The sequence below is a fragment of the Dermacentor silvarum genome, chromosome 2 (genome assembly GCF_013339745.2).
Source record: "Dermacentor silvarum isolate Dsil-2018 chromosome 2, BIME_Dsil_1.4, whole genome shotgun sequence".
In the NCBI taxonomy this organism is placed as follows: Eukaryota; Metazoa; Arthropoda; class Arachnida; order Ixodida; family Ixodidae; genus Dermacentor; species Dermacentor silvarum.
The window spans coordinates 221,127,901-221,199,989 of record NC_051155.1 but is presented as its reverse complement, the minus strand read 5'-3'; the positions used below and the strand labels follow the sequence as shown (position 1 = coordinate 221,199,989).

Below are 72,089 nucleotides of genomic sequence, written 5' to 3'. Positions count from 1 at the left end.
GGGGGTTCGCCTGGGTATATCGGACATCCGAGTCGACCTTGGTCCAATAAGAGCGAAAAGCGGTAACGATCCCGGGCGCGACCCCAAGGCAACCTCGTTCTCTTCTCCTATACACCGATCGAAGCGGCGTTCATCATCACTGCCGGAGTGCAGTGCCACGACCTCTCAATCATGGCGTTTCCATCGAGCGGACGCGACAGACGGGGGTGCATGTACAGAGTATGCCACGGACAAGCGGAATTCCATTCAGTCTGCATAACTCGATAAGGTCCACTCTTAAATGGACAATATAAGAGAAACGCAAAGTCAGTTTAGGTAAGCGAAGTATTTCTTCCAAAAGCTCCATCGTCGTTTCTATGACGCAAAAGCGTTGGTGCACTAGCGCATAAAATGAAGTTCAAACTTCTCTGTCTTGAATTTCGCGCCAAGAACGCAACGCCGGAGCTCCAACCTGAGGGCACGGAGTTCAAAGCGTTGTCACGCATTTTATCCAATTTTAGGGCTGAAGTGCTTATCAAAACTTCCAATGTTGAGGCCTTGGTTCTTTTAGAATGCGTTGTAATCATTTTTTGCCGATAAACAATTAACTGTGGCACTTGCTATAGTTCACTCTTCCTCAGTTATTAAATAATTTACTCTGGAAAAAGATAAAAGTTGAACAATGCGCCCCGCGTGAGATTAGGGAAGCACTGTTATCGTGAATTCAGATGCAGTGTTAGCCTTTATGAATTTAATTTTCTTCTTTTTCTTATGTTGTAGTTTGTGTATTATATTGCAGTTCATGTATATTATGAGTTGTACTGTGTAAAACCGCTTCATGTGCAGTTTGCTTTGTTGCACATTTTGCGAAGTATCGCTATAAACTTTTCATATCTTGCTCAATTACTTTTAGCATTACAATGTTCGTTTAACTTGCTCTCTTTATTTTCGTTGCGCCCTATGTATAACTGTGGCTCGGTTTCTCCACAAGTGACAAACGTCACTTTCTTCTTGGGCCTAACTGCATCCTTGAGATAAAAATTGACTTGAAATTACTCAAGCTAGAGCTGTCAAAATTAGTGACGTCAAGGGAAGCTGGTGCTGAAACTTCAAATGGGGCGTCGCCGCCAGTATTCCGTTTTTGCGTATTATCACGGTCATCATGCCTCCCATCATAAATAATGTGAGGTTTTCGGCATTCTATAAACGTGGTTTACTAATGCAGCTTACCTTAGCATTCCTCTTTTGTGTCTTAGGGCTTCGTCTTTGTCATTTGTGGCTTCACCGAACGAGTGGTATTGCACCTCTAGGAGCTTTCATGGGTGCTCTGTTAGAAAGTGGCACGGCAACCTAGCCCATTGGCGCTTATTATCAATATTATTATTATTCTTTATCAAAATGCGCATAACAATGGACAGATAGGTAAATAAGAATGGAAGAGAAATAGGAAAAAAAAGTCACAGGCCTGCGCGGCACACGCAGCACAGTCACAGCGTAAGCTAGTGGAGCGGCTCAAGAGTAGCTCCAATTTGGGCACCACGTACAACAGGGTAAAGCATGGTTGCGCGAACGGAAAAGAAAGCCTTGGTAAGAAAAGTAGGAAACGATAGGTTCAGCGCCTGACCTATCGTTTCCTACTTTTCTTAGCAAGTCTTTCTTTTCCGTTCGCGCAACCATGCTTTCCTCAGATGTCAACCAACTCGCCCAGCAACAAGTTGTGCACAACAGGGTCTTCGCTTCGTTTTGACGAGAACGATTTGAACTGTCCACCCGGCGTCGACGGCGAGATGCGGCTTGTAATGCTCTCTGCACAGCAGTCTGCTGAGCAAGCGCTTGCGTGGCTCAATGCTAGAGTATCCGGCTCCCACGCAACGGGCGCCGGATCGATTCCGGCGGGAATCGGGAACCTTTTTTCGCGTTTCCGGCGATAGCAGTTACGCGGCGGACGCCGCCGGCGGCGGCATCAGCGCGACCCGAAACGGCTATTGGAATGAGCCCATAGCAGCTTAGGCTGCAACAGAGAAATAAGGCTGGCCACTGCCACCGAGAGGGCCACAACGCCTGCCTGCTCTTTAGGAAGGAGGAAACTTAAAAAGTCGAAGCTGGAAGAAGAGAAGTAAAGAGTTCTTCTTCTTTCTGTGGTTTTACGTGCCAAAACCAGTTTCACAAAGACTAAAGTCACACAACAACAAAGAATAATTTCGCGCTTTCTTTCAAATAAGACTCAGGCGCGTTAAACAATTAATTTTCGTGCATTGAATGCACTCTGACAATTGGATACATGCTGACAGCGCACAAGGGAAGGGAATTAATATTGTTGTTAACGAAGCTACAAATAAAGAAAAGGCCTGGGCTATAACAGAGGGCTATTATTGCGAGATAACGAATATGTGACTCGTGATGTGATCTCAGGATCAGTAAATGAGAAAATGTTCATATCTTCTAAACAGCTTCCGGTGGGGACGCAGTTGTCAGCGTTCATGGTAATCGAGTGTCGCTATATTATGTCAATTTAATAACAGCCGGGGAAACCATGAAGTTATTATTTTTTGTGCAACTCCGAGATAAATCGGACAATAAGGCATGAAGATGCTAATAAACAGATGCTTATCCCCTTTAGTACGCCGAGAGCAATGATAGAGCCGCGGTCTTTCGCTTGCTTTTGTTCGATTTTGTTTAAAATCTCCTCTTTTGATGCCCAAGCCATCGCAGATCATGAGGGCATTGTCACATATTTACTGTTTGCGCGCCATAAATGAACGTCAGTGGTAGTAAACAAGCCGCCGTTATTATCTTTAGCTAATTTAACTACTGAATTTTAACGTGTGCATGCAGAACGTCATCGCGCATTACCTAAAACGCCTTCAGCGATTGCAAAAAGATAAAATAAAGAAAGGAAAATTCATATTTTTATATTATTTGTTGGGGGAGGCTGTTGTTTTGTCAAGGCAGTTCATTTTTCCTTGTCCGACGCCATCCCTTCGCGTAAACTGGCCGTCTTTTCGGAGAAAGACAGTGCGATGTTGCTTTTCCGCCAGAAGCCTACGTGCCGGCAAAATGTGTGCGCTTAAGCACCGACGCGCCTTTCCTTATGAGTGTAAAGTAAGGGGCGTGTTTCACCGTTCATATGCGAGCTCTGTTCTTTAGAAAACACAAGAAGACGCTGACGTCTGAAGGAGACGTGACACACAGCGTCCTTGCGGGGAGACCAGCTCCTTCCCCGACACGCTGCTATCTTCTCCCCGGAGATATCATGGATGCTAGCGGCAAGTGTCTAGTGAAGCGTGTCACTGTTTCCGGATCCGGTCGCGTTGCTTCCGGTATGCTTCCTTCCGGTGGTGCATTCACACAGACGCTGTATACCGCCAGAAGAAAGTATGGCCAACAGCAGTCGAAAGAAAATCGTGCAATGTAAAACGAGAAGAGAGGGCGGGAGAATGTCCAATAGGGCTGTGCTTGTTCTATCCGAGAAATATCGTTTCTTGAGCGTATATGCTGACTCAAATTCCTCGATAGAGATATACAATATTATAACGGCCACGCTTCTCTTCACTTTCGTTCTTAGGTACACGGGGAGGAGCAGAATGTTTTCTGTTCGAGGCGTCAAGAAGTGGCAGGAAGGAAGAAAGAAAGGGAGGTTAGGAAGGTTAGCTACATTATACGCAGGAACGAGGGTGTTAAGGGGTGAAAAAAGAAAGGAAAACAGCGGTGATTCAGCGGTGAATGCGAGAGAAATGCGGTCGCATTACGTCGCACCTCTATGAGGTCCCGGATCGCTGCAGACGATAGCGCCAACCTTACCATACTTCACGAGGAACCACTTCTCTCTCCCGGGTCCATGATTTAAACCGCGTTCACCCCATTGCAGTGTCGTTCAGTGCACGCTCTTCCAAGCTCTCTCATCCCCTCCATACCTCTGCCACGTGACCGGATTCCCACACTTCACACACATACACTTATTTCCGCTTTGACACTAGTATTGCTAACGCATAAAAAAAGAGGTAAGAAGAAAGAAAAAGAAAGAAATGAATGATCACGTTGCTTTGCGAGTGTGCCACAGATGAGGCCATAGTTCAAGGGTATTTGTCTCTCAATATGGTTTACAATGCAGCCGGTTTAACGCAGTCAGTCTGAAATAAAGCGTCAGAAACTGTAAGAATTACCAGCTTGTAAAGCTTTGCTATAGGAAACATAAATTATTCGATTTCATTCTAATTAACAACGTGCGTGCGTGCGTGCGTGAGTGAGTGTGCGTGCGTGCGTGCGTGCGTGCGTGGTGTGCGCGCGCGCGCGCGTGCGCGTGTGTGTGTGTGTGTGTGTGTGTGTGTGTGTGTGTGTGTGTGTGTGTGTGTGTGTGTGTGTGTGTGTGTGTGTGTGTGTGTGTGTGTGTGTGTGTGTGTGTGGGTGTGTGTGTGTGTGTGTGTGTGTGTGTGTGTGTGTGTGTGGTGTGTGTGTGTGTGTGTGTGTGTGTGTGTGTGTGTGTGTGTGTGTGTGTGTGTGTGTGTGTGTGTGTGTGTGTGTGTGTGTGTGTGTGTGTGTGTGTGTGGTGTGTGTGTGTGTGTGTGTGTGTGTGTGTGTCTGTGCGTGCGTGCGTGCGTGCGCGTGTGCGTATTTGTGTGTCTGGGGGGGTGGGGGGGGGGGTTGTCCAACAACAGATTAACGGGTTTTTGAAAGCACAACGTTTAATGTCACGTAATTTTTATCTCCGGTCGGATCTACGATGAACCAGCATCCGGTCGTGGTTCGTCATAGTAAACTTGACGTCGCTGTTCGGCACTTGCGTTATTATAGCAGGACGCGTTGGGTTGCAATCAAAGCCCATCTAGAAATACCCGTTCTAGCTTGCGGCTATATGGAATTGAATGGTTGATTGATTGATTGATCTTTAAATCCCGAAGCTAAGAGACTGTAGTGGAGACCTCATTAATATTTTTGAGCGCTTTTTGCTTTTTAACCAGCACCGACCGTTGTAAGCTTTTCATATTGTTTCCGTTTTTTTCCAAGATATATATGTACTTGCAGGAATCTAACTATCTACCTCATTCTTCGCAGCACAATGCCATAGCCTCAGGCCCACCAGACGTCAGAATTTCAGCCATCAGAAATTTTATATGTGATTGAGATAATGGGAGAGACAGAAATATCGAATACGAATATTTAACGTGTAAGTATACTTAGGCAATGGCGACAACGTCATCCCTGCTTTCTAGTGTTATAAATTCCACATACATAACAGTGTGCGCCGTACTCATTGACACGGAACCCTACATGTCAAACTGGGCGCTCGACTTCAATGCCCACCTATTCTCTCATCATACACGCATCGTACACACTCTACTGACGTCCCCACTTAAACATACTATACCGCGAGACATCGCCACGCCGCACGGTCTTTTCATATTCAAACCAAGCAGGAAACAATCCGACATCAGCTCCGACATCAGCTCGTTCCGACGGACCATGCATCTTCTGCGGAGGCAACTCGCACCCAAGGACAGCCTGCCCAGCGAGGGACCAGAGGTGCTTCAACTGCGGCTTAAAGGGACACTTCGGCAAGGTGTGCCTCAAAGGCACTTCTCCAGGCTACCAGCGAAAGGTACGAGTGTCGTCTGTACAAAAGGACACTGGGGAGGTTTTTTTGGGCGCGGTCGAGGCGCCTGGCGCCAAAGCGCGTTTCGTTCAGGTATTGTTTAACTCGGTGCCTGTTTTCGCAAAGGTCGACTCAGGCGCAGAAGTGTCCGTAATTCCAGCGTCGTTTCCTGGACTTCCCACGAGCTTGGAAAAGGCCGACGAGGTCTTGACAGGCACTGTTCGTGTTGTTACTGCCGTGAGAGATAGCTTGGGGTCACGTAACACATGAGCAATCAAGACAGCCGTTGGGTCGACCGAACTCCAGCGTTGGTGCGTTGAAGTGCGCGACATGCAACGCGCACTGCGGTCGGCTTCCTATGCGTGATGCGTCGGGGTACATCGTTTGTCTCTAGAAAAGGTGTTTGTCAAATTTTCAGCTGCTTGGTGCGCGACGTCTAGGCCGGTAAGGTAAACACACATGCTCTGACGACGCCTTTTTCGTCAGATAAAGCTGATTTTCTCCTCTGCTTGTGAGTGTACATTGAAATTAAAGACTGCAGTTCAAACTTGGCATTGCGAACTTTCCAGTGCCTTCGTCAATTTCAGTTTATGCATGGTAATGACGAATAAATTCATTTTTTTCAGTGACCCTGCAGTCTGTGTACTTTTGCTCACGGGTGTACGTTACTTTCGAACTATATAATTTTAAACCATCCAATAATTTTGATGAACGGAAACGAATCAAGTTCAATTACGCAAAGATCAATGAGTATATCAAAAGTCCGAATTTCCCTAAGTATAGCAACCTTTACAAATGCTAACGCCCAGTAAGTTCTCTAAGAAGACACACTTAGAGTTCTCATTTATAAGCTAATACGGTATGGCGTGCCTCAAGGCGGTATATGAGGCCCGCTTTTTCTAGTGTATATAATAATGACATTGTAAGAGCCGACAGTTCCGTGGGATGTGTGATCTACGTTTATGATACAAGTTTATATTTTCTCAGGAACAAATGTAGAAAGCATCATAGAGTCCGCGAATGATACATTTGACAAAATATACTGTTTGACAGTAAATAATTCTTTACGCGCTAACTGTTCTAAAGCAAAAATATTTTTTCGGGCCAAATGAACATCGTGCGATCTGTTTCACTCACTAAATCTTAACAAAGTTCATTGAACTTTCTTCGTAGAAAAACGTTCTTGGTGTTTTGTTTCATGAACACATATGTCATGGTAACAGCTGACTGAATGTATAAGTAGTAAAATTTGTAAAGTCCTTGGCTTGTTGAGAAAGTGCTAGTACATACTGCCCGTTGCACAAAAGCTCATGCTAAACACTTCTCCTTTTTCGTCCCATTTACGTTAATGTTTTTTTTTTTTTTTTAGTATGGGCTAAAGGTACCAGGAGATCACTAAAAATATTAGAAGTTTTACACAAAAAAATCCATCCGTTCTGTTGCCGGTTTACCGTATAATGTACACACAACTGACCTTTATATATACCATGTGGTTATAAATAATAAGCTTTACCGAATTTTTTTTAAACCGCCTGTGGCAGGTAGCATAATTCTTATCGTTGAGCTCGGTTATTCTATGAGGCGGACATTAGTAGCACGAAAAATTGAAACACATATTCAACTAATTAACAACAAAATTACTAATGAACTTCTTAGGTAATTATTTTACGACACATATTGCAATTTGCGAAATGTAGCCGGTGAGTTTGCGATACGCATCCTCTTGAAATGAATTTCCAGTATGACACCAGTTTCGAGACATTATTTCACCAAGTGTGGGACGAAGTACATGGGCGTTCCAGTTACTTTTGTGCTTCAATGTATAAAACAGCCTTTTTGGTAAAAAAGCAAGTGGAACAACATTGCATTTTGACGGCGAGTTTGATGGCGCATATCTCCAAACTGGTATCATTCTGGAAGTTCATTCCAAGTGGATACGCCTGACAAGCTCACCGGCTACAATTCGTAAATTGCAATATGTGCCGTAAAGTAATTAACTAATAAGTTAATTAGTGATTTTTTGTTAATTGTGTGAATATGTGTTTATATTTCTCGTGCTACGAACGTCCGGCTTATCGAATAACCCAGCTCAATGATAAGAATTATGCTATCTGCCTCAAGCGATTTCTAAAAATTCCGGATAACTTAAATTGAGCACCCTGTATATATACGAAGATTAGCGAACGTAAAACCGAATCGGACCTCTAGTACAAGACACACTAGCTATTGGCACATTTCCCAACCTCGAACAAATTACGGTGTCCAGCTACTACCATGTTGCCTACCTACTACAACCCAGCGTACTAGAAAGGTTACTAAAAGCGTACTATTATATATATATATATCCAAAATCAAAAATGATGGCTGACTAATGGAGTAGCACACGAGGAATAAGGATTATAAACAGGGATAAGGTGCCTCAGAAAGGCTGGCCAACGTTTCGACGAAGATGGGTCCTCCTATCGAAACGTTGGCCAGCCTTTCTGAGGCACCTTATCCCTGTTTATAATCCTTATTCCTTATATATATATATATATATATATATATATATATATTTCTGTAGACTTTTATATTGTAGATGTTTACCCAACTTTGTAAACGTTAGATCAGGGGTTCTCAGGTACGTTCATCCCAGGGAACCCTGCTAAGCTCCACAAAGTGCCAAGGAACCCCCCCCCCCCCCCCCCCCGATTTAACCGACTTATCGAGGGTATCAAGAAAACAAACAAATGCTGCACTACGTCAACACGCTTTTATTTACTCAATGAATCGTCAAATCTTGTTTCTATTTAGCACAAGACCAGTGCGGAAGCTGAAATTCTCTTCATCTCATGACTGATTAGCGCTAGCAGCGGCGAAGGCCTCGCGACATCCTTCGCGGCGCGCGTTTTCATCTGAGACGCGCATTGCACCAACGGGCGCACATCCCGATTATTTTTTCGCCACTCAGCTGCTCGCCAACAAATTGTCCGTCCATCGCGATGTAGCCAGTGCTTTTTATCTTTGACAGCTTTGCACTGAGTAAAAGCGAAACTACTGCTTGCCGCAACCGCTGTCGACTAAATCGCGGCCGCTATGGACGCGATCATAGACGGCGATCTTGCGGTTCAGAAGGCAGGCGGCTGACGCACGCACCAAGTCAAAACGAAACAACCTTTCGCTGCAAGAAGTGCGGACGAAACTGCGCTCGCTATCGACGCTGCCATGGGAGGCGACTACGCAGTTGTGAAGGCACGCAGCCGACGCGCGCATCGAGTGAAAACGAAACTACTATTTGCCGCAACCGCTGCGGACGAAACTGCGGTGGTTATCGACGCGATCAGACATAGCGACTACGCACTTACGGAGAAACGCGGCTAGCCGCCAACGCGGTGTTACGCGCGGCGATAAACGCAAGAATAAAGGCTTTAAAGGCACAATTAGGCACGAAGCGCTTCGGCGTTGCTGTCAGTCACTTGCCGCGTACGATTGCCGCTGAGGACCACGGCGATGCGGACTGCGCCGCTTCGTTTCGGTTGGACGCTACGCCGTTCTTGCTCTTCTGCGGCGCGCATTTGCGGTGCTCCGCGTTTTTTTTTTTTTTTTTTTTTTTTTTTTGCCCCCTTCAACGTAAAGCCCCTATATTTATAAAAGTAGCGCCATTCTTAGATCTTGCCGCCACCGCGCTCACCCGGGCGCTTCCTCCTCGCCCTCTCTTAGCCGCCTCCTGTCGCCCCAGCCTCCTCCGCTCCCCCATTGGCCAATCCGTGTCACGTGGAAGTTCGCGTCGTGCTTTTGTATATTTTTTTCTTTCCAGCGCGCTCCGACTGCCATTCTCGGGCCTGTGCGACGAAAGTGCTGTACGCACAAACGGATCAAACGTGTTAGGGACAAGAACTTCGTCGTGATGGCATGCTGCTGCGTCTTAAGTTGCCGCAACCGACAAGGCGAGGGCAAAAGGCTTTTTTTTGTTTACCATCCGGCGTGCGCAAACGCTCGCTGCACACTTGATATTTGCGCCGTATCGCATCGTCGCGTTGCTACTTCCAAAACGGCATTATTAAGACCAGTTACTGACTGACGAAGCAAAATCGCGCTTCAAAAACGTCTCCGCAGGGCGCGATCGAAGTTTTCCTCGGATTTCCTCTGGTAGCGCGTTAGCTGTCGTCTGCCACGGCAGGCCCGACGCAGGCGGCGCCACTGTCGATATCGCGCCTCGATCGCGCTGGTCGCGCCGAGCGCGATAGTGGAACGGAGGAGGAGGGAAGTGGATGGCGCTACTTTTATAAATATAGGGGCTTTACTTCAACGTATAGGTCAATGCGCACGCTATCGGCACCTACCCTATCTACAAATAGGAGAAAGGCGCATGGTGGTAAGTTACGGCCTCCGAGATTCAAGTGCGAAAGCTTAGGCGCGCTGCCCGTTCTCAGAGGTTGGGTGGCTACAAGCTGCTTGCGTATTTATTGCGCAGTTCGCGCCTTGCTGTTACGCACTGTGATGTGCTTTTTGACACTCGGGCACCGGGCATGAGTAATGGAGGTTCTTTGGATCAAGCGCACCTCGTGTTCGCCGTTTTAGACACTTGTCGGGAGCGGGACCAGGGAAAATTTATCAGTGGCTCGCGGAACCTCGAGCAGGGACCTGCGGAACCCGTAGGTTCCGCGGAATCCACTTTGAGAACCCATGCGTTAGATGAATAAATTGTGTTTTTCATAAAAAGATGCTACGAGTAAACTCCTTCAGCGTTGCTTGCTGTTGTACTTGTGTTTTCGAGGGCCGGTGGGACCAGTCAAGCTGCCGTCACGCAACTTTTTCCCCACTATCCACACCACTCATGTTCAATTTTGGCATGATACCGACGTGGTAAAATAAAATAAACCTCAAACCCAGGGCCCGAATTCACAAAAGAACTTCTTACGCTAGAAGTTTTCGTCAGAAAGAATTTTAGCCAATCCGGATGCCCGACATATCGTTAGCGTAGGCGGCCAGCCAATGGCAAAGTGAACTTACGAAAGAAAAGCTTTGTGAATCTGGCCCTAGAAGCGGAAATGCCATCACTGCTGCTGGCTGCCCATTTGATTCATCGTTAGGCTTTAGTCAGAAAAAATTAATTACGCTAGACGTGTTCGTAAGAGCAGATTCTAGCCAATCGTGATGACGGATATATCATTAGCAAAGGCAATTGGTCAATGGGGTAGGAGTACTTACGAACAGAAAGCTTCACAAGTGTATTCGTCCGGTGATCATTTAAAACTTGTGCTCTAATCGCATCCTGTCGTTATGTATAGAGGCCCACCAGCCGCACGGTTTTTGCGCTCGCCTGCTTTGGTTTAGGGCACTGATACGTAGGAAAAAATTTACGATGACGTGTCATGTGATCCTTTCGATGTAAAAATGTGGGACCGCATTCACAAAAACGTTCTTACACCTAAAGCTGCTCGTAAGACAAAAAATCCAGCTAACCTTGATGTTGGGCATACCATTATATAGAAGGGTGTCGGCCAATGGCAAATAGCACTTAAAACGAAAATCTATGTGAATTCAGCCTTTTGGCCCGTATTCACAAAACGCTCTTACGCTAGAGTTATTCGTAAGAGAAAATAGCCAATCCGGACGCTGGACATATTATTAGTGTAGGTGACCAGCCAATGGCCAAGAGAACTTACCAAAGAAATCTTTGTGATCGCCAATGATTCTTTTGCTCTCAGCACCTCGCGCTCGCAAGAGAGCGAGAGAGAGAGAGAGAAGTCATAAGAGAAAGGCAGGGAGGTTAACCAAGCTGAGTCCAGTAGGCTACCCTGCACTGGGGAAGGGAGAAAGGCGATTGAAAGAGGACAAGGAAGAGATAAGTTCACACTTTGCACAGTTACACAGACAAGCGTTCATCACTGAGTTAGTCACTGGCGGTCATACAGGCTGGTGCATTTCAAACAATACAGCAGCGTCTTTGGGGCCTTGCACATAGTAGACGCACGAGGCCACAGGCCCAACATCTTCTCCTCCGTAAAAGGCCTGTCTGTCGTAAAAGGCCTGCCCCAAAGCTGTCCGAAGGGCACTCCTCACATCTTCGTATGTGGGGCAGTCACATAGGAGACGTTTGGTGGTTTTCCTCAACACCACATTTGCTGCAACTGACACTGTCCGCTCGCACATGTAAACTTAAGTGAATGGACTATACGCCGACAAGGAAATGCTTTGTCGCCATGATAGCAGGTCGAGGTGCCTTGGCGCTTCTCGCCATTTCAAAGGAACCACTTGGGCAGCAGACGGCGAAGGGGCTCTAAACGACAACATATATATACATATATACATTGCGCAAGAAAGCACGCGCATAGGAAGCAGGTGGCCCCATGCGCCGTTCAGCTATGGTTCAGCGCAACCGGCTCCCTTTAGCAATTCGATCGCCGCATAGAACGACGCCATGTGGAGAGCTGCCAAAAAGGCAGCTTGCTTCAAGGGTAATATGGTTGAATGAATTGGCTGCGTCAGTTACCATCGAGACTTTTGCACATGCGCATTCATTTCTGCCGGCAAATACTTCCAAAGCGCAGAATCAGAAAAAAAAATCAAGTATTGTCGCAGCCAACGCATCAGCACCAGAATGAAAAGAATGCTGTCCTATTAAAAGGTGCAACGTACAAACTCCAGCGTGAAAGCCGAAGCTGCGAAGTTATAGTACTTTTCTTTTTTTTTTTGCCTTCCATGCTCCCAAAATGTTTTGTGGTCACGGTGCATAATGTATATACAAAACGGACTGCATTGATAGAGAAAATTTAACTACGGTTCCCAGGATGACTGATTTTGCAAGAGTAACTGATTGTCTCACATAATTCACTCCTTTCTTTTTTTTCTGAGGGTACGTTTACTCTCCTCACAAGTATAAACCGCACAAGTATAGACCAACATAAGAATTCTGTAGAGTGAAGTTCTTCAGATACGAACAGGAAGCTCTTACGTACCGAAATCGCGAAAAACGCTGCCAACTTGTTTTCAATGTTCAGAGAATGTAACTTGGAAAAAAATAAAACGATAAAAAAGGAGGGGGAGGGGGTACGTGTTTTAAGGGAAGCTCGTAAATACGGAAGTTAAATTATTTCCGCGTGCCCAATAGGAATCGTACAAAACGGCACATATCCACCAATCGAACCGTTATTAAAAACAACCGCCTTTTTCATTTTCCTGTGCTGCCCTCTGCCGCGCGCCGCTAGAAACGTTTTGGTAGGGTGCTGGGGCTTTCGCCGGTTGATTTGTGAACCTGCGCCCGTGTTAAGTGCGCATCGGTTGTGCGTTTCGTGGATCGCGAATAATTATTAATGGCTTCTGGGGGGCAGCATGTCGTTCCTGGAAGCCATGTAGCACTCACCAGCTATATATACATGTAGGGTGAGAAGGCCTGAGTGTGCTGTTTTGTTTACAGTGCGGCCGATAAAGGCACGCTGAGTTCCCTCTGCCGTAGCGGCTGCTTTGGAGTTTGTTGGCGCTAACTCCTGCACTTGCACCTCGCTTTTTTTGTAATTCTTTTTACCCATTCTTTAGACATTTCGCATAAATAAGATGTTTTCGAGTGCGCAGCCTTCCGCGTCGGATTTAGCAAAGCGATGCACTTGTTTACATCGGCATCTACAGCCACAGATCGTTGTTAGCGTTAAAAAATGGGGGAAAGGTGCAGATATGTAAAGGCCCTGATATGAAAGAATGTCAAAACGTAGAATAAAACACATATCTGCTCATATGAGCCGCGTTGTTCCATCGTGAGACGAGTCAGCTGTATGAGCGGCTGAGCCACTTAAACAATGGCGACTGTGATCCAGTTACAAATATTGGGCTGTTAATTTATTACTTATTTTCGCTTTTCTTTAACTTCGCGATAGTTAGTTTGCGCGTGTCATAAAGCATTATTAGAGTAAACTGTGCTCGCATAAGCGCTCATTTAAAGGCCGTGTTGTTCTCCTGGAAAAACGCGGATGCCATCGCTGACACCGTTGGTATATAACTGAGCGAAGCGGCTGTTTATGCTGCTGTACCGAATGTACTGTCTCTTGTTTCGGGTTTGACGCAGAGATAAAGAGTACATATCAGGAATTAAGAAATGTGTCAGCATGCCAACACGTAAAAACCCACCCATCTACGTTGCGAATACGACCGGCAGCCTACGGGAACGGTGACGTACAGATGTTGGCACAGCCGTTGGGCGCAGCGCTGTGTCCCCGCTTGCAGCTTATTGTGTACGCGATGACCGAAGCGAAGGATAGTTTATTTCAAATCGCTAAGGCTAGAATTGGAATATAAAAGCAGTTTCCTTCATTATAACTTGCTTACTTTTCAGTACCGGTTCGCCGGTAGCGGGTGCGCGAACTCGACGGCGCCAGGCCTAATTAACCTTCGCTGAACAGGATCAACATTGGCTCAAACTTATGTGCACGGATTGAGAGGGTAGAATATTGTGCATTTCAACTTCGTACGCATGTCTTGACTCACTTTGAGCGCGATTATTTACATATACTAACGAAGCCGTTGCGGCTATCGTGTTATCGGTTCGAAGGCCGATCGCGCGGGGTTCGGTCGAATGATGGTCGGCACGCTGATTTTATCGGTGCCGTCGACAAGAAAGCCCGTCGCAGTACGACAACTCGCGCTCGTCGGTTACGTCTTGTAGGCCTGGTATGATAAAATGGTCTCAGCTACATAGTGCTGAATGGTCGGCCAATCGTAGGCGTGCGCGTCTTGTCGGTCTCGTATCGACCCAGTGTTACCGCGCCTTGAACGAGTACGTGAAATCGGGCACACGCTGCCACTACCAGCAAGCGAGGACCGACGCTGCAAGAAGTCTTCGTCAGCAACGTATTTTTAAGTGTCGGCCAAGAGTAACGCAGGGGTTTATCGAAAATTTTCTATTACAGCCATCAATGCAAGGCGGCAACTACGTGGTTCCCTGTGCAGTCTGGACGAAGCCCTCACCGCTTTCTGTTAAAAGTGGAGTTGCAGGCTTACGCTACGCACGTTTTCGGTACCGCAGCGACGTCGAGCTACCAGTGAAGTTTCAACGAGGTACACAGCACGAGTTTGCACTTGCAGTAGCGCGCGTGCGAGCGCATTTTTTTTTTTTTTTCGGGGGACGTTTCCCCGAGACGGGGCCGCACGGCCGCGCGCGCGACCCTTCCAAAACGTTTCGCGACTAATCCGCCAGGGCAGGGCGCATGCGCCGTAGCGCCGTGAAAAAGGCGGATTAAAAACGTGCGTCCTGTGGTTCTTCCCTTAGCTTCTGCTAAATGATAAGAGAGACATTACCGGATCGTTCGCAAATTTCAATGCTGGCTTTTTGGCTAGCTCTATATACGTTTTACTCATCAGACTGCATTGATAACGATTGTCTATACCCTTTACATGTAGGTACGTACGTGCCTCTTCGGTTCGTAAAAAGTAGCATGTTATTTTATTAATGTTTACTTCTTTTTTTCGTTTATTGTGCGATACGCCCCGCATGATTATCGCAAACAACCGGAAGTTTTTTTTTAAACGTCCGTTCAAGCCATTCGCACGAGTATGTGTGCCGGTGGCTATTCATCGAGCGCCCATATGTTCCGGGAAACTATTGCTGCTATCGTTATCAATGTTTGCTATCCAGAGCAAATATATTCGCTCCCTAAAAAAATGCGGGGCAACAAAAGCTTCGGCGCTCTTATCGGCGTGTAATATATAAGTCTGTGAAAAGTGGAATCGCTCCTTCAGAGACTCTTGTTTACCCAGGAAACGCCGGAAGCAAATCACTCGAGATGCCTGCTTATCGCGAAATCTCTCTTGCTCGTTCTAGTGCGAGCCCACGTGCGCCAATAAAGGAAAAGACGAGAGAATTCTCCGGGAAGCAAACGGCGATAAACAGAGTAAACAGATGACTCAGCTTCATTTTCGTTTTGAGCGGATAGCTGCAGCCAAGCAAGCATCCACGAGAAGTACGCAACCGGTGCGTGAGTATGCTCGTTTCATTATACAGCGCTACCGAACTGTTTGTTCATTCATTCTGCCTGTCTCGAAGTGCCTTTCTTTTCTTTCCAGCGCTATACAATAACACCGTGTTGCTTATTTTTCGAGCGGTGCATATCGAGTGTGCCGCCAGACTCGATCTTTATTTGCATACATCGCTTGCCTGAACATATTTTTGTTGTTAAACTTGTGGGAAGGCTCGGGGGGAGCGTAGGCTTTTTTCTTGCTCTTTCTGTCTAAAATAAACCAAAGGCTGCAGCGCCGCGGTAATGCGAGCAGCTCTTCTGGCTCTGAACCGTACGGTTATAGAAGTACAACGAGGCAAAAAATTAACGATTCCTTTCCGTTCGTGATGTGTATAAATCTAGCACCAATATGTATCAGAGCCGATTTCTTAGAAATAACTTACTGTTGTCTGTCCACGGACAATTACATAATTACAGATAAGGTCTGTACAGACTATATGTTATCAAGTGCTGAAAGCATACCCCCCCCCCTTTTTTTTTTTTTTGAGCTCGAAGTCAATCAGTATTGGTGAACTATAAGGAGTGTGACTAGAGCTTGTCACTATATCTTCAGGCAGCTTCCGGACCATATACAAGCATTTTAACAAGAAATTAAAATTGCTAAAAGATTTTTTTTTTTCATTCCTGTTACGCATGAGCTTCGAAGGCGCTGTGCTGGACTCATGACGTGTGCAGATTGCGTGCTTTCATTTTAGGAACAATTAGTCGTCTACAAGGAAATCTAATTTCGTCCCAGCTACCGTGTTCCGACTACAGTGCATCGTGGTGGCTCCATGAATGCCTATATTGTTGTTGCCGCGCACGAGGTCGCATAACTACTATGACGACGGAATACAAATAGGCTCATGTACTGTATTGCTGTGAGAAGCTCAGGGAGCGAAAATTACCCCGGACCCCCTTCCCCATGGCGTCCGCTGTGAGACAGGTAAAGCTTCGGAGCGCAATGCCACAACATATACTCTCAAGCCTTTCGGTGGTCAGGAGTGCATTGAAGAGAGAGCGATAGAGAGAGAAAACGATCAATCAAAGACAAGGAGGTTAGCCACGGCTGAGGCCGGTTGGCTGCCTTGCACTGTGGGAATTAGAAAGAGAAGAAAACAAATGGCAATTTCACCCGAAAGGCGTAGCATTGAAAGGGATGGCAAGGTAGGAAGGCCTATTGGTCACAGTATCGGGCCTGTGTGCTATAGGTACTGTGTTCGAATCCTGCTATCAAACAAATTTATTTAAGTTTATTCATTTACATAGATATCCCGAACATCACGACGGCAGCGACGGCGAAAATTCGCCTGGAGTGGCAATTTAAGTGCAAAAGTTAAGAGAAGGAGAGAAAGTTAAGTATTGATGTGCACTTGCGTCGCCGACGTAACGGGAGCGCTGTGTCACAGACGATCGCTCAGTCAGGTTGCCTTCGGGAATCGCAGCAGCTATTCTCTGGCCTTCACCAGCTGTGATAGCGAAACCATGGCTAATATTGAAACGTTGTTCAGTGATAAAGGTCATCCGTCTAGCTAGTTTAAAGCGATGCGAAGGGCAAGTCTCATCTTTGAAGGACGGACTATAGCATAGAAGGCGTTCAGCAGTTTCTTCGCAACCGCAGGCATTGCGATCGGCATTATCGTTCATTCTCATCAATAATGAGTATACGTTGGTGAATGCCACGCGTAAGCGACAAGGTAAAGACTAAAAAAGTTTACACCCTTTGGGTCGTATATCTTGTTCGCAAACAATAATCGTCATCTGTCTTGTGCGCATTTCCTTTTTTAACGCTGCGAGCCCGGTACTTCCTAGTCACGAAAGGCTTGCGCGTTATCAGCGTTACACAGCATTCTCGGCAGGAAAGTAGCGAGCGCTGGGTTTTAAAGAAAGGAAACGCAAGCAAGGCAGATGAGGATTATCGTTTGGGGACAAGATACGACCCAAAGGCTGTAAACTTTTTTTAGAGTGTAGTTCTTCTTCACTTCGAGAAGTCAATGTAACAGTCACTGTTGCATAGAAAGGTCAAATGAATGCAAATAACGGTTGGTATACGAGGTAGCATATGAGGTAGCCTACGTCTTCAGGTAGCGCACGGGGCTTATTGGCCAGTTGCCTTCTCCCAAGCTGACGTACAACATGACGCCTGCGGTATCAAGGAATTTCTACACCTGCCGCCATGGTCGTGAGTTGTGGCTCTAGCTAACGCTCCCAGAGATAGATGTAGTACACGTATTAGTGTACTAATAAGAAGAAAGTAGACGGTAAAACGGCGCCGTGGTAGCTCAATTGGTAAAAGCGTCGCATGCGTAATGCGAAGACGTGGGTTCGGATCCCACCTGGGGCAATTTGTTTTTTCACCGACGTTCAATTCCCTTTACTATATCATTTGTACATTTCAATTAAAGTAACAAATAATTTTCTCTATGCATTCCTTTTCTTTATTGCATGTTGGCTTTATATGACTATAATGCTATTACAAACAATGATTCAGATGTGCTCTAATACTTTAATTATCTCTGCGGGCACACAATTACTGAATACAGAGGCATAAAAAAGCACCAAGCTTAAGGTAAGACCTGGTAGAAATGCCAAGCGCGCGACTGTGTGTAACTTAGCCCTGATTCTTGGCTCAACTGTGCCTTGGTCGCAATTCATTTGCCCGTAATACCGCTGATGACACTACTACCATTAACATCATTCATACATGTGCACTGTCAAAATACTTGACTGCCTAAAAAGGTAGTTCAGGCAACATAATTAAGTACACGGTGCTTACCTGTTAAACTGCTAGCTCGCCATGATAGCTCGCAACTTTTTCATAGCATCATCATCTATCACGTGATAACTTCAGCAACAGTATTTTCCTTATGTTCAGTACCGCAAACATAATTTCAACTGTTCGCAATTTTATATCTCACTTTTAGTCTAAAAGATGGCCGCAACGAAAAGTGTTGCATGGTGTTATTTTACGAGCAGCCGGAAAAAATGAAAGCGAGAAATGTACACTCGGATTGACGTGAAGACAAAGTGATGAGCAACCTCCCTGCGTTCTTGGCAAGCACCATCAGAAAGTAATCGGGCTGCCAATTGAAAAAGCGGAAGCAGGGGGTCAAAGGAACGGCATGAGTGTTCAAAGTTGCACAACAGCACTACGCACAGCAGACTAAATGATGTCCGTCTTGTTTGTGCTTACGAACCTTTGCAGCTTCTTGTTCTTTGTCAGAGTTAGGAAAAATAAATAACACAAAATACACACGCACACGCATTCACGTCTCACGTGAGTTTAGAAAGGAAGCACTCTGATAAAGTGAGGAAGGGGTCACTTTGGTCTCTCGATGATGTCAAAACTGCGCTTCCGGTGGAGTTCGTGAACACTTCCGTTAGGGTCCCTCGCGACGCTCGCCGCCAGCACCGTGTTGCCGCTGGAGGCGCTGGTGGTCCGTTCCAGATCCTTCCGGAAGAAACGCTTAGGCAGGAAGTGACGATAATCCCTGAATCCGAAGAACAAGTACACGCCTTGTAGTCCCACCAGAACGATCACGATGATGTCCACAGCGAGGACGTCGACGAAGGCTCCCACGAATCCCGTAAGCCACGTGGTGCCCATGATTAACGCCAGCTTGACGAACAGCGCCATGTGGGATCGCTGTCCGCCTCCCTTGAAGTCGAATCCCGCGGTCTGGCTCGACGTGTGGCGGATGTGAATCACGATGTGCGCGTAAAGACACAAGTCCAGTAGAAGCAACAGCATCATGGGAAGCAGGAAGAACACTGCCTGCGCCCCTGTGCTGCCGATCCAGCAGCCGAAGTGGCCGTATCGCGGAGACAGCGGGAAAGTGGACCGCACTGTCCAGTTGAGCACAGCGCTGAGGCCGGCGATGACCGACGGTCCTCCCCAGGCGATGAGACAGTAGGCGAAGAATCCGCATCCGTGGCGCCCTGACGGTAGGTGCACCACAGCGGCGACGTTCTTCCATATGTCAAACGACAGAACGCTTGTCCAGAAGAACGTGGAGAGAAACCCGTAGTGCAGGACCAGGGCCAGCACTGCGCAGAACGGCGCGGGGACCTTGAAGCTGTTCGCTAAAAGGAAGATCAACTGGCTCCAGAACAAGGTCACCGAGAGACAAAGGGTGCATTTGGACGAGAACGACCGCGAGTGCCTGTATAGAACGTACACCACACCCTTCAGGAGCAGGCACGCGAGGGAGAGGCTGAGGCAGACGATGGTGAGGTAGTTTTGCACTCCGTACCATCTCCGGCGCGCTGGCGACGTCGCGTTGGTTTCCAAATTAGCCATTGTCTCGTTCTGGGCCGTCACGTTGGCGTAGCGGTAGTCGGGAGCTCTGATGTAACATTTGTCACCGTGCCAGGAGAAACAAGAATCGCTGGTGACCACCGGTTTGAAGAGGGACACCAGGTTTGGACCGAGGAAGGACCTCAACCGAGGTCTGTCTCGTAAGTCCGGCACCACTTCCGCCGGCGCGCACTCCAGCAGCGTTGCCTCGACACCATGGCACAGCGCGCAGTAGACATTCTTGTACACGACTTCCGACTCATTGCCTTTGTGCTTCACGGGCGCGAAGTACGTCGCACACTTGCGGCTGTGTTCTGAATCGGAACCTTGGGGACACGTCTCGTTAATCTGGATACCACGCGCACATGGCCTAAGCAAATGCTCGCCGTTTCTCTCAACGAACCTCGGTATGGCGTGCGTCACCGACCTCTGGCTCGCGCCGGTCGAGTTCCAAAACGTGGTCGTGCTGTCCAAGTCGTAATTGCAGAGCGCACAGAAGGCATTCAGGTACGTCACGTTCCGCTCACTCGTCACGGGAATCGCGTAAAACGTGTCGTTGTACGTGTCGACGTTTTCGCACGCATCTCGCACCTGGTCCCGGGGCCACTCGCGGTTGCATCCCGTCACCACGTAGATGTCCTTGTCGTAGAGGCCTTTGACGTTTAGCGTCACGCATGCGGCTGCGCTAGGTCGAGCGAGAGTCGAACCCGCCTCCCAGCAGCAGTCGCCGTACGCCTCGCAGTTGGTCGCGCACGAGCACGTCACCGCGAACAGGTTCAGCGCGCACTCGACGGGCGACGAAGCGCAGCCGTTGAGTCCAGCAGGGCAGCGAAGTAGCTCCTCGAATAGATCTCTGGGGACGTCATCGTGTTCTTCGGCCTTCGCGGTCCACGGAAGCGTGACGTTACAGTCCACGTGAAAGGCAAACGTGCTGCCGCGCAGCACGGCTGTCCACAGAAGCAGCAGAAGAGTCAGCAGCGTCTTCATTGCTTGTGGCGCGATCCGGAGAGAGGATTATTTTGTCAGGTGACACTTCGCGGTTCCATTCCGAGGCCCTCTGCCTGCGTAAACATGGGAAAAGAGAGCGAGAGCAGTGGTCAGCAGTCCTTATGCAGGCATGCAGCAGAGGCGCGCACACGCACACGTAATACGCCCCGCATACACTACCTCGACAACTTTTCCACGCCCGGTTCCGAGTAATGAAGCCGCGGACTTTCCGCCGCGCAATCGTTCACACTCGGGAAAAGTGGGCGATTGTGTGGCCAGGGTTTATTCCACGGTGCGAACGTCGTGAGTGACTCGCTTTGGTGCATGTAAAGTCAGTGACAAAAGTGTAAAGGTAACCTCTGTGCAGACGAGAACCGGCACTGCCATACTGGACTTTAATTATTCTAGCTACCAAGCCGAGGCTGCGGTGACCGTATATAGGAGCTATTATACGCTTCGGCCATGGAAACGACGACGGCTCTTGCACTTTTACCGAAGTCTGTGCGTTTCTACTTTCTTTCTCCAGAACAAAATTTACGAGATTCCAAGAGCGCGCACCTTGTTTGTCACGTTCACAAGCAACGAAGGATGCTTCTTGTAGCGCAATAAATTTACCGCTATGTTCTTATGCTCAGCAAGAGCACTTACGTAAAGGAAGTGCTTACAAGAGAAATTTTGATAGTTTTATGCCTTTCGAGACAAGAAAACACACTCCGACGTCGTAAAGTCAGAATGAGCCATTTTCATCGCTTAGGGTCGGCAGTAACATCAATTCACAACCTCGTTTGCGCCTCACGATTGGCAGAAAGACTCCTGTCTCGTGCGTGCAAGCGATACATAATTGCAATGTTCGACATTTAGTTTATACAGCATTTGTACTTTGAGCAGTTAGTACACTTCGCTCTTTCTCTCTCTCTCTCTCTCTCTTTCCTGCGCATTTGCCATACAGCCTAACGAACAGTCATATTATAACAATGAATGCAGGTTCTACTTTTCCGGTGTAATTTCAACTCCATGGCGAGTCAATTAGCGGATTGTTTTGCACGTTAATTTTTAAAAAGTTGGTAATTGCCATGTTTTATCAATATAACTTCAAATTCGAACAAACCAAAGCACGCTAGACCAAGTTGGTTGCTTGCTTGCTTGCTTGCTTGCTTGCTTGTTTGTTTGTCCACCGGGAAAGTGGTTTGTTTGTTTGTTTGTTTGTTTGTTTGTTTGTTTGTTTGTTTGTTTGTTTGTTTGTTTGTTTGTTTGTTTGTTTGTTTGTTTGTTTGTTTGTTTGTTTGTTTGTTTGTTTGTTTGTTTGTTTGTTTGTTTGTTTGTTTGTTTGTTTGTTGTTTGTTTGTTTGTTTGTTTGTTTGTTTGTTTGTTTGTTTGTTTGTTTGTTTGTTTGTTTGTTTGTTTGTTTGTTTGTTGTTTGTTTGTTTGTTTGTTTGTTTGTTTGTTTGTTTGTTTGTTGTTTGTTTGTTTGTTTGTTTGTTTGTTTGTTTGTTTGTTGTTTGTTTGTTTGTTTGTTTGTTTGTTTGTTTGTTTGTTTGTTTGTTTGTTTGTTGTTTGTTTGTTTGTTTGTTGTTTGTTTGTTTGTTTGTTTGTTTGTTTGTTTGTTTGTTTGTTTGTTTGTTTGTTTGTTTGTTTGTTTGTTTGTTTGTTTGTTTGTTGTTTGTTTGTTTGTTTGTTTGTTTGTTTGTTTGTTTGTTTGTTTGTTTGTTTGTTTGTTTGTTTGTTTGTTTGTTTGTTTGTTTGTTTGTTTGTTTGTTTGTTTGTTTGTTTGTTTGTTTGTTTGTTTGTTTGTTTGTTTGTTTGTTTGTTTGTTGACGACTATTCCGCACGACAAGAAAAAAAAAACGATTTGTTCTATGCTCCCGGACCGCTCAGAGATAGAAAAGACACAACGGCGCGCACTTACATTATCTCTCGCAAAACGCGTTATAGCTAGTATATCGTATACCCTTCCCTGTAGGCGCTTCAAGTTATTTTGATCACAAGTGCCTGGACATTGCGCCGCTACAACGCTATATTAAAACCACATCACAGATTCTATATTAGGCCCCTCACTTATTGCATCATCGACGTTAGCCTTCCCTTAGTTACGTATATAATTATCTAACGTCACGGAATAAACCTCCCCAGTTTCCCTGGTCTACGTGCGTCCTTTCACGTTGCTTGCTGTTTACTCTTTATTATGAAACAGGTTCAAAGAATGAGAGATAAGGAAAACGGAAGGCAATGTTACGTAGCCGTACCGATGTCGAGAAACGTTCGAGGTTATCAAAAGACGGACGAGCCGTCGAACGCTCTCTTTTAGCTAGTTAAAAATTCAGGAGAGGGTGTGCCGTTGCGTCAATGCCCGCCTTTTCTATTCTTTTTTTAAATTTCTCGCAACTGGGTTTCTGATTGGCTCTCTCCACTGAGCACGCTTCCAGTCAACAGGCTTAATCACTTGAGCGGTCGCTCAGAAACAGCATAGAATATGATCCCTCTACGTGCACATGGTCTCCCGTTATTCTTCCGCAAGCACAAGGAGCAGTAGAGTTTAATGACGAGAAAGGAGGAGAGGTCGGCCTGGAGAGCGTGTCTCTAGCCTCCTACTCCTCACAGGTGTAAGAGCGAACGTTGTGTGTAGACAAGGAGGATGATGCCTCATTCGTACTTAAGACGTAACGACCAAAATAATTACTCTAATTGCGTACGCAGCTAGTCGTTCATACGCCAGAAACGTAGCTCGAGGAGCTATTGGAACGTTGACTGCTACGCGACCGATACAGAGCCTTTCGTAATGATTACAGAAAGTGGCAAACACAATATAACCGTCATAGACACGTCAGAAAAACATAGCCATCGGCAAAACAACAGTGAGGAGGAGAAGCCGTACCGTACAACCTGAGGCGTTTGAGTATCTTGGTTGCTTCGAAAAGCAAACTTCGCAGTTGGAGAATTTGTAAAGACCTGCGGATCGAACCCGCGACCACCAGCCTTACGTGACAGCCGCCGTTTGTTCGCTCGGCAACACCAGGGGCCGGATTCACAAAGCTTTTCCTTCGTAAGTTCGCTTTGCCATTGGCTGGCCGCCTTCGATAATGATATGTCTTGCATCCTGATTGGCTGAAATTCTTACGAAACATTCTAGCGTAAGAAGTTTTTGTGAATTCGGGTCCAGTATTCTAGCAGAGGGCATAAATGTAGGCTGATAATGATGATGACGATTCTAGCAGATTGCAGGTGACTATGCGTGGTTATGATTAATCGACAAATCAAAGCTCGGAAAGGTCGAATAAATATATTAACCTAATAACTTCTGCGCAAACATCCGATGGCGGTAGTGCCGAAGTTAAGCTTTTTTTTTTCCCCTGTTTGGAAGCCCTGGCAAATGTTTCACTCGCCGGCAAGGCGTATACGCACTACAAACTGTTAGCGCAACGCTATAATTGCAATGATCCCCCTCTACAACGCCCATTATGGTCTCCTCTAAAGAAAACTACGAAACTAATAAAGAATCTCAAAACAAATTTTTCATGAACTCCAAAAAAGTTTGTTCACTGGGTTGGCTTAAGTTGTTCGTTTTGTAGGTTTTTGATACCGTTAGGCCGGAAGGCACATTTTCCAAGCGCGGAAAGTTTTCACCGCTTCGCGGGTTTTCACGATACTTACTTGCTAGGAGCGGTGGACGCGCAATTTTGTGTCGGGTGTCGTAAACTTTATGCCCGCGGGCTATGTCAGTACAGTAAACTATTACGCTACTCTTTCCTTGCACTAGGCTACCGCTTATAACTAATCTTCGGGGGTTCCCCTTACGTGCCGTAACTGCGTTGGCAAAAGTTACATGCACCATCAGCCTAAATTGAAAGCAGAACAGGAAAAGAGTATATAAATATTGTAAGAACATATCTTTCGCTTCATTACATGAGAGTGTGTATAGTTCACCGCTGACCAGTACTTAGTTATAAACAAGCCGTGACCACGAAGAAGCTAAGCGCCATAACCTGAACTACACCCTTGTCAAACGTCCACTTACGAGCGATGGAGCGTGAAAGTGTGTCGTTCTTCATCTTGTTTCGCTCTCGCTGTAGCCTATCCCACTATCACATACCTTTTTGTCGCTTACAGCTATGTCAACTTTCATGGAAGTTTCCACTCGAGCAGGCTTCTGTCATGTCGCCGGTCGTCATGCCAACAGTTTAGTTTGCTCGACCAAATTTGACACGATATTAAAGTGGTGGAGCACAGGTATGATGTGTAGTGCGGGGTTAGTCGGGAAGGTACAAGTTTATGAGCAAAAGATATATTGCTGCCAGATTATAAAAACAGAGTAAGGGGGGGGGGGGGGGGGGGGCTTTTAATGAAGGTTGGAGAGGTTTACATGGCGGCAATTAAGCCTAGCATACCACTCCAGGTAAATGCGGTACGAAATGAAATGATACACGAATGACATGTGCCTCGTAGAAAAGTTAAACGCACCTTCGTAGCGCCTTTAACCTAGTACTCGCCATACTTCTCCAACCCTCCCTCCCCCCCCCCTCACCCCCCTCCGCCCCCCTTTTTCTGCGGCATAGCTGTAAGCAAATTCTGAGTCTTGAGCTATACGCTACTCTCTGTAGAGTGCATGCATGTGTCGAGCTGATGCATTCTCGAAGAATTCAATTAATGGCTTACAACTTCAAATCGCACGGTGCAGCCACCATGCTTGATCTAATCATAGCATGCTTGTAACGATCACCGCTAACGGTCGCGCCGTGGCACCAAGCTCGCAACCACGTACGCTTCTGCCGCGGACGAAGGTCGATCTCATCTCGAAGAAGATAAATCAAGCACGGTAACCCGTTGAAAGGGATGCATTAAGAGAGAGAAACGGAACAAAGAATAAGTGCGGTGAGGTTAACGAGAACGAAAAATCCGGTTTGCTACCCTACACTGGAGAAAGGGGGAGGGAAATGTAGAAAGATAAGAAGTAGAGACAGAGGTAGACAGCGCAGCAGACACACGATCGCAGTCGGTCACGATCACCACACACTATCACGGCACAGCATCACGTGCAGTACAACGGCCAACCAATTCAGGCTACAAGAGGTACAGTAAACGTAATGGGACACTATAGTTAAATAGCACTCGCGCTAAGAGGTCAAGTGCAGGCAAACAGGCACGCCTTCTCACCTCGCACTGAGAGCGACGTCTCGCGTGACGAATGGTCGGCCTCGCAGAGTCAAACCACAGACGAAGGCTGCTCGATGGCGATCCCAAAATTACGAGCGTACGCTTTCGATGACCGGGGATGTCCTCGCGGTTTTTTCCGTTTCTCAACCGACGCGCATGCATTCGAAAGAGCGTACAGTCACCGAACATGCGGCACCCTTCTTCTCTGGGGCGCCCGCCCGGCCTTCTTCTTCCCCTGCACCCGAGCCAAATATACGAAAAGCGAGATTTGCCGGCTGATGTGACGCGAGCGACACCCCCTCGCAGAACTCTCCCCTCTCGAGGCGCCGTCGTCGGTAAAAGGGAAAGCGAGCGTCTCGGAGACCGACACAATCCTTCGCTCGAGTAGCCCTCGGAGACCGGTTTTTTCAAACAGTCTGCGTGCGGCTCGCCACCACCGCGCACACGTCGAAATATTTGTCTCTCCTTCGTTCGCTCTCTCCCTCTTTGTTTCGGCTTGTTTTGAGCTCGCCCAGGGCCAGGAGTGACCCTGGATGGCAGAAGGGAACGGCCAATCGCAACACATACTTACCTAATGCTTTTATCTGTCCATCCCCCCCTCCCCCTCCTTTCCATACCACTTCTCTCCTCTCCTGCATGTTATAGGCTTTCTGCCAGGCAAACTCCTATATCCAGTTTCCATTTAAACGGTCCCCTCTCCCTCGTGACGCTCGCGCTGCCGCAATTTCCTGCGTGCGCTTTATTAAGTTCGCGCGTATTGCGGCGCGGTCGACCTAAGAATGCGCGCGAAAAAAGAAAAGGCGCGCACTTTCGCGCGCCGCTCGCAGTGAAGGCCGATCGCGCGTCCTCTCTCGTGTACTACCGGACGGATGTCACAGTGCCCTGTTTTGTCAGCGGTTGTTCCACGCGAGCGCTCGCGCGAGAGCGGCGTCACGCGAGCTCGCCATCGGCAACATCATTCATCGATGTCCCGCGGCCGCCACCTCGAGACACGTGCGTTCTTTTTTTTTTTTTTTTTTTTTTTTGTCGCCTCAACTGCTGGACATGCTGTCAATACCGGATGCCCGGCCTTTTGTGCCTCCTTTATAGTAAAACTCTGCCTCTTCTGAATGTAGAAAGGAAAAAAAAAAAAGACAGGACAAGCCTCACCGGATCGTGTCGCAATGCAAGTACCAGAGACTTCCAATACTGAAGCACGAAGGTGTGCATACAGCGGTGCGGACGTGTCATAGGTGCGCGTCAGCCTAAGAAGAGTCTCGTAAAAAAAAAAAAAAAAAGCGTGTTCGGGCTCCTTCCCATTTGAATGTGCCGCGATTAGATAGTTTGCACATACGTCATCGCGGACGCCTTCTTTAGGTACCAGCAGGTCGAAAAGCGGCGTAATCAAGAAACATGACAGCACGACAGGCGCGTCTTGCGTCGAACGTCAAAGCGATAGCAGTGATAAACCTGTGAAAAACAGTCGCCATCAAAAAGTGAAACAGTGCGCGCGTGATAATACGGTGCACTGACGTCATCGTAGCCGCCATCTTTAGGTACTAGAACGGTGGGAGCTGCCTCCATGACGTCGAGTGAAAACTATCTTGCTATGCTGACACCCGTGATGACGGTATATATCCGTGTGCTTTTGACTATAGTCTTAGTGTTGGTTGTGTTAGATTTATATTCATTTTTATTTTTTTATTTTTTTTTTTATTCCCTGAGTTGTGTATTTGAGGATTTGGCGTAACCGGCTCTAAAGAGGCATACTTTACTATTTTTCCTTTATACAAAAAAAAAAAGCTAAGGAGGCTTACTTATACTGTACCACATAAAAGGCGTTTCTGCGTTCGTGAATGTACTTGATACATTCGTCGGTAGTAACTAACACACGCACACCACAGAGGCTTGGGGAAGTCAGCCGCTGCCTCCGTAGTGGTCACTTTACGATCGTCGTGACCATTTACACGAGTCCGTACAACGGAGTGTTGATGTTCACTGATGGGTTTCGGATGTGCTGTGATTCCGTGGAAAATATTGCTTAAAATGGCCATTCCGACACGTTAATGTCTCACGCGCTCTTGAATGCGAGACGTTAGTGAAGTGCATCCATGGTGTTACGCGTTGCAGCGTCCCGGGACCTTGGCTCCTCTACTGCAGAGGTTCCGCGCAGCGTTGTGCGATGCGTAGAATGGTCCTTGTTAAGGTTGAGCTGACCTTTTTCTTCTCTACGTCGTTCGCCAAGCCAGTCAGTACATCTAACGGAGACATTTCCTTTCGGCGCACGTCCGTTATTGACGCGGCTGACGTACGACTCTTGTCCGAAGTCGGCGCACGAAGACAGCCGGAAACGCACGGTTTCGCGCAATATTGGCTTTCATCACATGTGTACTGGTTGGTAGAGTCGACGACGATAGGACTGAAATATTTGCCGCCAAATTACGTCGCGCGCAATTGAGCCACGGGAGAAGGACGCCGTCGGAAGGAGCTTCGAAGAGGCAAATCGTATTGATACCGCAACGCGGTGGTCATTGTTCTTGTAATTCACGTTCGCGCTGACGTCACTGTCCACACTGACCTTGCTTAAAGCAAGAAAAAAAGCAGCACAAAAGAAAAACAAGCGCTATGGTGTCTGTGTGGCCAAGGAAAGTGCTTGCCACGTAGCCGCAGCTATAGCCATACCTATCTAAAGAAGAAGAAAGAAATATGCGCGTCCAACGCGCACGTTAGAGCCAATGCGGGAGCGAAGCTTTCATGAGCGAATAATCAAATGCTATAAATTTGCTCATTTCAATTAATTCGTCTTTGACATTTGTCATGAAACTTGCGCGCATGCATGTGCTCTCGCGTACAGGTGCTATAATAGTCCGCAATGTGACACACGCGCCGATCATCACAAAGAGCTGTCGTTGGCGTTGGCACAATCGAAATACACGTGCTATTTCTGCCAGCCAAGGTTTCAAAGCAAGGGTTCCTGTGTGCTGTTTGAAAAAGAACGTTATAATTCCGGCAGGCATTCGGCTATTCAGCAAGACAGCGGCAGCACCCAGCAGTCACAATCAGGACAATGCGGGAGTGTTCGCGAAGAATGCTTCGCCTAAATGCAATGAAAGAAAGTGACACGACAATTAACATGCCGACACCGAAAGCAAACAGCCGGCAGTCTACCTTCCAACTCGTTTTAACCAATACGCTTTGCACGTACTATTGAAACTTGTAGCACAGGTTCAATCAGAAGTGTTTCAGGGTGTATGCGACATGTTTTAAATATCATTTCTCATCAGCGATTCTGCTTTTGATGCGCTATCTTGACATGCACAAGTGTGCACACAGCGCCTGAAGGAGTTAAAGGGGCAACAAAGAGAAACACTACAGATCAGTTTATACTGATAAAGTATTGCTTCGAAATTCAATTTTCGTAAATTTCGCGGGAAGGAGTTGAACAAAGAATATACTTTCACCCTTTCTTTTTTGTTTTTTGTTTTTAAGTTTCGTGTCCGAACGTCAGCGTGACATCAAGGGGGAAGGGAGGAGGAAAGAGAAAGGCAGAAGGCAGGGAGGTTAACCAGAATAACGTCCGGTTGGCTACCCTACACCGGGGAAATGGGAAAAGGGAACACAAAGATGACAGGGAGAGAGAGGAGGGAAGGAAAGAAGGAAAATGAGCGGTGAGTTCGCTGACGCGTGAGTTATTACACTAATAGTCACAGACGTTGACTCAAGGATTCCAATATTATGACTGGGGCCGACAGATGGAGTAGCACACACTGACATAAAAGTTACAAACAGGGATCGGATGCCTCAGAAAGGCTGACCTGCCTACATTTCGATAGGTGGGCTTATCCTTGTCAAAGGCGCCTTTGACAAAGATAGGCCCACCTATCGAAACGTAGGGAGGCCAGCCTTTCTGAGGCACCTTATCCCTCTTTGTAACTTTTTATATCAAGGATTACAAAGTCTTTCCTAGTATTTAGGCCACTGTGACACAGTAAAGAGTTTTCGAATCCTGCTAAGTGTGGTCTTTCTTTACAGTCGATTCTTCACCGAGAAAATCATAAAATAAACAACTCTGCCACAGTATCCGCCGTCTAAATACATGTCGGCACGGCGAACTAGTGCGGGAACTCGGCGCCTCCACCCACTTTTTCTAGTCGCGTCTTTTGTTGCCAGTAGAGCCTCTTCTCCAAGCAAGATTGGCTGAGAAGGTAACACAGCTCAGCTTATCGTTATCTCTAGTATATTCCTTTAACGTGCACTTAAATCTAGTGGCACATTGGACTGGTCGCTTTCGAGCGCTCTCGCGGTGCTGGTTGCATTCGGCTGGTCGAAATCGAGCGTTCAGAACACGTTAGCCCCTGGTTCATTCAGCGCGCCGCCGCCCCCCAAGCTTCAATCTGGGAACGCGACCACGATCCGACAGAAACTCGATCACGTGGTTACTACGCTGCGGCTCAGGGGCCGATGGGGCGTGGCTACAGCGAGCACAATCTGCCCGTACTCTCCGCCGTGGCGGGCGACGAGTGTCAATACCTGAAGTGTATTTCTTACACCGTACGGTGTAAGAAATACTATACATTCGACTGGTTCCTATCACGTGATAGGAACCAGTCGAATGTATAGTACCATTGGTGCACGAGCGTTCTTCTTCTTTTTTTTTTTTTTTTTACATTGGAATGCGGCAGGGAACCGAACCCTAGACATCGCCCTCGGTAGCCAATAGCCACTGCCACTGAGCCACCACGAGCTGGTGCTCAGTATTAGTAATGAACGCTTTGTTTGCGCTGAACATTATGAAGCGACTACAACGCCTTATCCCTTTTGGCCCAACCAAACTCGATCGAAAGGCACCAGATCGTCTTGCAATTTCCAGCAGATGGAAAAAAGATGCATTGGTTTAGCAATCGTTCAGCCGCTTCGGGCTAACAAATTGTTTTCGAAGTAAGGACACAAGCAGTCGTCGAGCGGGGTCGATATATAAATTTAGCTCCGTTGGTAAGCGCGCGTGACCGATATTTTGCATAAGGTTCGTGACCTTGAGCAAGTTCGAGAGCCACTTTTTATAACTTAAATAGAAGTCAGAAAGCCGTCAAACGCGTCCTGCGGCGCAAAGCCATTATGCTCGCATTCGAACCGAACTGACATCACACGCGGAATCGGTAGCGGGCGAGAGATCAGAGCAAGGCGAGGAATGTTCCGAGTGATTTGCGCTGCAGAAGAGCCGGGGTTGTTGCGCAGAGAGAGAGAGAGAGTGATTGTGGAGAGGACGAGGCGATATCATCAGTTCCTGAACGAACGCAAAGGGAAGGTCACTTCCGCTCAATAATTTCGAGCCATTCAATGCGGATGCCTCACTTTTAGGCAGCCTGTTATAAGTGTTTGTTGCCACTTCATTTTTCCTCTCAATAAACATTCTCTCTCTCCCTCTCTATCTCTCTCTCTCTCTATCTCTCTCGAATATGCAAAGCAATTTATTATTTTAAAAAAGTGTCGCCACATTTGCACCCGTTTAAAACAATGTGGATCAGAGAGCAAACGGGGATAGCCGATATTCTAGTTGACATTAAGAGAAAAAAATGGAGCTGGTCAGGCCATGTAATGCGTAGGATGAATAACCGGTGGACCATTAGGTGGGGTGATGAGTTAGGAAATTTGTAGGCGCAAGTTGGAATCAGCTAGCGCAAGACAGGGGTAATTAGAGATCGCAGGGAGAGGCATTCGTCCTGCAGTGGACATGAATATAGGCTGATTATTATTATTATTATTATTATTATTATTATTATTATTATTATTATTATTATTATTATTATTATTATTATTATTGTTGTTGTTGTTGTTGTTGTTGTTGTTGTTGTTGTTGTTGTTGTTGTTGTTGTTGTTGTTGTTGTTGTTGTTGTTGTTGTTGTTGTTGTTGTTGTTGTTGTTGTTGTTGTTGTTGTTGTTGTTGTTGTTGTTGTTGTTGTTGTTGTGATGAAAACAACGTGCGGAGCTGTAGTACCATGTTTCACTCCTTCGATGAAGACAACACTCTACGCGTATCTAGGGATAAGCTGTCCCCTTCCTTCATTGCTGTCGCAGTCATGGTGGATCCGATAATTCAAAGCAGTTTAACATCTGTATACTAATTAGTTGACCAGACGTCCAGTTGTGACCGGCATTACGGGCATACATCGAATAATGTAAACAGGTGTATTTTACTAGACGGATTACATCCTACCATTAGGTTTCCTTTTGTTTAGAAATAAAGAAATCAGAAGCCCGCGAAGGCACGCAAAATTGCCGCGCGACTGGCCGCTCGAGGCACTTTGCGTGTATTCGCGGGCATCTTTCACGCTCGGAAAAACACTTTTATGTTGCACGCATTGAGCAACAGAAAGCTGTATCGGGAGTTTCTCATAGTGCTCTACAATTTTCTCATTGACACTTTTCATCTAATTATAATAATTGATAAGTTGATTAATTAATTGTGACTAATTATCTAATTAGGCGGAATGCAAAAAATAATATGATTATCTCTAAGCTACCGCAAACAGCATTACCTTGGTTCTGTTGAGCTAGGTGGCATTTGCATATTTTTAAAGTTTGGCTAAAGTTACGTGGGACACCCTGTATATATATATATATATATATATATATATATATATATATATATATTCCGTATTCGATTCGATATACGTAGCTGATATTTTTTTCTAGCATTTGTACTTGATTCGATTCAGAAATTTCACCATCCTAACACCTTAGTAAATATACGCAAGCGAATAAGTAGCACCCCGCAGTCAAACGCGCTCGCCCCAGTTAGTCGCAATTGTATAGGTTGGCGAATGGCGAAGTCAGCGTTTCGGACAGCTCTGGACAGACAGTGGTCTACATTGGACAGGAGAGCGACCGTCCAAATGTATTAAACTGGGAACGGCAGCACAATGGCTGGCCGATGGTCTCTTCGCACACACACAATGTCGCTTGTAGCAGTGTCAGCCATTTCGATGAGAAATGAATACGCTTTGGCGAAGGTAACACCAAGCCAAAGCCAATCGCAGAAAGGGTTGTGACTCGCGTCCGAGCACTTCTGATGGAAATCGGAGATTGCTGGATAACGCCGAGAAACGCAATCTGCGGCGCGTTGAACACGAAGTATTATACTCACCAATGAGTTTGTGCGTGCCCGAAGGCGAAGCCACCTCGACGTGTATGTTCCTGAAAGTGGAACAGGATCGCACTGCGTTTATTCCTTTCTTTCTTTCGTTCTTTCTTTCTTTTCTTCCTTCCTTCCTTTTTTATTTTATTTATTTTTCTTTAATTTCGTGCGATGAAAGAGTGACATTTTACGCTAGATATTCTACGATTTCTGATTGTGCTAGCTTTATATCTTTTGTGAAACAATGCGCGTGTCGATTCTTCAAGATCGAACCTGTTTTCGAGTGCAACTGTTGTCGTCCGAAGAATTCGTGATAATCACATGCGGCCGCAGTAGAACAACAAACGTTTATAAAATAAAAAAGCTATGCAAATTTAATTAGATACTCGTTTGTCACTCTAAGGTATATCAATACCAAAACATTATCGTGCCTTATAATTAATTAGTGTCCTATAAAGGTGGATCCTCTCTTTTATTTTCTTCTTTTTTAAAAGAAGGGGCGATGTTATTGCGTTGATAACAAGTGAGAATCAGATATCTTTGCTCTTTGTGAATTTAGGACGACTTGTACTAAGAAGCACGCAGTTCTGCATAAGTCGCTCTCTTGACGAACGAATGTAGAAAAGAAATGGGCTGATAAATGTTGAGTCTATACTTTGGAGTGAAGACCTTGCTCAATTCCTTACGTAAGAGCGTACGAATTTGAAGAAAAGAAGTGCGTCCAGGGGGAACTTAAAAAATTAACTGAAAAAAAAAAAGAAATGCCATCGTTAGTAAGAAAGGGTCTTCGGGTGTTCGCGACAAAACCTGAGTGCAGGAACAGGGCACATATTGTTTGTCTTCCGGCATGAAAGTGTCCCGGAGTTCTTCGCGAATTTCTTCTTCATAAGAAAAAAAGCATTTTTTTTATTCCTTCAATAGAACTGAGGCACTAACTGGGAAAATATGATTCTTCCATTGTGTTTACGCGGGTCCTTTTATATCTCTCAAGAACTTCGTAAAGACGAGAAATAATCATTGCATCACGCCACTGCGCTTCTCCGAAAACGTCTGTCAGGGGACAAAAAGAAAAAGTGCAAACGCGCACAAGAAAAGTATATAATACGAGCGCTGGGCGTTTCGTCTTTCGTGGAACAGCCTCTCGTGGGATATTGCGTAATTCATAATTCATTGTTCGTTGTAACTCACGGTGTCTTTCTTTTTTTTCTTTTTTTTTAGGATTCACAGTTTTTGTGCCCGGGCCAAGTGTCATTCGTTCCTTTTTTTATTATTATTCAAACCTCTTTTCGTTCATTTCAGACCGTCTTCTCGTCTCAAGGCTTCAACGCGATCTTTAAATCGACACCAACACCGCGAATCCGCGAGTCGTAATTGCTTTCAGACATGTAGCGTTCGATTGTAACGAGACACGGTGAACAGTGAAAAAATGTCAATAAATGTTATTATGTGACCTTGCTGCTGCGATTCCCCGAAGCGCAATATATACCAGTTATTTTAACTTCCCATCTCTCTTGAGTTCCCTCTTCGTCTACATTGCAGGACACATTTTTTTTTCACCCGTGAATCAAAGCAGTTAATGAAAAGAAAAATTATCACCCACCCAACTCAAGCACGCAGCTACAAAGGAAAAGAAATACGGGTTTCACAGAAAGAAGCATTTACGGTCGAAGAAAAATTTATCCTGGTCCGGGTTTCCAACCCGGTACCAACGCTCTACCGGGGATGGTCGCTCTGCCACCTGAGCAAACCAGGAGGCTAGCAGATCGCGGAGCGGAGCCGAATTAATCGACAACTCTAAGCACACGGACACCGAATAAAGCAAATCAGTCCAGCGTAAGCCGGCAAGGTGTAGAGTTACTACACATGCTAAAGGAAGCCACATGAAATAACTCTAGCAAGGCGGAGGACCTTCCTCCACCTCGCGGTCTTCTGCAGAACTGATTTGCCAAGACAGAAAGAGTAAGCGGGAAGATGAACACTTCAAGTGACCAATCTCAAGTTGATCGTTCCAAGTTAAAGTGATCAACGAGTGATCCCAGAAAAGACCTTATTCGATCATGGTGGATCACATTCGGAAAGCGGCTTCAAACAATTGAAAAAAAAATGCAGGAGTCTTTGTCACCGTTTGCTGTCGGTTACAATTTCTTTCCGCTGAATTATTAATTTTAAATACATTATGAAAACTATTGTTAACTTTCGCACGAAACTCCAAACAAAACACCTCGCGACGCAAATGCACATGTTCTCCCGCCAAAAAAAAATGTTGCATTCGAAACATAGTCCACGGACGTCGAAAGTCCATAACGGATGTGTATAGGTTGTCGCATTCCTAATTAGAGTATAGCAACGGCGGAGGGTGCGGCGCGAGATCGACCTCAGGCCATAATGCGATCGGGTCGAACTCCACCAAAAATCTGCTGTGTGACATGGCCGCAACTCGTCCCTTGAATACATGATATCGGGATCCCAGATGAGTGTCCTTCTGGGAATTCCAGAGGAGACGGCAACCCTATCACCACCAGGGCAAATGCGGAGAAGCCTCGATCCGCAGCATCGTGCTGATGCCAACCTCGGTGCGTCAGCCTGACATCCCCCCTTTCTATCCCCTTCCAGCGAATTACCAATAGTCCAGAGCGAAAGTATCCGGTTAGAAGTACATGATAAAAACGTTTTCAAACAAACAAACAAGACAAGTCGGCTTTTTGTCAACTCCTCCCAAAGGGAACTATACGAGCTTCGCGAACCATCCTCCAATTACCATGCTCTGCGGAGAAGATAAAAAAAAAAACGGCTTCCCACGCGTAGTAACTTGACCCATCTCGTAGGTTAGCCAGCAGCAACCACGTCACGTTGATCCTCGTGTCCTTTGTGTAAACTTTTCCTTTAGCTTGCACTAACGCATGGGAAACAAAGCCCCCGGATAAGTAGACACGACCAAATTTCCTAACCACGCTTTATGTTCCTACAACCATCTATCTACCTGTACACGAATGAAAGAACATAACGAGAAATGTTATTTATTACCAATCGAATTCGCCAGCACACGCAGGCAGAATGAACAAAGAGATGCGTGCAATGCTTGCAGAATCAAGCGTAAACCAGTTCGGTCAGCATTTCGCATGCATGCATTGCTCGTGCCTATACGCGCCTGTGACTCCTGACCTTTCAACTCTCCTCCGCGATATTAAGTCCAGCCACGGCACCGAGAAGCAACGAGATGAAGTTTTTAACGGTAGCCCATCTCTCGTATACACGTCTTGCTGCGTGCTATGAAAAATGATGGGACAGAACGATATGCAAGATGCAAGCAAACGCATACAACGTGGGCAGATGTGCGCCCACACGCCATTTGCAGTCCCCTAACCAAATAGACCACATCGCCGGATGTGCATTAACCTGACACCCGCAAAACTCAAAACGGGACCGCCGTCCGTCGGCAACAATTCTCGGCACGTTGGAGTAAAGGAGCAGGAAAACGCAGGGTTGTGTCATCGTGTACATTCAGTAAAAAGCGCACACCTTTGCCCCGGAGCTGTGCTGCGTATAACGCCTAAAACCGGGCATATGGCTGTCGTAACTGAAAGTCTGCCTTCATCTAGTCAGAGCCCAAGACAAATCTTACTGTCTGTCTGCACGTAAAAACAATTCCCGATTCGCTGGCGGCCCTGCAGTGGTGAACTAAAGCAGGCAACAACGCACTTCTCAGCATTCAAGCCATTCACCAATTGTTTCTGTATAATGCCACTCACGAACTCTAAGCAATGGAGTGAAAGTTACGGGTCACGTTATTCCATGAAGCACACGAGGGGCTCGCCTATTTTCCGCTGCTAACCCTACCATAATCGATGCTGTTTAAATGGAACGATCGTTCATGGATCAGTAGCCCACAGTGGGCAAGCCCTCTTAGCTCTCGGGCACGCAACCAGTTTCTCGTTGATGATGATGATTTCTAATGTCATTGCCTTTGAAGCGGGCGGCGACAAATAGTCACCTGGGTTTCTTAGACTAATCAGGTTTTACTACATATATTACAGTCTAATATTCTTGCCTATCTATATAGTTTATAGTATTTATCTTCGTTAATACCTCTATATCGATATTGTAAAGTTAACTATGCCGGTAACGACCCCGTCTCCATCTCTTCCCTCTTACACCAGTACTCTAAACGTCTTTTGCTCATCTCGACGGCCGCTGACCAATTTAACGCTCTCCTCGGCTTTGAATCCCAGGGTGTCTGGAAGGTAAATTCTTAGCATCGTGTTCGGCATACTGCTTGTACAGCTGGTGCGACGAGGTCCATCATCATCCAGCCAGAAGCCGAGTTCACGGATCGGTATGACCACGCCTAACGATTCTCGATCGACCACGGCCGGTGCTTCCACAAATATCAGCCACGGCCGAACATTCAGAAAGTCTCACAAAATGTGAAGAACGTTTTGTACTGCGGCCGCTGATAAGCTGATGCTTCAGTCGTACGCTTCATTGTAAGTCCTGTTCAGGAAAAAGTATACTGTTGCTGTGAACTATTCGCAAAGCATGTTCTCGAAGCTATTCGCGCATAAGTATATGGTTAGTGTTTGAACGGCGTGTTATTCATGTAATAATTAGACATTTTAATTGTTGACTGTAATGGAGCTCTACAGTCACAAGTGGAACTCACTAGGTAGCATTACTGCTAACTCGGCCTCTGATGTGATTGTTATGGTCTTGGGTTGCTAAGCACGAGTTCGCGGGATCAAATCCCGACCATGGCAGCCGCATTTCGATGGAGGCTAAATGCAGAACACACCCGTGTACTTAGATTTAGGGACACATTAAAGAACCCCGGGCGGTCCATATTAATTCGGAGTCCCCCACTATGGCGTGCCTCATAATCAGATGGTGATTTTGGCACGTAAAACCCCTTAATTTTTTTCTGGTGTGATTGGACAAATCAATTATAGATATTTGAAGACTAACAGTGACTCGTGTCGCCAGCCTTCTTGTGGAACATTTGAACGTAAATTCAAACGAAAAGTATATCGCGTGGCAGAAACGACACAAGGAAAAATCGCACAGCTCCCTTAACGCTAAAAACCCACTTGATACGACACTATTCCACTGCTCTCATCCTAAAGTACTGCGTACACGTATTCTAATGACTGTACGACATTCTTTTTTCTTTTGATAATGAGTGTTTACTGAAAGAAGTTAGACGTGTACAATTGAGCCAAACATATATGGTAATATTCAGGTCTATAGAGAGGCCGGTGCGGGAGGAGTTACGAATCGAATCCTTTTACCTGCTCAAAAAGACATGCTGGCTCAGCTGTCAGAGGCTGCGCGTTGCCTATAAGAGTTGCATGTATTTTTCTTGTGCGTGCGCGCGCGTGTGTGTGTGTGTGTGTGTGTGTGTGTGTGTGTGTGTGTGTGTGTGTGTGTGGGTGTGTGTGTGTGTGTGTGTGTGTGTGTGTGTGTGTGTGTGTGTGTGTGTGTGTGGTGTGTGGTGTGTGTGTGTGTGTGTGTGTGTGTGTGTGTGTGTGTGTGTGTGTGTGTGTGTGTGTGTGTGTGTGTGTGTGTGTGTGTGTGTGTGTGTGTGTGTGTGTGTGTGTGTGTGTGTGTGTGTGTGTGTGTGTGTGCCACATTAATTCAAACAATAAATGGGTGCAGAATCCGATGAACAGGAGCAAGCTTTCTAGCTCCTACCGTACTGCACGGTCAAACTAGCGACAGAGCGCTGAATTTTTTTTTCTCTCTCTCTTTTTATTTCTCTCCCTCTTCTTCTCTTCTTATTGCTCTGACAGAATGGATGGCGTGCCGGGTGTCGTGAGCCCTGAAGTACACGTTACGCAAACTGCTTAGATAACGCCGCAGGTCCTCTAAAAGTTTCTCGCAGACGGGAAAGAAATAGGATGCTGCTGAACCTGAGCCAGAAGGCGCTTGTGTCGAATGCAAATTCGGCAGCGTAAATTTTATTTCCGGGCACGCACGCTCGGGGGTGAGGTCAAACGGAATGCTTACGAAACGCATAACATCACCGCGTCCTCTACACAAACCTCGGAGGCTTTTTTTTTTTTCTTTGCCTCCCCAAAGAAGCATTTTTGCTCCCAACATCTGGCGCAATGTTCAATGTCTATTTCTTCCTTCCTTTCTTTCTCTCTTTCTTTTTCTTTCTTTCGTAATCCCAGCCACGCGAGTGGACAGTCGGAATTTTATCCTCGCGCTGTCGTCTTGGCAAAACCTAAACGCCTTTCTGCACGTTTAATGAAATCTGATTGGGGTGATGGCAGGTAGGTAAATGGAACGTTGTTGAGCTGCAATCAACCGAAAAATCACAGGGTCTCTTATGTTATCCCCAAGACGACTTGAAGGCGAAAGCCCAAGTGCCGATGCATTAAGGACGCATACATGACGTGCTCATCCCCCTTAATTCCTTTAGTCTACTTCACTTAGTCATCCCTTTTAATTCACTTACTCATCCTCTTAATTCGATTAGTCTAATTCGCTGAGTCATCCCCCTAATTCGCTTAGTCATCCACTCAATTCGCTTTATAATCTATCTTAAGTCGCTTTATCATCCACCTTAATTCCATTGTCTTCAACTTACGGGGGTATGAGCCATTGATGATGATAGTTTTGTACCTTTCGTGTCGTCGACGCGTTTTTGCTCAAGGACTTTGAAGGTCGACTGAACGATAAGACATATAAGGCTTTCACCTTAATAACAGGAGAGCTGCAAAATGTATACTACTTCCTTGTATAGCGCTCCTGTTGTTGCGTGCTTATTTCGGTTAAGTGAAAATCATTCCCCTGTGATGCTAACGTGCTTTTTGTCTGTTATAGTAAGATTCCAATACAACCGGTAATCTCCCTGATCATTCTCTCTTTCTCTTTCGCCCACCCGCACGACGTATATTTCGTGTCCGCCGGTTCAGAAAATTGGCAAAAAGTAGGTGTATACAGCTAAGGGTATAGATGGCAGTGTTCGTTCCTTGGTGGAGCGTGTAAATGGTTCCGAGCTAACAAGTGCCAGCTTATAATTTCGTGCGACGAGGACTGCGGTAAGACACCAGTACTAGCTGCAATAGGTGTGGCTGTAACAAAAATGTCCGAGGAGCCTTGTACTATAGCGAAAGAAAGTACTCCACAAAACGACAACTGGAAAATTCTGCGCATCGCTCACGAAATCAAAAAACGTCGCGGCTTCGCCCGAAAGGCCAAGCATCATTATGATACCAAATTAGTGGACAGCTGTACCAAGTAAGGATAGTAGTTTTATCGGCCGTATAAACTTGTAAACATAGGCATACCAAATAAATTAACAAGCGTGGTGTCACGCGCGCACCAGCAAACATGAACACAACTCACTCGATAACCGCGGAAACTCGCTGTCAGAACGCTGGAGTGAGGAAGCGTGGCTTCAGCAGCGAGCGAATTGACCTTCGTGCTACTTGCACCCACCCCCCTCCGTACCCTCCTCCTGGAGCCTTGCGGCCCGGTCGTGGGCGTGCGGCCGCCCGGAGTAGGACCCGTCTGCCCCCCTCCCTAATCTCCCCCCCCCCCCCCCAGAGCCTTGCGCGCGGCGGAAGACGGCGCGCTTCCTCTCCGCTTCCATCTCCTGTGTGCGCGAGACTGAGCTGCGATCGCCGGCTCACCCTCGCATGCTTTCAGTCGCACATACAGCACACGGTGCGTGACAACGATTTTATCGCCCTTGAACTTTATACGGAACCTCACGGCGACGCCGACGGCATAAATGCGCCTGGAGTGTCGATATAATTGTTATGGCAGTAAAAGCGAATGATCGCGTGCGCTTCACACAGACTGCTTTTATGCACACTTCACTAAGTTTAACTAAGTTTCGGCTGGTGTATAAGCAGTTTACGCTGATTAATGACGAATCGCGGATAATAACTGTTTAGAGTACCATGTTAGTACGTTTTAGTGGTTCAAGCACGTTTAATTAGCTTAATTTTGAAGTTGCATGAGGCCAGTCCAACTTCAAAGGCGTAGCGATGAAGTGAGGACACGTAGCCCTGCAATACAGCTTGGCGTCATCTAGATCCTCGTGGAATCCTTCATGTAAATAGGTGCCAGGCGAGAGGTCTTGTGATGCGTCTAGTGCACAAACATGTCGTCTAACTACTAGACATTCCTTGCACCACAGCCAAACCAGTCGGGGCGCTCATGTGACGAATACGAAGGATTCCGTTATCCAAGGTCGATGAAATTGAAGACTGTCGCGGCAAAATTCGTCAGGACTGAAATTGGTCATCGAAAGTAACGCCACAATCGACCGTTCTCATGAGTTTCACTTCACCACCGCTGCCGCAATGCATGGCGGTAGTGGTAGCCATTCATGCTTTAAATATTATTTGTAGAAAACGAGGACGCCAGAGCCCCTTGACACGATACGGTACGATACGCCACTAGATACGATACGGACAAGAAACACACCGTTCTCGTGTCCATATTTTCTATACGCCTAACGTTTAAAAATATGAACACTTACCTAGCTGCTCCCCTTTCTGTCGTTCTTAGAGGCTGAAGGGTAACTATGCTATGTGGGCACACTCGACTTCCTCGCGTCCCTGACGTTCGTCTTCCCCGCATAGCTCTCGCATCTCCTGACGTTTGGCTTGCCCGCATGACACACGCGAAGGTTGGTGTCGGCGTCGGTGACATGGGCGAACATTATTCGCTCGGTAACTTTGCGTGGCGAGTCGAACTTCTTCGATTCCTCAGCGTGTTCCTTTCCTTTTATTTCGGCTAGCTGACACTATAAAAGGAGTAAAAAATGATCTTTTCGTGTTAGCACTCCTGTGTTGTCGTTTTCTTTGTCAACAAGAGCTCTTGAGACCCCGCAGATAAGATAGCCTTCAAGATTAGGCTGAGAGGTCAGGTAAAAAATTAAAAATCAAAGCATGATAGCGAACACGCACACCCTTTCGCCCCCTCTCAGCCTCCTTCTACTAATTTGCTCAAGCAGTTTACAGTGACACTCTCCGCGGCCTTGGCCATTCCTTTGAGGCTGTCTTGAACACAAGTACAGTCAACGTCAAAAGTTTTCAGAGCACGAGGTGTGGGGATAAGCTAAATACTATGTCCGCCCCTAGGCACGCAGCCTGGTAATCTAATGTAAAGCCTGTACTAACATTAACGAACGGTATAGTGTTGAAGGTTTTTACACGTTACGGGCACAAACTGCTCGAAAATTCAATGTTTCGTCAGATCTCGTGGTTCGCAGACTTCTGGCACCGACTGTAGATCGGGAACCGTCGAGATCTAATGGCATACCATGGCGCCCTCAGGACAGGCACGCAAACTCTTTGAAAGTGGTGAGGTTCGGTCCATTGATACCGCGTCTTCTCACGCAAATAACTTCGGAATTATTTGCGTGGCTCCTGATTGCATGATTGGGCAAATTCGTGTTTCAGGATCGTGAGTGTACAGCGCGAAGATTGAACTCGCTGTACACTTGCTGCCACACTTTTCCTTGTTGCTTGTCTCGTGTACGTTTAAACTTCGCGCTGTGCACTCACGATCCTGACTGAACAAGAGAAAGCGAAAAATTAAAAGCAATGAGGTTAACCAGAAACTCGTCCGGTTATCCACCCAGAGCTGGGGTAAGAGGGACAGAATAAAAAGTACAAAAGGGAAAGTACTGCGCTCACCACTCACGTAAGCATTCAATACTAAAGTTTGAAGCGGTCGGTAGAGTTCGGTAGACCTCAAGTCAAGAATCATATAGCGACTTAATTAATAAGCATTAGCAAAGAGACGCGAAAGAGTATACAAAGACAGAAAAGAACTCGGACAGTTAATTTGGGTGCTTGTCTGCAACTCATCACGCTCATCGAAGCTGAGGTCGAGTTTTCCAGGGCCAACGGGTGCAAGTGAACGCCGCTGTTCCAGCCCACCGCATCATCATATGTCATCACCTTGTCATATCTCATATTTCATCCCCCCCCCCCCCCAACCACCATGCATCTAAACGTGCTAACAGTAATAAACGAGTTGGTAGTTTGCGCCACGTACGTCAACTTTTTTTTTTCCTTTATGTCACAGTAAGCGGAAAAAGTGGAGCTGGGCAGGCCATGTAATGCGTAGGATGGATAACCGGTGGACCATTAGGGTTGCAGAATGGATACAAAGAGAAGGGAAGCGCAGTCGAGACGGCAGCAAACTAGGTGGAGTGATGAAGTTAGGAAATTCGCAGGCGCAAGTTGGAATCAGCTAGCGCAAGACAGGGGTAACTGGAGATCGCAGGGAGAGGCCTTCGCCCTGCATTGGACATAAATATAGGCTGATGATGATGATAATGACGTTCATTCTTTAGTTCTTCCATCAGTGTAACACTAAGCACAACACAATCATGACCCCCCTCCCCCCCTCACAGAAAAACAAAAGCAAAAAGGGGCGGGGGGGGGGGGGGGGAGTATACATAAATGCGGTATCCTGTCAAAGAGACTGAGAAGGAGATATCGTAAGAATGGCGCAACATGCATCGGCGGCTCGTCTTGTATTGCTTTGTATTGCGCGCGCCGGCACGCCCTGCAAAGTGAAGACACTCCTGTTGCGCTGGCCGCCTCTCCTATAAATGACGAGGCCGGCTTGCGCCGACGCAAGCGATGTTGCTCGGTCCCAGGGTCGTTACCCGCGAGGGCCACTGGGCAGGGCCTGGCCAGCCTCGGCAGAAACAGAATCTGACACGGACCATGCGCACACAACCGAGGGGCTGTTTCTTCCTTTGGTCTCAATTCTCGCGCAAAGTGTACAGAGCTGGCGGCGTCGGCTAGATTGCGAGTCGTCTTAAGTGCGACTATCCGCGGGTGTTCCACCACGTACTATACGTTTTCTTTTTCTCCCAGCATAATGAGTCCACCGCATAGCCTTTCTCTTTTATTGCTCAATCTCCAGCACACCACGCTCGCTGGCGTAAGTCTGTCGGCGAGTGGGCTGCAAGTTTCGCTCTCAAAAGCAGCAGCTCAGACGGGGTGAGGGAAGAGAGCTATGGAACCGGCGCAGTGCAGTTAGCAGGGCAGCGGCGCTACAAACGCGAAGAGATACGGTGCTAACTAGAACGTACACTCAACCGTGCTCGAACATAAACTATACCTCTCTCAGCTTAACGGTTAACGCAAACATGCCGTCCGATATTAGGAGAGCGAGAGAGAAAGAAACGAGTGAAAAAGTAGGCAGGCTAATGATACCGTCGTCAAGTTGGCCACGTTGTTCGTCATCACCACAGTCACCAACTTTGCAAGACTATTCCAATCTACGGCAAGACGAAGATTCCCCCCCCCCCCCCCCGAACTTCCGGAGGTCTACAGTTACTTAGGTAATGCTTCAGCTGACTTGAACACCATTCCCGCATATTTCCCAACCTGATCTCGCCGCTTCATCTTCTGCAGTCCTCGACTGATTTTGCTTTTGCTTCGTGCTCATAGTGTTGCTCTTGTGAAACACCGGTTATCCGTTCTACGTGTGGCATTATCAGCTCAGCCCTTTATGTCAGTCTGCACGGCAGAAAAGGTTTTGAGTGGATAGTAATAAAGAAAATCGGCAGAGAGTAAACGCTGAAGCCTTGAGAGATGCTACAATGCACGACTATATACGCAGACGGCCGCTCAGGCCATTAGGCTTCAAGAACTGTGGCAGCTATCAGATTTCTTTCTTTGCCATAGAAGAGTATGGCTGCGGTGCTAAAATCATTGGCCCCTCCTGCAGGCGAAGGCAAAGGAAAGGGGAAAATAAAGCGACTTCGGGAAACATAGCGGAAGAATCTCTCCAAGCGTGAAAAATAAATCATGAATACTGCGAGCTGTATAGATGGTGCAGAATGATTCAAGGAAGTCACAAAAGCCATGAATATACGTAGAACTAAAAAAAAAAGGTCATTTAACAACTGAGAAACGGTGGACGTATTCAAGTGGCCACAATGTTCGATAATTGTGCGCTTTGTGCACTACCAGAAGCAATCACTCATATTTTGAACGGACGTTGTCACTTACGCCTTAAGGAAGCTCGGCCAGGCTGGGACAAAAAAAAAATTATCAAAAACGACTTCACGCACCGAGGGGGAAAGAAACGTTGCCCCGGAACCACTGCAAGACAGACGATGCAGCGTTCATCTTTGCGGGATGTCATTAACAACTCATTAGTGGTGCACAATGGCCGCACGTCGCGCATTGGTTTCACCACAATGCATCCTCTACCGCGGCCTCTGCTTCCGCGGTATTGAATATCGCGTAAAACCTATCCTGCACAGACGGCACGTCACTTCTTCCGCGAAGCGCGCTTAAGTGTCCCGAATCGTGAGTGGATCCAGTATAGCTTCCAAATAGCCAGCATTGCAAACAACGTATAACGTTTCGCGTAGCGTTCGCATCTCGGTGTAGAGCAGCATCCTGCAAACACGGGAAATAGTTCCGGGAATTCAGGAGTGAAATTGACGACACTCGCTGTAGTGCGGGAACTTCGCGGGCGACAGGTATTGAATTGACGTATTAACCGAAGTACTGTTCGCTATATATATCTATATATATATACACGCTGCTGCTGCCGTTACACCGCAAAAGCATGGCACACGAACGATGAAGGGCTGGTTCCTTCTGTTTTCGTTCGTTAGCTTCTGTTTCGTTCGTTAGATGTTTCCACGTGACGACCAACGTGGTGCTCAAAAGTGGGGGGAAATGAAAACGAACATCAAAAAACACGCCGTACATAATCCATTATACTATAATAATACTAAGTGGAATGATAACATTGAACACGATTTAAAAAAAGTGGTCGCAGTTTCACCTGAAAGGCGAAGCATCAATTGCGATAGCAAACTTGTAGAGAGCTATACGGAGTAATGATATTAGCTTTATCAGCTGTATAAACTTGGACATGCAGCAGCATCGGCAACACGCAGAACTGTTGTCGACGCCATCGGCGTTTTGCCCGCGTTCGCTCGAAATGCGTGCGGCGTTGGTGACTGTTGCCGGAGCCTGTGATATAAATAGGCACTTGGTGCCGCAGCTAAACGTCGCCTCCCTTCCCTCCCCCTCCCCCACGGCTTCTCGCGCGTCGGAAGAAGGTGCGTTTGCTCTACATATATGGTGATTGTAAAGGAGAAAAGAGACGCCTACTTCTGCAGCCCTTAAGCGAGCACGGCGCGGAACGCGCGTTTGTTCTCCGCCGTGCGTTCACTCCCCGTGAAAGACGCGCCCCTCGCGCCCTTTCACTCGCACATACAGCGTTCAGCGCGCGGCGACGATTTCTTCTCCAAATGACGTCATACGGAACCTCACGGCGACGGCGACGGCGACGCCGACGGCAGAAATCTGCTTTTGAGTGTCCATATAATTGCTATCGCAATAAAACGCGCAATTCCGCCTACAATAGTATGAATAGGCAGGCTGATAACATATAACACGCAAATGGTGATGATTATTACTACGGTAAAAAGCAATGTTCTCTTATCTGTTCGCCGGTTTTTTATCATGTAGTGTGTGTGTGTCTGTGCGTGCGTGCGTGCGTGTGTGTGTGTGTGTGTGTGGGTGTGTGTGTGTGTGTGTGTGTGTGTGTGTGTGTGTGTGTGTGTGTGTGTGTGTGTGTGTGTGGTGTGTGTGTGTGTGTGTGTGCGTGCTGTGCGTGCGTGCGTGTGTGTGTGTGTGTGTGTGTGTGTGTGTGTGTGTGTGTGTGCGTGCGTGCGTGCGTGCGTGCGTGCGTGCGTGCGTGCGTGCGTGCGTGCTGTGCGTGCGTGCGTGCGTGCGTGCGTGCGTGCGTGTGTGTGTGTGTGTGTGTGTGTGTGTGTGGTGTGTGTGTGTGTGTGTGTGTGTGTGTGTGTGTGTGTGTGTGGTGTGTGTGTGTTGTGTGTGTGTGCTGTGTGTGTGTGTGTGTGGGTGTGTGTGTGTGTTGTGTGTGTGTGTGTGTGGTGTGTGTGTGTGTGTGTGTGTGTGTGTGTGTGTGTGTGTGTGTGTTTTCAGACACACTGTCATTCACGTGGCGCTATATCTTTACATTTTGAATAAAGCTTACCATATATAGTTTACCATCCATATAGCACATAGATGCTAAACTTTATTCAATATGACCCGCCACGGTGGCTCAGTCAGCTAAAGCGTTGCGCTGCGGGATCGAATCCTGGCCGCGGCAGCCGCATTTCGATGGAGGTGAAATGAAAAAAAAAAAAAAAAAGAAGAAGAAGAAAACGCCCGTGTGCTTGCGTTGTAGTGCACGTTACAGAACCCCAGGTGGTCAAAATTAATCTGCAGTCCTGCACTACGGCGTGCCTCATAATCAGAACTGGTTTTGGCACGTAAAACCGCAGAATCAATCAATTTATTCAAAATGTAACGATATAACGCCACGTCATATGACGGCGTGACTTAGAAAAAGCGAAAACACACCCACTACGTGAAAAATAACAGGTGAACGCATTGAGTATCACTGAATGTGCGATATATAATGTTGTTGTTATAAGCATTCACGGCTAATCACATACAGATAAGAATCATTAACGGGTTATACGTTATCATACCGCCTATATTTATACTAACGCATAGGATGTATGCACTAAAACTCACCGCGAGGTGGCGCTCCGGTGCCTCGACCGAATTCGGCGCCGGGCGTCATATTTGTGGTTGACCCACAGCAGACGACAACGGGCTTTGGCCGGTGCTGATATGACATTTTATTGCTTGTGGTTCCGTTACTACAAGCAAACTAGTGTGACATGTTTCGCTGGACGTGCTGTGCGAACGTGCAATAGTAATATTGGTGGCGTAGGTGCAAACTTAGCCTAATTTGTAGAGCACTGCACGGGCCCGGCCGTCCGACGCGTTTCTCGGCGGGCTCGGGCCGGCCCCGCGCTGGAAGCCGCGGTCCCGGGCCAGACTCCGGCCCGCTCATTAAAGGGCCTAAGTGGGGCCTTCGACCACATGCGAAACTTATGCAGTGCATTGTTCAAGGCATTCTGTGCCAAGCTAAAGTGACACGTGCAAAGAGCTGGCTCTTAGTATACCTTAGCACACACACACAAAAAAAAATAGGAAAACAGATGAGGTTCTAGTTCTTTTCTTTCCAGAAGAACGAACATAGATTCGGTGTCAGGAAAAACATCATACAAAAAACGCTCTTTAACCAATTTCCCTCTTGCCGCTTTTGCGATATCAATATTACAACTGTCGACATTAAATACTAAATGACCTCATAGCACCAAATCGTACCATCACGGTAAATACATGCGCACCAGCGGAAAAATAACAGCACAGGCAATGGGCCATGATCACTGATGTTGCCATCGGAAAAACAAAGATTTAGGTATTTTATTGCTTATAATACTGCAGCTGATTAGACCTCGAAAAGGTGAGGCTGACGCATATATGGTACAATCTGTCAGTAAAAAATATTTTTGTACTTACAGACCGGGCCTGGTCATGCACACGCGGGCCTTGGCCATGCTTAGTAATGAACGCCAGGGCACGGACCGGGTCCGGGCTTAGTAACATGGGCCCGGGGCGGGCCCGGGCTGGGCTTGGTCATGTACGCCCGGGCTGGCTTGGGCTACATAAAGCGGGCCCGAGTCGGGCCCGGGCCGATAAATCAGGCCCATGCAGTGCTCTAACCGGGCTGGGCTTGGTCATGTACGCCCGGGCCCGCGCTGCTTCGGTCTACACAAAGCGGGCCCGAGCCGGGCCCGGGCCGATAAATCAGGCCCATGCAGTGCTCTAAGCCTACATATGTCAATCTATCTCCGAGTTTATGCGCTTGCGTGTCAGGACGCATTAGCAGTGGTAGTGTTCACGGCTGTTCTAACAGCTCAAGGAACAAGCACAACGTACGATGTCAGCATTTGATGGCAAGTTTCTATGACGTGCCTACGTTGACGAATGTGTCAGCAAGTCTCTGTCATCTGGCTGTGCATGTACGGGGCGCTTACATTGAAACTGTTTAATCGTAACGCACACCATTTTACCAGCAACGTTTTCTATACCAGTGCAAATGCATGTTGAGCTCACACCTGCACCACAAAGCTCCGTATTGCACGCCCCCAAAGCATATCAAGCGAAACAGTTAACACCAGTTTTCTTGCAGTCACGGAACTGCACGCGATAAACAAGATATATTTGCAATGCAACACCGGGCACAGCTATGCAGAGCGCATTGTCGTCTGCTGCGGAGCAACCACAAGTACGACGACCACGTCGGTTTTTATTCATTTTATATTCATTTTTACCTATTCATTTTCTCCTTCTTCTCCATCTTCCTCTTCTGGAGTCTCCTGGGCACGCCAAGCCCACGCCTTTTCCCGGACTTGTTCAGCTCGTGCCCGACGCTTGGCGATGACTTTGGGGTCGGTCGACTCGCGCTCGGCTTGCCACTGCTTGCGTAACTGCTCCGTCCTTCTCGCTGGGCGCTCGGCCTCTCGATCACGAGACGAACCCGGTACCTCCATAGCACACACAGAACCCGTAGCAACTGCCAGAGGAGGTCAACCGAGTGCGCCTCCGCCTCCCTTCCTCCTCCGCGACGCTTCACCTCCTTTCTCCTCTTCCCCGCTTCGCTCAGCGCCACCTAGACTTTCCTCTAGGAGCCACTGTTTGCCGCGCGCTCAGCGCACTCCTCCGTACTTTCCCCGGCGCGCGATTCTCTTCACCTCCAAGCGCCTGCCTCTTCCGGCGCTCGCTTCCCTCGCGGCGACACACATATCGCCGATTTCACAGACGGAGCATGTACGCTAGCGCATAAAACAGTTACACCTAGTATATGACATGTCTAGTTGAGCAAAACATATCACGGCGCGTTAAACTAAGTGTTGTGGCGCGCTTCCTTTGCAGTGTACGCAACGTACTGTGTACCACTTACCCATGTGCTGCGTACGCCCAACTAAACGTGTCAAGTATCAATTATTAATGGTCGACTTCAGCGGTATCTGCCATCAACGCAGTGACACTTTCACACATCTAACAACTATTTACTGAGCCTCATTAGTGGTTTGGTGAGATCCGCGGCGCTTACCTCATCGCCTCTCCTGCCTATCATTCAGCGATGAACTATTCTTGATTAGACTGAACCGCATCCTCCCAAGTGTTTTGTTTTGTCCTGTTAGGTTTGCTAGCACTCTCTCAATATGTTTTGATACACATCGTGTTGTCAACTATAGTTTAAGTGTCTCTTAGCTACTTGTCGTTTCTTGTGTGCATTAAATGTCTTGTGCGGCAGTGTTAACAAACGGCTTTGTCCTTGTTTGGGTGCTCTGAGGTTCCGCCTCGGCGACACACACAAAAAAACAAAGATAAAAAATAAAGGAATAAACAAAAGAAAAAAAGAAAGATAGATAGAAAGAAAATGTAAAGCTGCATCACAATGTCATTAGTTATACGATGATCATCCACATCGTGGGTACAAGCCATGTTTTGAGGCAACAACAACGATGCTCGTGCTATAAAACAATTCTGAGGCGAACATTCTGGAAGGCGGTTGGTGTGGCTTTTGAGCAAATAAAAAAAATTAACTTCTGCGCAAATCGTACGAACTGCCGCCTTTTCTCACGTGTTTTTTTTTTTCTTTTTTTTTTTTAATATGGCTCTCTGGCTGCAACCTCCCTGGTTATGGTTATTCCCGAAATCCGAACTTTTTGGCGCGTAATGCCTTAACCGCATCAACAAGTGAACTGTCGACGGTATATAGCGCCTGCAAAAGGAATTCTCTTCATTCACATAGTTGAAAATTCAAGTGGATTAGGTTAACGGTGTGCCTCCGCATATCTTGATACTTGATTTTTGTCTTCTATACCCTTTTTTTTTTTTTTTTTGGGGGGGGGGGGGGGGGGAGTGTTTTTGCATGCATAACATCAAGAGCAGGAACATATTCAAATCTGCATAGGTAGATATGCTGCTTTCAGAGATATTCGGGATGGCTATAGCTGCTTCCGGGAAGGAATTCGAATCAACAGTCTCGACGTGGAAAGGCCCCAGTGATGCCTCGCCAGCGTAGGCCAAGAAACACGAGACAGGCAACAGTATATAGAGTCAATAATGAAGAAAAAGAAACGTAAGCATGACGGATGCATCGATCGGAATAAAAAATGCACCAGAAGTCAACAGGGCAAACACGGTCGAGTCACGCGTGAGGAGATCGAGAGCGCGCGCACGGGAGAGGTGTTCGCCCTTCGGCACGATCTATAATCGAATCCCATCAAACTCCCCCACACTACGACCCCGCAATGCGACGCGGAGGCCAGACATCGGGATCGATGCAAGTGCCGCTCTCGCGTCTGGCGAGACTCATCATTTTGCTGCCAGGGGAGCAGCCGAAGGCCGGTCCAAATCCTTTGGACAGCATCGCGGGCACGTTGCACAGCGAACGCTCCGAAACGCGACTTTCCTCAGTCCGAGACCCGCGGCCAGCAGCTTGAGCACCGGACGCGCAAGACTGAAAGCAGGATCCGATGTAGAACAGCTGGGCGGGCGAAAATTCTGCCGAGTCATCGTTGTCCTCGTGGTCGGTGACGTTTTCGCGAATGCGGCGGTAGGCGGCGTGCGCAGTTTTCAGGCCCACGATGCTCGGCAGGTGCGTAGACAAGAGATCACCTCCGGTCGACGACGACGAGTCCAGTTCGTCCCGTCTCGATTTGTGTCGGCGGCAGACGTCCGCGAGAGCCAGCGCCTTGCCGCGAGCGGCGCCCTCTCTGGTCGCGTCGAGGATGAGTTGCCAGAGTCCGCGGCTCAGGAACTGGCCCAGGGCTCCGAGAGTGAAAGGGTCGTTGTCGAGGGCCAGGAAAGGTTCGAAGAGCGCGGCCGTCGGGACGAAGACGCTCTCGTCCGACGCTGCGTCGTCGCATCTGGAAGGCGCGTTGCGCAGCGTCAGAAGACCCGTCCGTTCCCTGACTCTACGTACAAAACTTAACGTCCCAGTCGATTCGTTTCGCTGTCTGCTCCTGAGCGCTGCGACGGAGCTCAGGTACAGCTCGATGAACGGCCGGTCGACGTTCAACGGCGTCAGGTCGTTTTCTTTGACGTCCGGTGCGCCCACCAATCCGTTCTGCCAGACGACCGATAGGTTTAATAGCGGGAGCCTTTCTCCGCCTCGCTTTCTCGTCAGCTTCACGTTCGCTCCGAGCAGAAGTTTCGTCGTCAGGTTCCATATTCGCGAGAGATGATTCAGTGCCCGTCCTTGGCGCTTTTCCGCGACGGCCGGGTCATGGAACACTAGGTTAATCAAAGAGCGGCCTGGGACGAGGCGGGAAACTGCCGAGATGCACTCGCTAACGACGTACGCCCGCGCTCCATCGCTCGCTCCGCGGGACGGATCGCTCACGAAAGCGTCAACAAAGCGGTACGAGGTGAACGGCGCTAATTGTCGAAATACGTGCAGCGCCACAAAGTCCCGCAAGATATCGCGCGTTGCCGAGTGCGCGTTCACGACGTCGTCGACGGCCGCGAATAGGTGCTCGCTCGTTAAGACTTCGTCTCCCGCGCGCAGCTCACCTAGTCCGGCTCTGTTGATGGCTTCGAGCCACTCATCTCCGCCCTCCTCGACTCCGCGTCGCACCTGCTTCAGAGTGATGCGACGTAGACGGCGTCGGCCGCTCAGCGATAGCAAGACGGAGACCCACTGGAGCGTGATTTGCTCGTCCAGGCGAAGCAAAGCCGAATCGCGGCGACCGTCACTACTGTTTTGCGCCGCGAGGCTTGAATTGAGATACTCGGCGATTATAAGAGCCGTTGCTTCGGGAGTCAAGATCTTTCTCTTGTGATTCATCCAGTGCAGTAAGGTTAAGCTGTAGTCCAAGACTAGTATGGTTTTGCTTTGGAGCCTGGGATGTGGTGAGAAGTCGATTTGGAAGAAAAGGGGCACGTTCCATTTCATGGCCAGTGTCGTCAATGCCTCCCTGACAGCGCTGGGCAGGTTCTTCGTATGAAACGTCGACTGGTCGAACAGTAGCAGCTTGTCGAGGACCAAGTCTTTTATCATCGAGGAAGAGTCAATTTTGTTTCGATAAGTGTCAGTGCAGATCAAGTAGGCGAGCGACACTCGTTCAGCCATTGTCAGGGCCTCCTTCGCGCGATCTCTGGCGCTAAGTCCGACGTTTCTCATTTTCTCTGCCACCAGGCTTTGTGTTCTGACCTGCGATTGGGAATCCAATGAACGCATACGCTGTTAAAAAAATATTATATACATCAAAATCACACGCAGTACCCGACTTTTTAAGACTGCTCGAACAAAGGCGTCAGAAATGAATCTAGTGGCAGTGCCGAAGCGCCCCTTAAATGTGAAGTATGATTGAGGCTTAGCTACAATTTAAACTTGTGTAACGAGTACCTCAGCCCCTATGCACTTGAATATTACACTGCTCCCCAAACTTTGCTATCATATTACTGGCAAAACAGGTGCATAGAAAATTATATCGCAGCTATCAACACACTTGGTTTTCACGATACCACACACTTTCCGTTTTCAGAACATTGACAGTAATGAACACGCACACAGAAAAAGAGAGTAAAATTCTAATTGAAATTACTTCTATTTAACCACTAGCTGCATGGATGTCTCAGTCATCGCGATACTTCTTTCGTTTCTTCCTTTTTAAAGTGAAATTTATTCAAGTTTGCAGTTATAGTTTCAGGGAAAAAGGCGAAAGGCAACGGTTCATGACTTGGCACAGTTACCCTTAGGAAAAAGTTTGACGTTGAGCTGTGTCCCGCGTCGACTATTGTCGAAAGAAGCCGAGATCGTATAAATACTATGACGAAAAGTCGACTCGTGCTTCTGGTAGAGGGTGCCCTCCTACCACTAATGTATTACTTTGCAGGGCAACTGAAAGTGTAAATAGGCAACCAGGAGTCATCAAAAAGAAAGCGAGAGAAACAGCGACAGTAAGTGGATGCAAAGAATGGAAACAAGAAAGTCCATGGTGATTTACAAGAACGGGAAGGAAGAAATTAGAAGGGCAGTGCCTTGCTATTTCAGGTTCGAACTGGTTTCCTAAGGAAAAAAACATACCAGAGCAAATACTCGTAACAATATGAGGCATGTCTGTGCTGCAGCAAAAAACCGGAGACAACTCAGCCCATCCTAATAGAATGTGAAGGGATTATCCCAGTGAGACATGTAGGTAACGTACACGTTCCAGAAGCGCTTGGATTTGAAGCGGGCGGAAGCATCAACCGGTCAGCAGTCGAGGTAAGCAAGAGACTTTTGAGTATTGAGGAAAAAAAAAACGCCAGGCAGAGATTGATACGACCGGATTCGTTACAGGCATATATAGGTAGCGGTACAAGGTAGGTAGACGTAGAGCTCACCGTGTCACCCCCTCCCCTTATTTTTATGTCCATTTGCGCTAAGTGGCCATAGTTCTTATGGTCCGTAATAGAGTAGATATAGAAGTTTTGAGGAAAAGAAAAAAAGATTAGGGAGATGTATACAAAAATGCTAGAATGAAAAGCATGTATAGCATAGCTTATTGCCTCAAACAGGCTAGGTGACCATTTGTCACCTCCCCGTTTCAAAGGAGATGCCAATAAATCATCATCATAATCACGTGTAATATTCCGAAATTGGTTTCAGCGGGAACTGCAGGATACGACTTCTCCCACATCAGGTCCAGATACTTGACCTCCTCCAGTGAAGCCATCAAGAAGCAATGCCTTGGTAAATAGTTCGATTATGATGTATTATCTCAATATGAAAAAAACTTCGGCGTAGCTTGCTCTAGTGGCGCAAGGCTAAAGACATAGCGGAGCTGATTGGTTCCTAGCTGGTCCTGGCTATACGGAGTGATGCTAAGTTATACGAAGTAATGCCAAGTGATGCTAAGTTGATATGCTAAGTCGTTTTCCAGCGGCTTCTTCGGCTAACCGTGCTGAGTCCAATCCGCGTCGACGCTGGCAGTCTCGCTTAGCAGCGCGCCGCCATTCTTCGCAAGCGGCTTCTTCCTCGGCAGTGAAAACCTTCCTTGGTCTCCCCATGTCTAAGTCTGGCACGCCGCCGCCGCAGCCGCGCACCGGCTTTCATACGGAACGATGGAGCGCATGCAAAGTTGGCCGTGACGTCACGTCTGACTCGCGGCGCATGCACAGTAGTGCGCAGCTGGTGGCGAAGTCGTAGGGGAAGTGGGGCGAAAGCTATGCAAGGTGTACGGGCGGCGAGCACAAACGCGCCGGGATGACGTCGCGGCGCATGCGCAGTAGCGCGCAGCTGGCGGGAGCTCAGCGGAGCCGTGTCTGTGTCGGGCAAAGTGAGCGCGCACCTGCGCCGGCGGTTACTAGGTAACACGAGGTGACGTCATCGCTCCGCGGAGTTTTTTCTGTCTACCGTAGACAGATTACGCCCTGCATAGACAGGTCCGCTGTCAATCTGTCGAAACCCTCAGGGTGCAAGTTTCGTGAAAGGTAATCAATTATCATACTTCCGCAAGCGTAGCACGAAACTACGAAAGAAACCCAGACGTGTTTCTCAATAAGAAAGCTTCGTATAGTTGAAGAAAGATTCTTTTTGGTCCAGGTATCGAACGCAGCAACAAAGCCTTTCAGGGGAGGTCGCTCTACCATCTGAGCTAACCAGAAGAATGGCAGATCGCAGAGCGAGGTCGAATTAGACGACTCGTAGCGCAGACACATTAAATATGGCAAATTAGTTATGCGGTAATACGGAAGGTGGAGGAAGTTTAATAAAGATGTAAACAATAGGAAACATTTTTCCGCGCCCACAAAACTTTCGTTCTTTGAAAACTGGAAGTTTTTCCTCTGCATGCCTTCGCGCATACTGTCGGGCGCTTGTGACAATTCCTCCCTTTCAATTAAATTTCATACTTGAAACAGCTCAAACGAGACGAAAGGCGCGGGAAGGAAGAAATGCATTGGACAAATGCTGTCCTACTTATTCCCTCGTCTTTCGTCTCGTTTGAGCTGTCTCAAACATGAACGCTAACCTACTCGCCCAACTGCCCACTCTGACAATAAAGTTTCCTCCACTTCGCGGATTTCCGAGGAAGCCAAGCGAATCCAACCGAAGCAATGTTTCCGTTACCTCGAGGTAGTGCAGCTGGTCCCGGTAGCCAGGGTGGCTGGCCTGCCACAGGCCGCACACGTATCCGTAGAAGTCTTCGCACGGGTCTCGGGACAGGTCCATGGAACCGAGCAGCTCGCGGCGGAAACCGAAGCATCTGCCCGGGTCGCCGCCAGCACAGCCGCCGACGTCGCCGCCCGGTCGCCCAGCCGCAGGGTCATCCAGTCTGCTCGGCAGAGTGAGCAGGTAGATGGCAACACCGACCACCACAACAGCTTTGAAGTTGAACAGGAGGTCCAGTCCGGCCGTGAACGCTATGCCTTCTGCGCTCGCTACCACCGACCCGGTGGAGCGGCCGACCTGCCAGCAAGTGGGCGCGCAAGAGAATCTCGTATGTTGCCGTAAAAAGCATTGCTCGAAAAGAGGACGTCTCAGGCGTTAGCCAACGCTTCGACAAGGGGATTCTTGTCTTCGTTAGGGCCCTGACGAAGACAAGTTCCCGTGTCGAAAATTTGCCGCACCCTTCTCTTTGCCACCCCCGCTACCTGGATACGGCCGCCAGTGGTCGGTTCGCTTTAACCCTTTAACTGGTAGCTCAACAATATTGTTGACCTAACAAAAACATCTGCAAAAACTAGACAAATCCAAATATTAGTGTGTACCTTTCAATTTACCTTTATTTATGTACCTGTTCAACAGTCGTGTTCAATGAAATGTCGAGCGTGAGCACCAGCAGATGTATTGGTCACAGAACCTGAACGCTTCGTCGTTATCTTCTTAGCGCACGTGGGGGCCATTTCTCGCCAATGCGAATTTTTTATTCCTTGTTTAAGCAAGCTCTTATTTCTTAACTCCATAAAGGTACATCTCAAGAACACACATTGACCTTGCCAAAGCAAGTGCCAGGGACCAGTTTTGGACTATACATTAACCTTGCACCAACTGGTCAACATTAATTTTGACCTACTGTATCTCGCTTAGGTTTTAGAGAGGCCGTTTGATATTTCAGTTGGTACGTATTTGAGCAAAATAAAGAAGAACTAAAGCAATAAAACCCTTGTAGGTCAACTCTTTATCTTGCCAGTTAAAGGGTTAAAATCGTGCAGGTACCACGCACTGTGAGAGTCGGTCTAAGCGAAGCTATGGTGAGCCGGCAGGACGAAACCCCGCATCTTGAAGAGGGACGAGCAGCGGACTTGCGACTACGAACGCGAACCCGCAACCGTCAGCGCAGGCGGCGAAGAGCAACACGTCGTCACCATGCCAACCTTCAAGTGTCACAAAGCCCTCGCGCGACAGCACGTGCGTCTCAAAGAGCTAGTAAACGTAGGCGATGAACCCGCCGTTTGCATCGTCTGAGAAGGTGCACGGCCACCGACCACGAAAAATATAGCGAAGAGCTAAATATATTTTCTTTAAAGGTACAAAAATTATGGGGCGATGATTTTACAGGCGGCAATAGCTTTTATACCTTGCTTAAGCATTTTCCAACCGCTGCTAAAGTTGATAAAACCACAACGTAGCTTGCATTCTCTTCTAGGTTCATAATCTCCTGATACTATACTAGGGGATCTTAAGACTTCGAACGCGCAACATGCGATACGGTGCTGACAAAACAAAAACTTAGTGCCCTTCCACTCTGCGAAAAAGGACGACCAGCGAAGCTGTTATGTGTTCCTCTAAAATGACGAAATTATATATGTGACTATATATATGCAATTAAATCGTCAAGGCAAAGACACCCTAATCCACCTTAATGCTCCTTCATCCACCTTAATCAACCCTAATCCTCCTTAATACACCTTAATCCCCCTTAGTCGATCTTAATCCACCTTATTCCACCCTAGTCCTTCTTAATCCGCCTTAATCCCTCTTCATCCATCTTAATCCACCTTAGTCGACGTTTATCCACCTTAATGCACCCTAATCCACCTTAATCAACCTTAATCCTCCTTAATTCACGTTAATCCCCCTTAATCAACCTTAATCCACCTTAGTGCACCCTAACCTACCTTAATCAACCCTAATCCTCCTTAATACACCTCAATCCACGTTAATCACACTTAATCCACCCTAATCCACCTTAATCCTCCTTCATCCATCTTAATTGGTGGACTGGTGGGTAGACTGTGACGTAATTATCATAAGAAGCGCTATGAATTGGGCTAGTTGGTGTGCATTCATTTTTTCTTGCGCTAAGTACAGTAGGACGCCAAAGAGACGAAACGGACACTGGATATGAAGCTAAAGGCATTGACGTCGGACACGAAGTGACACACGGGAGCGCAATGGTCATCCATCACTGGTTTTTACACTTATGTTAAGGAACCTGCACACATAGGCTAGCTACTGTGGATTCAGTTTTGTCGGCGCGACTTTTTTCTGCACACCCTGTCGATGCATGCACTTTTGGTCAGAACCTAGCCATATACAGCGTCGCTGTACTACTTTGGGGACATGGAACGCACGGAGCCCCATATGGTGCTGAAAAAGTTGGTAAAACTAAAGTCCTGTCAGTGCACCTTTTTTTAACACGAAAGTGTTTTATGCCGGGGTCCACCAAGACTTCACTGACGTATTTCCGTCACGGAAATACTGATGGAAATACGGAAAATATGACGTATTTCCGTCACGGAAATACGTCATAGAACATAATACAAAGAAAGAAACCAGAAGAAAAAGTTCCACAAACATGCAAAGTTTGGAAATCGAACCCACGACCTCTCGGTCCGCGACGATAGATCGCCGAGCGTTTAACCCATTGCGCCACAAACGCATTTGCAGAGAGCTACACAGACGCGCCTTATATATCTAACACTCCTCCGTGTACCCGCGCTCTTGCTCGGGGCGGTGCCGCCGCCTACGAGCAGAAAAGAGAAGTACTGCATTATGACACTAACGCGCACCGACAGTGAACGCTTCGGTGGTCTCAGCACTACGACGCCTCGATACCAGCATTCGAAGGGACGCTGGCATCAAGAAGCACTACCAACGTCACCTAGGTGGCGTTCACCGTACTCAGCACAGCGGAGCGTGGCCTCCGCAATTAGCTCTGAAAATGTTTCTGAAGTTGATCGCGGAGGCTGCAATTACGACGCGCTGTACGCGCTGATTTGACTCGGTGACGATTCAGTTACGTGCTTTGTCTTGCGCGTTGTATTAGTGTGTCAGTTACGTGCTTCGTCTTTCGCGTTGTGCTAGCGTGTGCAGCGTAGTGCAGCTTCCATATGCACGACGGTTGCTCATGGTCATCGACGTTGGTAGTCGTGATGGAGGAGACGTGCCACCAGGCGTCAGCGTGGGTGCATCAACGCCTAAGGGCGCTTTAGCCACAAAACACCAATGGACATTATATATCAATGTGCAATAAACATTACACTACTTCTGTGAAGACACGTTTCACTTTCGTGTTCTATACCGATTCCTATATAAGAGGGATCAACCACATATTTTTTTTATATATACAGCTTACGAGGCTTTCCATGTCCCTCAGAGATATTATTCTTACAATGCACGAGACGCCATGTCGTGCTCAATTAGTGCTTCACGGAAGGAAGGTACTATCAAGGAAGGGGCCGATGCTCGAGAATAAATTACTAGACGTGCCACTTCAGGCTATGATCCTTATGCTCCCTTCGTAGAAGAAAGACAGAAAAAAAAAAATAAAAGCACCGCTCGCGATGTGCAACTTCCTTATATTCTGTACCGCGTTATGCACTCCTTCTAAAGTGCTGTTCGACACTCGGTACACGCGCGCAGGTTTCGACATAAGGTCGTGCACCAAGTTCTGCCCTACCAACCTTTTTTCTGCACGCATTTTTTTTTTTTTTCGAGAGGCACGGAGCACAGAGCCCTGTGTTAAGTATATGGTCTCCACAGGCCCGTACAGCGCGTTACTCCGAGTTAGCGTCATCATCGCCTCGCCAAACGATGAGGCTCCCTGAAGGCTCGCTAATTGAATCACGCGCCGCTTTACCATTAGCCGCCGTGTGTCTCTCGGCAGGCGCGCTAATGGGGCACTGCAAATGGCGCGGCGTCGTACGCACGCACCTTGTCTATCTCCGGATCATCTTCGTCGAAAGTGCGCTCAGAGGCATTCCCGGTGGGGTCGAAGGAGCCGCGAACGTCAGCACGACCTCGTGGGGCCAGGGAGATCGCCATGTTTGTTTGTTCTCTCATATCATGGCTCACACCCACTATGGGGGATTGGCCGATAAATCGGGTGAATAAAGCTAAAGGCCATAAAAGAGACTGAAGACTTGCAACATGTTCTGTGCGACTGCTGCCGCTACGCGTCAGAGAGTCTTCGAAGACGTCAGTATACACCTCCAACGGGACTCGAGCTTTGAACTGCAGCACATTGTCGGCCCTTGGCGAAGCACCACCCGCGCGTTACGCGTCACGATATGGCGCTGTTAATGTTCAAGCGGGCCACAAGCCTTAACACAGAGAGGGAGGGAGAGAGAGAGAGAGATTTTACTGATATGAAATACAGAGAGGACGACCTGAGCTAGTGCACTCTAGTCTGCTACTCTGCATAGTCTGCACTGGGGAAGAGGAAAGGGGAGTAAAAGTACTGGGATGGATGATGAAAAGTGGTGAGTGTTTTATGTACATTAGACAGTGGTCCTACTAGAGCCGCTCGTCTAGTTTCGTGTCATGCAGGAACTCCAACAGCGCTTTAGTTGTCCGCATTGAAGTTGCAGAGTCAGGCCATGGGCCGAGAATAGCGTCATCCGACACTGGTTGCCTGCCAACGCTGGCTAGGGAATTATCCAACGTCCTTCACTCGGGCATGTACGCTGGGCAATCGCATACGTGTTCCAGCGTTTCAGGCGTCTGACAGTGTTCGCAATCAGGGCTGTTCGACTGGCCGGTGCGATGTGCATGTGTAGCGGCGGGTGATAGCAACGCCCAGCCGAATCAGCAAACTGAATTTATCGTCTGGGTCGATCATATGTAATCATCTGTGAATTTTGTCAGCGTGGGCTCTGTCTGTCTTTGTAAGGTCCTGCATGAGTGCCTTCATCAGTGAGTTGGTTTCAGGTCGCGAATTAAGCAATCCGCAGCCGGAGATGTCGATTTCTTGTCCAATTGAAATCGCCGGATTATGCCAAGTTGCGGGATAACCTAACGAAACTTTGTAAATATATCTAGTGCGTGCGTGCGTGCGTGCGTGCGTGCGTGCGTGCGTGCGTGCGTGCGTGCGTGCGTGCGTGCGTGTGTGCGTGTGCGTGTGTGTGTGTGTGTGTGTGTGTGTGTGTGTGTGTGTGTGTGTGTGTGTGTGTGTGTGTGTGTGTGTGTGTGTGTGTGTGTGTGTGTGTGTGTGTGTGTGTGTGTGTGTGTGTGTGTGTGTGTGTGTGTGTGTGTGTGTGTGTGTGTGTGTGTGTGTGTGTGTGTGTGTGTGTGTGTGTGTGTGTGTGTGTGTGTGTGTGTGTGTGTGTGTGTGTGTGTGTGTGTGTGTGTGTGTGTGTGTGTGTGTGTGTGTGTGTGTGTGTGTGTGTGTGTGTGTGTGTGTGTGTGTGTGTGTGTGTGTGTGTGTGTGTGTGTGTGTGTGTGTGTGTGTGTGTGTGTGTGTGTGTGTGTGTGTGTGTGTGTGTCGTCGAACGGCGAAGCTGTGCATTCGCGGCCGCTTGGCTCCATCGAGCGAAGAGCGCGCGGCGCAAACATCTTATCCCGAGGAAGAAGCCGCCCGACGCGAGTGCCAGCGAGAGCTTGCTCACGTCGTGAGGAACGCGCTAGGAACACCGTCTCGTGCTCGTGCTCGGCACGCGCTCGTTCCACTGCTCACGCGTTCGTCGTCTGCTTCCACAGCTCGCTGCGTTGCCGCTAATCATTCGAGCGTACAATTTCACTTCTCTTCTGCCGTCGTAACGGGGAGGCCACGTGTACGGGGGTATGAGCCATTGCTTAAGGGGTTAGAAGCCATTCGTTGTCTTACGTAAGCTCAGTGAACGAATTAACCCAGAAAGGTAATAAAATGAGGAGTCTGGTTCCGCGCGGACGCTCCAAAAGGACAGGAGAAGACGAGTCTTCGTCTGCACGCGCTTTGTGTATGTGCAGGGTGTTTCGTTTTAGCTGCACCAAATTTATAAAAAAAATTGCCTGTGGCAGATAGCTCGATGAGGCGGCCATTACTTCCACGAGAAATTAAAATGCCTAATTGAATAATTAGCATAATTACGCTAATTAACTTTTCAATAAATTATTTTACGGCACATCTTTCAATCTACGAATTATAACCGATGAGTTCGCAAGGTGTATCCACTTGGAACGAATTCTCAGGACTGAACCAGTTTCGAGATATTAATTTTCAGAGTGTCCGCCAAATGCACGGGCGTTCCAGTTAACTTTTTGAGGAAAACGCCGTTTTATGCATTGAAGCACGCGGATAGCCGATATTCTAGTTGACATTAAGAGGAAAAAAATGGAGCTGGGCTGACCATGTAATGTGTAGGTGGACCATTAGAGTTATAGAATGGATACCAAGAGAAGGGAAGCGCAGTCGAGGAGGGCAGAAAACTAGGTGGGGTGATGAAGTTAGGAAATTTTTAAGTAATTTAATTTCGAAGAATCGCAAACGGAAATGGCGGGCATATGCTGCAAACCACGCCGCCGAGCAAACTCGAGATATCGAACGCAAGCGACAACAGCGGACTGCGGGCATACCGTCAGTGACGTCGTTCTCTCCGTCGCAGCCGAACGTGTGTGTAACCTCATAATTTAGAAATACTTTAATGAACCCTCGGGATTAACCCAGTGATAAACACCGGGGCCGCGGGTTTCAGCTTCGCTGGTTAACCATCTTCACGGAGTGAATGGGCCAACGAATTTTACATTTATTTATTTATTTATTTATTTATTTATTTATTTATTTATTTATTTATTTATTTATTTATTTATTTATTTATTTATTTATTTATTTATTTATTTATTTATTTATTCATGGTCACAGATGGCATGGTAAAGCTCTCTTTGAGAGAGAGAGTTCAACTTTGTTCAAGAGGCACGCATAAACATTTCTTGTATACAGAGGATGTCGCATGTAAATCAAAAGAAATGAGAAGGGCCGTGCGAATATTCAAAGCTTTTGAATAACGAGTCGAGAATTGTCCAATTTTATTCGGTCCTCGAATCGAATAGTCATGCACTATTTGTAAATCCGTAAATCTGAATATTTTCCGTATTATTCTTGAATACTTCAAGTCGTCGATTGTGCATGATCAAACGTAAGATTGATAGAAAAGATGCGGTACATATCATTCCATTCCAAGTGGACATAACGTACTACAGCACGCTTTGTTGCTCATAGAGCCCAATTTTTCCGGCTAAACCACCATCACTCGCAGACAAATTTTGTTTAGACATAGCATCGGTAGTGGGTATTATTCGGTGCTATTTATAGATGCAGCACCTCTTTCCTCTCATTGAATTAAATATGAGGACGTTTCATTGCGATATACTTTTTTTCGGTCTGCCAATACCGCAGACGACATGCATTTCTGAAAGCATATTTAGCGCCAGCAGACAAGGACAGGAGGAAGACGACAACACAATGCGCTAAATATGCTTTCAGTTTACCAACACGCCCAACTTTTGGCAACGCATTTCTGGTTTGACCGCGAAGGTGCACACAGATGTTAATTAGCGTCCAAAGCTGCCTTTCAGCTTTATATGACAATGCATGGCCGCTATCCTCTGAAGAGCCCCGACAAAACTGCTTACTTGTCCCCTCTGTGCTTCTGATAAAGTGTATGTGCTGTATATTGACAGAAATTTTCTAGTGCTGTCAATACTATAATTCGAAAATTGTTCAATAATAATGGTGACAAAGCTGTACATTATTCGCAATTGACTATTCGAACAAATATTCAATATTCGATTAGATTCGCATTTCGCACTATGCGATTCTTATTCGGTTCGGTCTCTAAAAATAATATTGCGCACTCCTGTAACACAGGCTTCTCCCCACGATCAGTAGCACTGTGGAGAAGCCAGCTCTGACGAAAGCCTTTCTAACGGACTACGCATGCAGACACATACAAATGGAGAGGTTCCGACACTTGTCGCAAGTACCACGTGCAGAGTGTCTTTGTGCAACACCCAATGTTTACGATTCCCTCATTTCTCTTATTACCGACCACAGCGCACCCGCATGCCTTCGGAGAAGTGACAAAGAAAACGTTTTCCCAATTAATGAAGAGTTGAAATGTTTTCACATTGTCGCTAAGATAATGTACCTGATGGTGTTCTGTATAATTCTGTTTTGTCTTAATAGTTACTGCTACCAGGTCTACTTAGCTAGGACACTGTAGCAGAGTTACGTGCGCAATAAGATCATGCCTAATTATCTATTAAAGTGTTTCTTTTCACGTAAAGAGCAAAATTTAAAGAGAAGAAAAAGACCTGCAGACAGACCTGATACCTCTGGATATCAAACATAATAGCCGTTCCGTAAATGCCATACACACTTGAGTCAGGCGGCGTATGGTACATCTAAGCACCCCACGTAGAGAACTAAAGTAAATGTTGTCGTGCTTACAACTTGAGATGAACACAAGGCGGCAATAACAAGAAGTTGCCTTCGTGCGAAGTTCCATTAATCGCACTTATTGGCCCTATGCCCGATTATGAATGATCAAGCAAAAATGCTTTTGTGAACTATACATTTTACGTTCCCATGTTTGACTGCAAGAAAACTACTTATTACTATTCCACAGACACCAGAAGAATTCTAACGTTGCCATAGCTTGATCCAGAATGTTAAACAGGGTTATTTTTTTTTCGTAAGTGCTTATTACGCGGATCGAAAAAGTAAGCCGGGGATATCTGCAAAATATAGAAAATGTGACATATAATAGAGCTAACTGAACCTTTTCTAAAGCCAAAGCAACTTACGTACAGTATGACACAACGTTCTAAACAGTTCGTGCGTATCAACCATCGTATAACACGATGGTTGATACATCGTGTTACCCTGTCGGGAACCAAACGCTTGGCATCAGCAAGCGAGTATTATCGCCCATGTCTCGTCAGTCACTTCTGCCACTTTTCACTGCATCGATCTTTATGAAATTTAGGTCAAGGATCCGCGCCTTGCTTTTTAAAGAAACCCTCCGGCGAACGCAAGCTTTTAAATTCGATCGCAGACAGTTTGAAATAAGGATAGCGTTGGGAATAGCGAATGAGGGTAGGTCCACAACGCAATACTGAATCACCTGCGTGAGCGTTGGGACTACGTTAAGCAGCGCTATCCCTTGCATTCATCTAACGTTTAATGTCGAAACAGCGTTGAAACTTGATCCAAGTGCACGCTAAATGCGTGCACAGTTGTGGAAGCTATATAGTTGGAGTCAGCTCATCACCGCGTAAGGGCGGTCTGCGTACTATTGGCCGACGCCCAGCCTATCTTATCGAAAGCCCCCGCGGTTAACAGGGTGTCGACCAATCGCCAAGCGTTGTTAATCCTTAAAATATTTCACCTTGTTATTCTAGAGAATGTCCAGGTACATCCATATAGACTGTCTACGGACAATTATTCTCCACTCCTACACCATAGACACCATCACAAAAAAAAGGCTACGGAAATTTGTTCCCAAGTATTATTATCTCTCTCTATTTCTTTAAGGAAAGCCTCAGTACTAGAGCTTTGTCTTCAGTCACTTTTTCCTTCACGGAATTCATTCATAATCCATGCATAAAGGGAAAAAATGGACTATACGTGGAACCAAACATACACTCTGTATAAACTGCACATAGACTGTACCTTCATATAATTTACAACGGCAGCCGTTTATTGAACGCATTGCTTTCATTGCGTTTAATCAGATTCCTCAGAAAAGTCGTCAGAAAGCAAATGTTTTCCACCCAGGATTCTATCCTGGGTCTACGACGGATGGGTCATCGTCGTCGTTCTGTCATCGTGCCGTCGACCACCGCTGTCTTTTTTTTTTTCGAGGGTTGCTGTGTCTGTGCGTGAGGAGATAGATATAGATAGATAGATAGATCAGATTAGATAGATAGATAGATAGATTAGATAGATAGAATAGATAGATAGATAGACGACGACAGACAGACCAGACAGCAGAACAGACAACAGACAGACAGACAGACAGCACAGAGCAGACGAAGACAGCAGACAGACCGACAGACAGCAGACAGACAGACAGACAAACGACAGACAGACGACTAGACAGACAGACAGACAGACAGACAGACACAGACAGACAGACAGACAGACGACCAGACAGACAGACAGACAGACAGAACAGACAGACAACAAGAAGACAGACAGACAGACAGAGACAGACAGACAGACAGAGCGACAGACAGACAAGCAGCAGACAGACAGACAGACAGAACAGACAGACACAGACAGACAGCAGACGACAGACAGACAGACAGGACAGACAGACAGACAGACAGACAGACAGACAGACAGACAGACAGACAGACAGACAGACAGGACAGACAGGACAGACAGACCGACTAGACAGACAGACAGGACAGACAGACAGACAGACAGACAGACAGACAGGGACAGACAGACAGACAGACAGGACAGACAGCAGACAGAAGACAGACAGACAGACAGAGACAGACAGAAGACAGCAGACAGACAGAACAGGACAGACAGACAGACAGACAGACAGGACAGACAGACAGACAGACAGACAGACAGACAGACAGACAGACAGACAGACAGACAGACAGACAGACAGACAGACAGACAGACAGACAGACAGACAGACAGACAGACAGACAGACAGACAGACAGACAGACAGACAGACAGACAGACAGACAGACAGACAGACAGACAGACAGACAGACAGACAGACAGACAGACAGACAGACAGACAGACAGACAGACAGACAGACAGACAGACAGACAGACAGACAGACAGACAGACAGACAGACAGACAGACAGACAGACAGACAGACAGACAGACAGACAGACAGACAGACAGACAGACAGACAGACAGACAGACAGACAGACAGACAGACAGACAGACAGACAGACAGACAGACAGACAGACAGACAGACAGACAGACAGACAGACAGACAGACAGACAGACAGACAGACAGACAGACAGACAGACAGACAGACAGACAGACAGACAGACAGACAGACAGACAGACAGACAGACAGACAGACAGACAGACAGACAGACAGACAGACAGACAGACAGACAGATAGATAGATAGATAGATAGATAGATAGATAGATAGATAGATAGATAGATAGATAGATAGATAGATAGATAGATAACGTGAGAGCAGCTTTGTGAACTCCGACCCTGGTTAGCTGGAAGCTCGCACGACGCCACTGCACGGTATTAGGCCGTGTAAACGATGCGTGAAATCGCTGAACCGAGCTTTCCTTTAGTCAAGTGAGGCCTTTGCCAGGGGCGCAGAATCAGGAGTGTGGCAATACGTTATTCTGCGAGCGAGTGTGGAGGAGCTATTCGTCTTCGGAGCGAAGACCGATGCTTCCCAACTGACTTGAACCCCGGAGCGCCGGCGTGGCGTAGATTCTATAAGCGATGTGTCTGACACTCTCTCACACTGCTCGCTGTCGTCGCGTCGTCTCGTTCAGTCGCCTCTGGGGAGGAGAGGGCGAGTGCGTTGGCCGCGTCGCGTTTGTCTCTCCGGATGCATTACAGAGCATCCCTGTAACCCTGCATAATGGAAACGTCGTGCGTTGACGTCTGGCGACGCGAGCTTGAAACTAACAACCTCTTTAGTTAGGCGAGCAAGTAGCTAGAACAACGGCGAAGTGTAGCGCAAGAAAAAAACTAAAACATGCAACGTATATAGGCACACGTTCCACAATGTCTTACGACGCTGTAACGAAAACGAAAGCGCCTTTGTTAAAGAACAATTGTTTCTTTCATTCATTCTCTGCTTTTTGATATTTTTTTTACTTCTTCCTTGCCCTTGATAATGTCGACGAACGGAACCTGCGGGAAAAAAAAAGCATGAAGAATTTCCGTCCGCTGATAAAGCATCCGCAACACCAAAGGAACTCGAAGGAAACCATACAGGCCGAAACAGAGCCGGCAAAAGAAGTACGATTATCTTGTTTTAATCTTATTTGCTACAAATGGTGAATCACGAAAGCATTTTTGCTATACGCGCAGATGTAAGAAGAGTTAACCAGTGAAAGGAAGTAAAGTCCCCAATGGTGGACGTAACGCGATATTCGTCGGGAAGCACGAAACTTCTTAGTTGACAACAAAACGAATAAATTTGATACAGGAAAGTGTGGCTCAGTGATGTCTACGACTGCCGTGTGAGGAGATCCGCAAAGCCAGTGTCGAATCCCCCAAGGAAATGTGACAACGGAAGGATAACTGTTATCTTGAATTCGTTAACTGAACGTTGATCTTGGTTGCACTGTGCTTGGCGGCTCCCATCACATACAGCAGGTCGCGATATCTTGGACCAATCTTACGCACTCACGTTCTACAATAAGGTGACACTATATATAGTGGCAGCTGCAGTTTAGGGGCCAGCCAACCAGTAGCGCGAACAAACGTGTCCCTCCACATCACTGCGTCTGTTCAGTCTCGAACACAGACTTGACTGTCCGGAGCAGACCTCGTATAGCTTCTACACCAGCAACGGGTTATTTTCGAAAAGGAATGCTCTTCACGCTAAAGTATCGAGGCCGATATCCAAACGTGGTTTGGTTTGGTGCCTAATGGTATGGCTCTGCCTATTACGGGGGATCGGGCATGAATCGGGCGGTAGAAGGTAAAAAGGGGGAAGAGACCTGAAAGGGAATTTTGTAAATTAAGTAGAAGGTTTTAAATTATTAATAATCGTTAATATCAATGTTGGGGTTATAATGTAGAATAGGTGCTATTGATATGTTTTAGTTATTCGTGGTGAGAAAACAAAACACTGGTAAAATTAACATGGTAGTAATCTCTTTGTTTTCCAAACAAAGTTAACTATGGAATCGCATCCGTTCGCGCTGCAGTATCTTAGTGCCGACGCCCCAAGGCATGGTATAACAGGAAACGTAATGCCCAGTCCAAGTCGGCGAAGAGGACCTTCCAGAAGTAGTTTTCTTTGCATGTTGAACCTACGACGTTCTAAAAAGAAATTTTGCATAGTTTTCTGTTCATTGCAATAATAGCATTGAGTGGAACGAGCTAAACCAGAGCTGTGGGAACCAAAAGTAAGCATTGATATTCGGCAACGCATTCTCGTAACTTCAAGTTTTCTAGTGAAACACCAACTGCTGTGCCAAGCATCTAAGATGCTGAATATCAGATGATTTGGCATATTACTCATGAACATATTTTTTTGTTATCTTGCAGCAGTGATGTATACCCAAGGTCATAGAATCCTCAGTACCATACATTTAAGAGATGCCGCCGCTAGTGCCTCTGCTGAATCGTTTAAAGTTAGTTTCAAGTGCTTTGGTACCCATAGTGAATGTTGGGGAATAGATGAATAAAATTCTAGGAGAACGGAGAATAATATTCTAGGAGAATAAATGTGGCACTGACAGAGCAGGGCAAACAGAAAAAAAGTCGGTCATGATTACGGCTGAAGAAGTAGACGTGGGAAATTTCCATAGTGATAGAGAGAGAGAGAGGGAAACACGTTTATTAAATCATAAAAAATAGAAAATTGTACATGTATGAAAAGGCAACCCCAGTGGTTTTTCCGGTGAGATGCCTAGACTAAGTTAATGGTTTCCATAGTGATAGAATAATAACCAATAACTCTGCCTGCGATCGTGGTGAAACTCTGCCTGCAATAACTCTGCCTGCGTCGGGCAGTCAAAGAGGAAAGACCAATTTAATGATGGTGAAAAAATGTCTATTCCTGCCTTCTTTTCACTGACAGGAACATATGTTGTTATTACTTCATTTATTTGCAGGTTTTCAAGGTGGTCATCTAGCAAGCCGGATAAAGGGCCTCCACATATGTTTTACATCCTCCTTCTCTCATCATCGTCACCCATCATGCGCCTCTTTCTTCCCTCTTTCTTTCCCTCTTCCCCTTCCCCCAACGCCGAGTAGCTGGCTAGAGGAATTTACCTCAGGCCGACCTCTCTGCATTTCGCACCATTAAACTTCTCTCTCTCTCTCTCTCTCTCTCTCTCTCTCTCTCTCCACATATGACGACGACGATGATGATGGTGGTGGTGATCTCAAAGACCGTGGTGCATACCCACCAAGAGTAATTGGGCAAGCGTTGGGCGCCGCAGGCAAGACATATTGTTGAATCGGGCTTTCAGAGCTCAGTTAGCGAAACCAGAAGGGTAATAAAATAAGGAGTCTGGTTCCGCGCGGATGCTCCAAAAGGACAGGCGAAGACGAGTCTTCGTCTACACGCGTTTTGTGTGTATACAGGGTGTTTCACTTTAGCTGCACCAAATTTTTTTTTTAATTGCCTGTGGCAGATAGCACAATTATAATCCTTGATTAAAACTACTCGATGAGGCAGCCATTACTTCCACGAGAAATCAAAACGCCTAATTGAATAATTAGCATAATTGCGCTAATTAACTTTTTAATGAATTATTTTACGGCACATCTTTCTATCTACGAATTATAACCGATCAGTTCGTAAGGCATATCCACTTGGAACGAATTCTCAGAACTAGTTTCGAGATATTAATTTTCAATGTGTCCGACGAAATGCATGGGCGTTCCAGTTAACTTTTTGAGGAAAACGCTGTTTTATGCATTGACGCACGCGGATAGCCGATATTCTAGTGGACATTAAGAGGAAAAAATGGAGCTGGGCTGGCCATGTAATGCGTAGGATGGATAACCGGTGGACCATTAGAGTTATAGAATGGATACCAAGAGAAAGGAAGCGCCGTCGAGGACGGCAGAAAGCTAGGTGGGGTGATGAAGTGAGGAAATTTGCAGGCGCAAATTGGAGTCAGCTAGCGCAAGACAAGGGGGTAATTGGAGATCGCAGGGAGAGGCCTTCGTCCTGCAGTGGACATAAATATGGGCTGATGATGATGATGATGATGAAATATGGAAAGTGCTTCTCCACCCCGCGTCGCACAACCTACCCTCATCGCCCTTTTGGCCACTCTGAGAGTGCAACCAAAGCTGCTATAAAAGGTCAGACGCGCCTACGTGCACCGGCGCTGACCACACTTATTTCTCAAAATACGAAGTATGTCATCATCTGTGGTAGCCGCAGTTAGGACTGCCCCGCTGTCGCCAATAAATCCTGTATCTCCAGCGTGTGTCAGAAGAGTAAACATAGTTGCTGAACAATCTGGCTTAGGGTGCCGGCTGAAACATATAGTTTAAGTGGAATACCTTTTTCTGCGGGAAGAAAGTGCGATACCTGCAGGTTCTAGCTGACACTGCGACGTCCTAAGGCAACTGCCTTAGGTCGTCGCAGTGTCACATAATATCAGTATCACATAATATCAGTATCACATAATATCAGTTGCCTGATATTATGTGATATCAGGCAACTGGGGGACCCTTTACATGGTCTACTAGGACAGCTCAAGGAACAAGCGTTAAGCAAGCTGGCTCGCCAAGGACGACTGTGCTGTTTCCCCAGCGCGATCAAAGAGCACGGAGAGTCTTCGAGCACTTAACAGCGACGTGCCTTCGCACGAAATGGGCGGCTTGTGTGCATTGCCGATAGTAGGGATGTACAGTAGGACACCTTCAGCAAGAGGAGGCCCTGAGCAAGCATTGCGCGCGTCTACGTGCATGTGAGTGAGTGAGTGAGTGAGTGAGTGAGTGAGTGAGTGAGTGAGTGAGTGAGTGAGTGAGTGAGTGAGTGAGTGAGTGAGTGAGTGAGTGAGTGAGTGAGTGAGTGAGAGAGTGAGTGAGTGAGTGAGTGAGTGAGTGAGTGAGTGAGTGAGTGAGTGAGTGAGTGAGTGAGTGAGTGAGTGAGTGAGTGAGTGAGTGAGTGAGTGAGTGAGTGAGTGAGTGAGTGAGTGAGTGAGTGAGTGAGTGAGTGAGTGAGTGAGTGAGTGAGTGAGTGAGTGAGTGAGTGAGTGAGTGAGTGAGTGAGTG

General features: G+C 47.1%; 2 protein-coding genes across 3 annotated transcripts; both read right to left on the bottom strand.

Moving 5' to 3' along the window:
* Positions 1-16,093: 16,093 nt before the first annotated feature.
* LOC119442698 (uncharacterized) lies at positions 16,094-56,348 on the bottom strand. 2 transcript variants are annotated; one of them, XM_049662324.1, is made up of 2 exons: positions 56,085-56,348; positions 16,094-20,895 (listed from the first exon to the last, which is right to left on the bottom strand). In XM_049662324.1, the coding sequence occupies exon 2, from the start codon at positions 20,819-20,821 to the stop codon at positions 18,857-18,859; it is 1,965 nt and encodes a 654-aa protein (XP_049518281.1). In that variant the 5' UTR covers positions 20,822-20,895; positions 56,085-56,348; the 3' UTR covers positions 16,094-18,856. The 2 variants fall into 2 exon arrangements, with proteins under 2 accessions (XP_049518281.1, XP_037563593.1); XM_037707665.2 differs by lacking the exon at positions 56,085-56,348 and adding an exon at positions 25,970-26,388.
* On the bottom strand, positions 51,267-60,224 carry LOC119440719 (neprilysin-3-like). The gene is made up of 3 exons (XM_037705604.1): positions 60,114-60,224; positions 56,085-56,423; positions 51,267-53,183 (listed from the first exon to the last, which is right to left on the bottom strand). Exons 1-3 carry the CDS (start codon positions 60,222-60,224, stop codon positions 51,267-51,269), a joined length of 2,367 nt encoding a protein of 788 aa, XP_037561532.1.
* Between the last annotated feature and the right edge of the window lie 11,865 nt (positions 60,225-72,089).

Coding starts and splice junctions, on each gene's coding strand:
- LOC119442698 (XM_049662324.1), bottom strand. CDS start 20,821: ATGAAGACGCTGCTGACTCTTCTGCTGCTTCTGTGGACAGCCGTGCTG.
- LOC119440719 (XM_037705604.1), bottom strand. CDS start 60,224: ATGGCGATCTCCCTGGCCCCACGAGGTCGTGCTGACGTTCGCGGCTCC. Junction 56,424..60,113: donor ATGATCCGGAGATAGACAAG/GTGCGTGCGTAC, acceptor ACTTGCTGGCAG/GTCGGCCGCTCCACCGGGTC. Junction 53,184..56,084: donor ACCAGCTGCACTACCTCGAG/GTAACGGAAACA, acceptor TCCCAATCGCAG/GTCAGAACACAAAGCCTGGT.